Genomic DNA, 72089 nt, shown 5'->3' on the forward strand with positions numbered 1-72089 from the left:
TATAGCATTTCATTCACTTCATCTGAACATAACCAGGAAACAGAGAAAGTGATATGGCTGGTTAATAAGACATTTAGTATTTACAGTAAGTTCTGGCTTGGTAATTCATTAGAAGGCACACAGTCAGCAGATGGGAAATAGTCATACAATAATGAAACATGCTTTGAGGTCAATTTAGAAAATTACACCAGGCAGAGCATGTAATTTATAGGTTCCTGCCCTTCCTTCCTCATTTTCCCCTAGTGTATCCTTTTTATTTTCTCTATGAAAACAAAAAAACCAGCTATACCCATTCCCAGAGTGTGTATGGCTTCATTTTTAAACTGTTATTCTGACCCTTGAAGGTGGTGGAATTCTTACAGTACAATAATTTCTTCATTAAAATATGTTTTGTCAAAAGTACTTTATCATTATTTATTCCCTAAATTAATAACAGTGACCTTATCTAAAATGTATCCCACATTTCATGTCTGCAGAATTCTTTTCACTAATAATAATATAATTATAGAAATCAATTTTCTCTCTCTCCCATCCTCTGCCACATTGAAAAAGTAAAGGCAAATTTCTTCTAATAAATATGCAAAACTAATTCCATCTATCTAGATGCTCTTTAAATCTATCAATCAGTCACATTTCTGTAACTAATAGAGTGATTCATCATTAGTCCACTGGAATTATTAATAATTTTTTTTGCAGAGTCCATTAATCTCTCTTTCCCACCCCCCACACCTAGTCTCTTTCTCAGTTAATTGTTTTGTTTTGCTTTTCATAGAAGATGCCTCACATTTTCCTCTTTTTATTTGGTTCAAAAATTTCTCATTGTTTTCATTAATTCATTGAATCTTATTGTTTCCTTTGGTTTCTCAAGTAGTCCTTTACTTGCAAAATGATTTCTGCATTTGGTTCAAAATAATTTCATTCTAATTCATTCTTCCAGGGGTCTTATTTTTTTTATAATTCTAATTTCAATTTTTTTTCTTGTTTCATTTCTTTCAATACTTTTTCCTATGAAACTCTGTTTGTGCTTCTTCTGAAATTGCTTTATTGAGGGATTACTTCTTATATTTATTTTAATTCATAGTTATTCTTCATTGACTTTAGTGTTCTCTTTTGTCCATTCATATTTTTCTTATTGTGGTTATTTTTTCAACATTCAAAGATTTCGGGTTTACTATGTTACATTGATTTTCCTGTTTCAAACTCTTCCCCAGTCTCTCCTTGGCTCTGGCGTTCTATTTGTTCACTTCTTGACAATGGAAAAATTTACATCTTTTGGTATTATTTTTTTCTGTATTGTATGCAGAAGACCTGGGCTTCTTCATGGCCTTAATGTAACCCTTTGCTGCAAGTGTATGGTATGAAGGAGCACTGTAACCTGTAAAGGGCTAGAAGGGCTGGAGCGGGAGGTAGGCTGTGATTATCTTACTAGGTGCTTCCAATACCTTCTTCAGTAGGGGAGAGGGAAAGGGAAAGCTTTATATATGGGGAAATAGAAGCAACAGGGATTGGGTCTTCAGTTTTGTCAACTCCTCAGGAGATTGAAGATATTCTTATCTCTTCTCTGGTATAAAACTGTGTCATTGTATTTATTCAAAATTCAGTAGCATTATAATTGTTCTTTCTGCTTATATTTTTGGAATCATTAGGTACATTGTTTTCCTATTTCTTCTCCAATTCTTTCTGCAGGTGCTCAGATTTTTCCTTTTCACCAATCTGGTTCTTATCCAGTCAGTTGATTATTTCATTACATTTGTCAAAGGTTTTCTGTTTCTCTTCATCACTAATTTTGCCTTGCAGTTTCTCATCCTCTGTGTTAGCCTTCATGTTGAAACACAAAATTCAAGAGAATTCTTAGAATATGCTTTGTCTCTCTGTTTCTCATCTTCAACCTTGTATTTCTCAGCCCCTTGGACCATTGTCTTGGTGGTGGTAATCCTGTTCTTCTTGCCTGTGCTCTTATCCAAAGCAGAAATATTGAGGATGCCATTTTCATCAGTGTCAAGTGTTACTTTGATCTGAAGAACACCCCTGATGACTGGGAGAATTCTTGTGACTTTAAACTTGCTAAGGTTTTGTCATTGTTCTTTTACCTTCATAAACTTGAATAAGCACAACAGGCTTGTTGTCTGAGCAGGTGCTAAAGGTGGGGATAATAGTTTTACATTTCATCATAACTCTACCAGCAGTTTCAATTCCAAGGGAAAGAGGAGCAATATCCAACATTTGCAAGTCCTACACATTCTCAGATTTAACTCAAGACAAGATGGTACCTGGATGGCTGCACCAAAGTAAACAGCCTTATCAGGATTCATACTCTTGTTGAGCTTCTTGCCATTGAAGAAGCTTCTGCATTTGGGGGATCTGAGTGAAACCATCCACCAAGATGATGTCATGAATCTGTTATTTATATACCTTGGTATCTCTTAGGGTCTTTTGCACAGGATTCAGTGTTCCATGGAAGAGGTTAGCATTCAGCTTCTCAAAATGGGCCTAGGGATATATCTCTAGGTATAGAAGTCAATACCTTCACAGAAGAGGTCAATCCAATCAGTATTAATCAGTTGGATATGATTCCAAAGGAGTAGTGAATATAAGCTCTGTTATTAGGCCTCAGAGCTGTGAACTGCAGATTGTAAGTTCATTTGCTTAATCATAGGAAGCTAACTAGAGGCCCTCCATCCTGTTTTTCTTTGTTATGGTGACCAATCGCAGTGTGGTGTAGAGAACTCAATAAAATGGAAAGTCCTCCAACTTATTTTTGCACCTCTGGACCATTCTCTCTTGTTCAATATGAGCAGGTGATCATCTTATGACCACTTAGTCAGTGGAGATACCCCATGCCTCACCCAACCTGAGACCTCTCTGTTTACATACCATTTCTAGCTGATGTATCATATTTTGGCCCATGCAGCAAGATCTATCAACCAAAGGGATTCTGTACTTTGTAGAACCTCTTTGGAATATTCAGGTATCAAATCTGATATCAAATATTATAAAAATAAGGCCCTAGAAGAGTCATCTCAGATTATGAGGAAGATCTGAAATCCATTTCATTAGAGGGGACCATGGACTCATTGTGCCATTGGCTCAGAGCTCTCTTTGCCTCAGTCTCTTTTGTTGTAGGTTGGACTATTTTAATCCCCATAATCTGAGTCCATGAATGGCAAACCAGCAACTCTTGAAGCACAAATTTAATTCTAGCACTTTCTCTTTGATGATTATCTTCATTTTTATCCTGTATATAGAGTTATTTTTATATTGTCTCACCTATTAAACTGTAAACTTCTTGAGAACAGGAATTTCCTTTTGCCTTTGTATCTTTAGCAGTTATAAATGTTTGTTGATTCCTTTACAATCATTCCTCCTATCTCATCCTTCAACAACTTTAACTGAAATCAATGAAAAAAATAAACCAGATATAGGCAATGTGTGTGTGTGTGTGTGTGTGATATCTTTGAAATCGTGCCTTCAAATATCCAATTTAGCCCTCCTTTTATCTATTGCTTTAAACTTTCTGATTTTTATCTCTAATAGACATGAAAAGATTATGTGTTTATTTTATGGAGATAAAAATATGATGTAAAATTCCATTATTTGGCCATGATCAATATGCAAGTAAGGAGCAGCTGGGCCTAGAAATTGCATGCTTAGAACCATTAATTGGTACTCTGAACTAGACTAGCCTCCCTGTTAAAATAAGCAGGATCTGAACAGTGCATTCTCCTCTTCCCTATTCACAGATTTGAATCATAATCTTCTGTATGACCCTTTCCCCTCTTTTACTTGGAATGGGAGTCACCTCTAGCTTTCCAACTTGATATGAAAAGTTGATGTCACAATCAAAATTTCCATCTGGTTCAGCCTTGTGAGGTCTGTGAGCTAATAAGATAACCTTCCCCTAAGGACTCATTTTCATTCTCAAATCATTATTTTAAAAAATGCTCATAATCCAGGATAACACAGAGGTTTCTAAACCACAATACGTAGAAGTTAGCACACAAAACTTCATGTGCTCGACAATCTTGTTTTGTTAATCACCTTAACAAACACTAGAGCATAATAAGATGGTGACTATTCTTTTTAGGCTGCCCTGTACCATCTTTCCTTGGTTGTCATCAGTTCCCACAATTCTACTAAAGTTTGCTCTTCAGTGGTCACCAAAGGCTTTTTAAACAAAATGTCAGATACTTTTTTTTCAGGTGTCTTTCTTAACCTCTCAGTCTGTTTTGAATGGTAAAATTATTCTCCCCATCATTGAAGGTTAGTGCATGAGTCATCTTTGATACTTTGTTTTTTCCATACCCTACATAAAACTGATTATGAAGTCCTATTTATTTTATTTCCATATCTCTCACATAATACCCCCGCCATTCACAGTGAAATGACACTACTTCAGACACCAATTGGCTGTGGTCACATCTATTATAGTACACTCCTACCCAGTTTTCTCATTTCCTTCCCTATAATGCATCCTTCACTACAAAGCCAGAGTAACCCAATATGAGCACATCATTCCTCAGGTCTGATTTTCCCCTATCCAATGAAGTCCGATTCACCCACCTAACATTTATTGAACACTTACTATGTTCAGGGGCAGCTAGGTGACACATTTGATAGAGCACCAAACCTGAAGCCAGGAAGACCTGAGTTCAAATATGTTCTCAGATACTTACTAGCTGTGTGATCTTGGCAAGTCACTTAACCCTGTTTGCCTCAGTTTCCCTCACATGTAAAATGAGCTTGAGGAGGAAATGACAAACTATTCTAGTATTTTTGTCAGGAAAACCCCAAATGGGGTCATAAAGAGTCAGACATGATTGAAACAACTGAATATCATCATCCTCATACTAAGTTACAGACATTGTACTAAGTTCTGAGAATACAAAGAAAGACAAAAGAAAAAAAAACAATCATTGCTTTCAAGGAATTCACAGTCTTATGAGAGAGACCATAGGCAGCAACTCCATACAAAGATATATGTAGAATTAATTCAACTAGCATCAGATGGAAAGTTTTAAGTTTATAAATGACTAGAAAATACTTCTTGTAAAAGTGGTGATTTTTTCACACAAATAAAGTGATATCTAAATAATTGGGAAAACATCAGTTGCTCATGGGTAAGCTGAGCTAATATAATAAAAATGGCAACTCTACCTAAGCTAATTTACTTATTCAATTCCATACCAATCAAACTACCAAAAATTATTTTATAGAGTTAGAAAAAATAATAACCAGATTCATTTGGAAGAACAAAAGAACCAGAATATCAAGGGAACTAATGAAAAGAAATGCAGGGGAAGGTGGCCTAGCCATTCCAGTTATTAAATTGTAGTATAAAGCAGCAATCATCAAAACTCCTTATTTCTGGCTAAGAAATAGAGTGGTGGAACACTGGAATAGGTTAAGTATGCAAGACACAGTAGTCAACTACTATAGTAATTTATTATTTGATAAACCCTAACACCCCACCTTCTGGAATAAGAACCCAATCTTTGACAAAAACTGCTGGGAAAACTGGAAAAGAGTAAAGCAGGAACTAGGCATACATCAAAATCTCACACCATTTACCAAAATAAAGTCAAAATGGGTTCATGATTTAAATATAAAGGCTGATACTATAAGCAAACTGGGAGAGCAAAGAATAGTTTACCTATCAGATTTATGTAGAACAGAAGAATTCATTACCAAATAGGATACAGAGAACATTACAAAAAGCAAAATGGACAACTTTGATTACATTAAATTGAAAAGGGTTGTTTTCTTTTTTTTTGCAAAAACAAAGCCACTGCAAGTAAGATTAGAAGGAAGGTAGAAAATTGGGAAAGGTTTTTTACAACCAGTCTCTCTGATAAGGGCCTCATTTCTAAAATATATAAATAATTAAGTCAAATTAAAATGAATACAAGTCATTCCCCAATTGATAAATAATCAAAGAATATGAACAGGCAGTTCTCAGATAAAGAAATTAAAACCATTTATAGTTATATGAAAAAATGCTCGAAATCACTATTGATTAGAGAAATACAAATCAAAACTCTGAGGTACTACATCACAACTATCAGATTGGCCAAGATGACAAACAAGAAAATGATAAATGTTGGAGAAGATGTGGGGAAATTGGAACTTTAATGCATTGTTGGTGGAATTGTGAAATGATCCAACCATTTTGGAGAGCAATTTGAAACCATGCCCAGCTATCAAAATGTTCATACCCTTTGACCCAGCAATAGTATTTCTAGGGCTATATTCCAAAGAGATCATAAAAATGGGAAAATAATCCAGATGTATAAAAATATTTATAGCAGCTCTTTTTGTGGTGGCAAAGAATTGGAAATTGAGAGGATGCCCATCAATTGGGGAATAGCTAAACAAGTCGTGGTATATGAATGTAATGGAGTACTATTGTGCTATAAGAAATGATGAACGGGCTGACTTCAGAAAAACCTGTATGGTCTGATGCTGAGTGAAGTGAGCAGAACCAGGAGAACATTGTACATAACAGTCTCCTTGTGAGATGACTACCATTAATAAACTTAACCCTTCCCAACAATACAAGGATCTAAGACATCTCCACAGGCCTCATGATGGGAAATGCTATCCACATCTAAAGAAAAAACTAAGGAGTTTGAATGCAGATTGAAGCATACTATTTGCTATTTTTTTCTTCTGTTGAGTTTTGTTTCCTCTTTCTGGTGGTTTCTCCAGTTGTTTCTAATTCTTACTTACAACATCACTAATGTTTAATAGGAATGCATATGTATAGCCTATGTCAGATTGTGTGCCATCTTGGAGAGGGTAGTGGGGAGGGAGGGGGAGAAAAATTTGGAAATATGGAAGTGATTGTTCATATATCAAAATAACTTAATTTAAAAATAAATAAATAAATTTGCATGAAAGAATAAAAGAAGTAGTGATCTTATCTAGGACTTGAAAGAAGCTACAGAATCAGAAATGGATGTGAAAAGGGAAAACACTCAAGGGATAGGTAACAGCCAGTGAAAGCACTTGGATAAAGTTGTGGAATAAAGTGTCATGAGTGAAGAAGAGCAAGGATGCCAGTGTCACTGGATTGAAGAGTACATGAAAGGGAGTAAAGATAACTAGAAAGGTAGGAATATGACAGGTTCTGAAGAAATTCCAAAGCCAGAGGATTTTATATTTGATCCTGAGTGTAATACAGAATGAATAGAGGTTGGTTGGTTTGTTGTTTTGTTTTGTTTTAATGGAAGGTAATATGACTGCCTTTTAGGGGGATCAATTTGACAGATGAATGGAAGATGGATTGGAGGGGACAGTCTTGAGGAAAAGAGACAAATTAGCAAGCTATTATAATAATTCAGTCACAAATTAAAGAGGATCTGTACCTGGGTGCTGGAATTGTCAGATGAAAAAAGAGATGGTATATACAAGTTAAAAACAGGAGTTGACCAATAATTGAATATAGAAAGTGAGAGAGATTGAAGAGTTGAGGATGACACCTAAGTACTGGTTTTAGGCTCAATGTCCAGGATAACTTTGGGGATATTGACACCTTCTACAGTAGTAAGGGAGTTGGAGAGAAAAGAAGGTTAGAGGTAAATATAAGGAGTTCAATTCGGGACATAATGAGTTCAAGACATCTATAAGACATCCATTTTGAAATCTGTAAAACATATTTGGAGATGTGAGACTGGAGACTGGAAGAGAGGTTAGGACTGGACAATTAGATCTGAGATTCATATCCACAGAAATGAAAATGAAAATCATAAGACCTAATGAGTTCACCAAGGGAAGTAGTATAGAGAAAGGAGAAAAAAATATCTCAGGACAGACTAGAGAGTGAGAAACCCCTGTTGTTAGGCTCTTAGAAGTCATTAAAGGCTCTTCACAATCTAGATCCAATATATCTTTCCAGTCTTTTGTCAATATGTAGGATGTGAAGTGAGTCAGCCTTGTTTTGATTTACATCAATCTAATTATTAGTGATCTGGAGTACTATTTCAAGTGTTTGTTAGTAGTTTGAAATTCTTTTGAGAAATGTTTGTTTATATACTCTGACAATTTGTCAATTGGGGAAATTCAATTTATTTGTACTCAAATACCATCCACCCATTTTCCTCCTCTCAGTCTTGGATTCTGGAATTTCCTCATACTTATGAGTGCAGTATATCTCCTTAATATACAATGCTATTCCACCCCAGATTTTACCTACATGTTTCTTTTGCACAAAGTATAGTTATCTAAAGCTATGGTCAAGTGATGGATTTCACCACACCAAATCTCAGTGACATCTGTAAAGTCAAATTTACCTCCTTGAATTAATACTTTAATTCCTTTTTTCTTGGCTGCCTAAACTTTTGGCATATGTATGAATATAACTTTTGACAATTCTATTAAAAAATAATTGAGACTAGGGGTCTTAAAACTTACTCCTTTCTAAATCACAGTTTTTCTTGGAAAAATAGCATGTCACACTACCACTCAACTATTATTTCCCATTCTTCAGATAACAATTCTATTTTCTGCCCCTTACAATCATCACTTTTGCATCCCTCGGCTTTGGCACTTGGAGTAAAATACTGCTCAGCTAAAAGCTCTTAATTAAATGGAAAGTTCTGTATCAAACAGATACAATTGTTTGAAACATATTTCTGACCAGTGACCCAGTAACAAGCTAATAAAAGTGAAATCTGTGATCTTTGGTTTATGTAAAGGAAAATGGAAGCATTCATTTTAAAAGGGTTTGTTCTTTAAATGAATTTTAAAAATGGATAAACCTGTAGTTCATCTGATTAATGAAGAATAGGAAAGAAAATCAAATTGACCACTTTTTAACTAAATAAGGTAAAACCACCAAATAAAAAAAATATAGTTACCAGGAAATTCCATGAAGAATTATATGTCAGCAAACCTAAGAATTCAAAAATAGAAGATTACATGTAAATTAAAATACTTAAAATTAAAATCACAAATACTTTAGTTTAAAAACATGAAATTAAAATAGCTATAAAGGAACTATCCAATAAAAAAAATTATGAAATTACAGGAAAATTATATCAAACTTCTAAGGAATAATTCATAATCTAAATTATATAAATTAATCTCCAACACTGAGAAATAAAAGATTTTCAAATTATTTCATGGGCTGAATTGGTCAGAGAAAATCAAAATAAAGAAAAATAAAAACTAATATCACTAATGAATATTGTTTCAAAAATTATAAATGAAATCATGCCCCTGCACCTCATAAATGACTATATCAATGGTCCCAAAATCTCATTTGTTAAGACCAAGTTGCACTTACAATATGAATTCAAGGATTATTAAAGCCAGGAAAATAACATACAAAACTATTATAGCAAAAAGTAAATCACCGCTAGAAAACAACTAAAAAATGAATTTCAAAAATGGAAAAGAACAAACTTTGTCTCAAAGAAAAGACAGAAGACAATTCCTTACTACTTTGTCATGCTGGAAGGGCTATAGGTGTTGCGAAATATATTCGATTTTTCAATAGATTGATGTATTTTGCTGACTTTTTTCTTTTTTTTTATTTGAGATTTTTTATTTAGGATGATTATTTTGGAGGTGATAGAAGGAAAGGAATGGGACAAAGTTTAGGCAATGTAAAAATAAACGATATTGATAAAATTTAGCTAATAAAAATGAAAGTTCAATTAAAAATAACTACAATTTGTATAAAGTATCTTGAAGTCAATTTATCATGCATACACAACACTTGTACAGGTGCAGTTACAACGGGATTTTTAAAGAAACAAAGAATAATTTAACTGATCTGAGAGGTAACTAGCTCATGACAATATAATAAAAATTATGATACCAAGCCAATCAAAATACCATAGAGTTATTTTGCAGAACAATGACAATAATAACAACAACAATAATAACAACAACAACAAAATTAATTTAGAGGAACAAAATATCTAGAATAACAAAGAAAATAATGGGGAGAAGTAGAAAAATAGTACCATAACATTTCTACACCTCAATCTATATTATAACACATTATGCTAAAAAAAAAATTATACTGAATGAAAAGGAGAAAAGTAGATCAAGGAAATAACTAGAAAAAGGAATAATAAAAAAATTAAATCCAATAATCCACTTTGATTAAATTGAAAATATCATGGAAATGCTTGCTTTATTGCACAAAATTTGAACAATAAATAAACTTTTAAAAAAGAAAATATAAATTACCTGTTAACAATCTGATAATAATTGCTGGGGAAACTAAAAATTAGTTTGATAGAAATTAGGTTTGGACTACCATTTTACATTATTTACATTAACAAACTAAAAATGAATAAACAGCTTCAATATTGAAGGTCATACCATAAACAAATTAAGGTGAGAACCAGATAAAATGTCTTTCAGAGTTTGTGATGGAAGGAAAATGTTCAATAATATGAAGGATAAAGTCAATTAGCTAAATAGAAACTAATGAAAAAAAACACTCCTATTTATGAATTGTCAAAGGTTATGAACAAAAAAATTCCCGAAAGTATCACAGTCATAAAAAAGAATGATCCATATCAGTAATAATAATCAAATCATAGCAATGCTGTGATTTGATAGAGGCTGTACATGTGTAATCACACAAAACATTTCCATTTTAGTCATTGTGCAGGTAAAAGTCAAACAAAACAAAAGAAAGAAAATGAAAATAGCATGCCTCACTCTGTATTCAGACATGATCAGTTCTTTCTCTGGAGGCAAATAGCATTTTTCATCATGAATACTTTGGGATTGTCTTTGACTGTTGTATTACTGATAATAACTAAGTCAATCATAGGTGTTCATCATACAATAATTCTGTTACTATGTACAATGTTCTCTTGGTTCTGTTCGTTTCACTCTGTATCAGTTCATGTGAGTCTTTCTGGGTTTTTCTGAAATCATCCTCATCATTTCTTATGGCACAATAATAATTCATTAGAATCATATACAAGTACTTGATCAAGAATTCTCAATTTCCAATTCTTAGTGACTACAAAAAGAACTGCTATAAATATTTTTGTACAAATAGGTTCTTTTCTCAAAGGATTTATGTTAAATTAAAACTGACAAAAGCTAAAGTAAGCAAAACCAGGAAAACCAATAAACCCTAAAGACTACTGATTAAAAAGAACATAATAGATAAAACAATAAAAAATTAATCAAATTTGAATTCTATGAAATTATGACCAGACTGGACCCACAACATGCACATTTGTTTGCAAAGTTGTGGGGCTATGTGTATGGAACACTGAAGAGAATATCAGAATTTTTTTTAAGATTCATTAATTTAATTAATTTTAGTTTTCAACATTCACTTCCACAAGATTTTGAGTTCCAAATTTTTTCCCATCTCGTTACTCCCCCAACCCCAAGACAGCATGCATTTTGAATAATCTTTCCCAAATCTGCCCTCCCTTCTATCTCCCTCCCCTTCTCTTATCCTGTTCCTTTTCTATTATCCTGTAGGGTGGGTTAGATTTCTATACCCCATTGCCTGTATATTTTATTTCCCAGTTGCATGTGAAAACATTTTTTTAACATTTGTTTTTAAAACTTTGAGTTCCAAATTTTCTCCCCTCTTCCGTCTTCACCCACCCTCACTGAGAAGGCAAGCAATTTGAGACAGGTAAGACTTGTGTAGTCATGCTAAACACTTCCATAATAGTCATGCTGTGGAAAACTTACTATATTTCCGTTCATCCTATACCCCCCCCATTTATTCTATTCTCTCTTTTGACCCTGTCCCTCCTCAGAAGTGTTTGCTTCTGATTACCACCTCCCCCAGTCTGCCCTCCCCTCTATTATCTCCTTACTCTTTTATGCCCTTCCCTCCTGTTTTCCTGTAGGGTAAGAGAGTTTTCCATACCCAACTGAGTGTGTATATTATTCTCTCCTTAAGCCAAATCCAATGAGAATAAGATTCACTCATTCCCTCTCACCTTCCCCCAATTCTCCTCCATTGTAAAAGCCTTTCCTTGTCTCTTTTATGTGAGATAATTTACCTCACTCTACTTCTCCCTTTCTCCTTCTCCCAGTATAATCCTCTCTCCCCTCTTAATTTTATTCACCAGATATCACCCATTCATCTTCAACTCACTCTGCATCCTCTATTTATCAATCTATCTATACATATTTTTTCCCTCCAACTACCCTAATACTGACAAAGGTCTCGAGTTACAAATATCATCTTTCCATGTAGGAATATAAACAGTTCAACCTTAATAAGTCTCTTATGATTTCTCTTTCCTGTTTTCCTCTTCATGTTCCACTTGAGTCTTCTATTTGAAAGTTAAATTTTCTATTCAGCTCTGGTCTTTTCATCAAGAATGCTTGAAAGTCCTCTATTTCACTGAATATCCTTTTTTTTTCCCCTGAAGGATTATACTCAGTTTTGCTGGATAGATGATTCTTGGTTGTAATCCTATCTTCTCTCATCTCCATAATATCATATTGCAAACCTTGCAGTCCCTTAATGTAGAAGCTGCTAAATCCTGTCTTATCCTGATTGTGTTTCCACAATACTCGAATTGTTTCTTTCTTGCAATATTTTCTCCTTAACCTGGGAACTCTTGAATTTGGCTACAATATTCCTAGGAGTTTTCTTTTGGGGATCTCTTTCAAGAGGTGATTGGTGGATTCTTTCCATTTTTATTTTACCCTTTCATTCTAGAATATCAGGGTTCTTTTTGGATCATGGTTTTCAGATTGTCCAATAATTTTTAAATCTTCTCTTTTTCCATATCAGTTGTTTTTCCAAGGAGATATTTCACATTGTTTTCTATTTTTTCATTCTTTCAGTTTTGTTTTACAATGTCTTGATTTCTCATAAAGTCACTAACTTCTAATTGCTCCATTCTAATTTTTAAGTAAGTATTTTCTTCAGTAGGCTTTTGGACTTCCCCTTCCACTTCGCCAATTTTGCTTTTTAAGGCATTCTTCTCCCCATTGGCTTTTTGTACCTCTTTTGCCATTTGGGTTAGGCTATTTTTTAAGGTGTTATTTTCTTCAGTATTTTTTTGTGTCTCCTTTAGTAAGCTGTTGACTAGTTGTTCATGATTTTCTTGCATCACTCTCATTTCTCTTCCCAGTTTTTCCTCTACCTCTCTTACTTGTTTCTCAAATTCCTTTTTGAGCTCTTCCATGGTCTGGGACTGATTAATACTTTGCTTGGAGGCTTTGGATGTAGGAGCTTTGATTTTGTTGTCTTCTTCTGGTTGCATGTTTTGATCTTCCTTGTCACCAAAGAAAGATTCTATGGACCTTTTTTGCACCTTTGTTTCTTCATGATCCCAGCCAATTACTTGAGGTTTAAGCTCTTTGTTAAGGTAGGGGTCTGTTTGTAGTATGGCAAATTTATTGTCCCAAGCTTTGGTGATTTTGTGCACCTGTTTTCAGAGATACTTCTAGGGACCTGTAAATTTTCAGTTTTTCCAAGATGGTATTACCAAAGGAGATGTGTTTACTCCTTTCCTGGTCTGTGCTCTGGTCTATGAGTGAACGTAAGCACTCTTTTCTGCTTTGAAACTGTGAAGAGGATTTTCTCTCCACCACCATTACAAGCTCCACCACACCAACACTCCTCCTTGCCCCAATAGTCGGGCCACCCAGAACTGTGACCCAGATCCAAGCATGGGCAAAGCAAGACACTTCTGCCTCACCACCAGCAAAGACATTCCTGCAATTTCCCTCTGATCAGCTGTTTGATCCCCCTCTGTCCATGGCCCAAGAACTCTGGAAACAGCCACCAACCCAGGGCTGTGCCAGGACTGGGGCCAGACTGAACTCCTCTTTGACCATGGTCACAGACTTCTCTTACTAACCTTATAAGTTGTCTTTGGCATTTGTGGATTGAGAAGTCTAGAAACCACCCCAGCTACCTGTGGTTCAGTCCCCTGAGGCCTGTTCCAGGTTCACTGAAGCCTCACCTTCACCTGCACACCTATACCAAACTGAGTTTCTCTCCCAGCCCAGCAGGATAGACCTTTCTATTCAACCATCCAGGTTCTCTTGGGTTGGAAATTTGTTTCACTCTGTCTTTTTGTGGGTTTTGCTGCTCTAGAATTTTTTTAGAGCCATTTTTACATGCATTTGGAGGGGTTTGGAGGAGAGAACTCAAGCAAGTCATTGCTTTTACTCTGCCATCTTGGCTCTGCTCCCCAGAAATTTTTGATATATTGGTTATTATAAAATTTACTTTTTATCTTTCTTTAAATTTACTTATAAGTGATGGCTCTCTCTCTGAAGACTAGGGAGAGATGTATACTGTGAAAAGTAGGATATGAAAAAAGTCAACAATAATTTATTTAAAGAAAGTTTAATTAAAGAAGCATACAGCACTGAGGAGAGGAAAGGCAACTCAATTTGTGTGGCTAATATACTATTTAATTAGAGCAAAGGTTTGGGTATGAATCAAATTTTTAAAAAATTTAAAAAGTATGACAAAGAGAGACATTGTGGGTGGCAGAGTGGAAAAAGATGGTCTTGGTTTTGGGAAGACCTAAGCTCAAGCTCTTCCTCTGAGACATATGGGCTGGATAACTCTGGTCCAGTCACTCATCTTTAAATGTCCAAGGCAATTTTCTAAGATTACAGAAGTCATAAGGCAAGTATCAGTGTACATTCGAAGGGGAGCTTCCTCCTTGGGAGCTCCATAGACCAATAAAATCATAGTTCTCATATAAAAATGAAAATGATCACACATGTAATGGCCTCTTTATGATACTAAAAAAAGGACTGCTAAATAGCAAGTAGCATGGAACTCCCATTTATTTTCATCAGCAGCTTCTTTCAACCCCTAATTCCAGGAATGTTACTGTTCTCTGATCTTTGTGGTGACAGCAACGGTTCTCAGAAATTACCCAAAGGAAATCAAGATTGGAAAGGGATCAGAGAAGAAATTTGTTGTGTGAGTTCAGATGGAAACATAGCAAATTAGAAAGTTTTGTGTGATATACAAAAGATGTTCTGGGGAGAAAAAGTGTCTGAATCTTAATGAGAAGTCCACCTGAATGTGTCATGCTGTTCTGGATGAATACTCCTTACCAGCTGATCTGCAGTCACAACTGAGGATGTTTTAAAAAGAAGAGATTTATCATAGTGTAATGGAAATGGTTTAACTGATCACTTGGGATTAATCATACAGAACAAGCTCCAAGTGTCGTGGAGTCTTACCAGTCCCAAGCAGGGCTGAAATGTCTAGGACACAGACCAAAATCTGTTTTGATGATGGAGGTGTTTCAGTATGTGCAATACTGAGCTATTAAAGGAAAATTAGGAAACTTTTGGCTGGCCAGAACATCAAGAAAAAAAAAGATGAAAAAGTGAAGAGGATTAAAGTGGAAATACAGAGGACACCCCAGCATTGCAACTAGGGCAGGATGACTGGATCTTTTCACATGAAGCCAACATTTAGAAGGCCCTGGGGGCATTTAAACACTATTAAACACTATAGAAAGCCATAGGAAGAACAGAGCTTAGCACCTAATAACAACAATAATAAAAGAGGTATCCCCAACCTCTCTTTGGAAGAGTAGGCTTGCTATCTAATATCCCTAGGTGGTAAAAAAAAAAAATCATTACCTGGCATTTACCTAGCCCTTTAATTTTACAAGTTCTTTACATATATTATCTCAATATTTCCCTGAGGTCCTGTTTCTCACTGCAAAGTAAAATTGTCTGAAACAAGTGAAAGCTCTTTTGTTTTCTTTTTAGTAAATAATTTTTATGTATATATTCTATTTTAAATAATCTATATTTCCCAATGTATTGCTCAACTCCTTTCCCAAGAGCCATTTCTTATAACAAGAATAATTTTTTAAAAACAATTTAGCAAAACCACAAACATACAAAATTGTTACATTATATACAATATTCCACAATTGTAGTTTCCAATTTCAACAAACAAGGGGGACAGGCTCAGGAAGAGGGCATTATTTTTTCTTATCATTTGCTATAGTTATGTTTTGAAGTACTTTCCCTCAAATCATAAAATTTTCTGGGTTTCAGTTTTGATTTACAATACAGAGGCATATTTTCTCTCTCCACTTCTTTTCACTTATCCCACATTTGTTTCCTTTGTCTTAGCCTCTGTCCAAGTAGGGTATCATACCCTTGCCTGTGTGTGCCCTGCCAAAAAGAATGTAAATTTTGATCTCTGAAATTTATTTGCTTGCTTTGCTTTTAAAGACCAGCCTTGGAGCCAAGATGGCTGAGTGAAAAGGTAGTCGCTTTCACTCTCCCCTATCAGCCTCTGAAAACCCAGAAAATAATCACCCCAGACAAAAACCCTGGAACAGCTGAACTAGAAGAAAGATGGGGAGCAGCAGTACAGCAGCCCAGCAAACGGGTCTCCCAGTATCTCAGCAAAAATAAGGGAGGCAGAACTACAAGGGGCCACAGGCAGATAAGTACCCTGCCCCATTCATCTGAAAGGAGGTGAAGAAAGCAACCTAAAGGCTTCCTAAAACCCCGGCCTTGCTGGCTCCAGCCCAACAGCAGGTGAGCTGTTAAAGCCCTGCAGCTTCCAATTGTGAAGAAATCCTGAAGCCCAGGCAATAGAACAGCCAAACACCAACATCTGGACCTCTGAGTGCCTCCATGAGGGCAGGGGGAACCCATGGAAACCAGCTCAGAAAATCACCAGGTCCCTCGGCACTCTACAACAAAGGAATCTTCCAGTCATTAGCAGAAACAAGGGAGACAATACTGCAGGGGGACCCAGGCAGATAAACACCCTGCAGCACCCATCTAAAAGGAGCTGAAGAAAGCTAAAGGAAAGGAAAAGCAGGCAACTTAGAATTGCCTGAAAGTTCCAGCCTTGCTGATTCCAGCCCAACACAAGGTAAGCTGCCAAAACCCTACAGCCTCCAATTGCCAACATAAGAGGCCCCAGCACACAAAGCCAGTGACCAAGACCTAGGGTCCCAACACAAGAAGCTTGGGTCAGTACCCTCTGTTCTCCAGCAGGAGAACTCAATCTCTCTAAAGGCCAGGGAATAAGGAAAAACCATGAGTAAAAAGAAACATACCGTAGACTCATATTATGAGAAGAGTGAAGATCAAGACAGAAATTTTGAGGAGGACAACATTGTCAACAACCCCACATCTGCCACATCAAAAGGTAATATGAACTGGTCTGAAGCCCAAAAAGCCTTCTTAGAGGGGTTGAAGAAGGATTTTAATAGTCAAATGAGAGAGGTAGAAGAGTCCTTCAAAAACACAATTGGCCAATTGGAAAAAAAAAATACACTGAAGAAAACAAGTCCCTAAAAAACACAATTGGCCAATTGAAGAAGGAATTACAAAAACTAAAAGAAGAAAACAATCTGATAAAAACTAGAATTGGACAAATGGAAGCTAATGTCTCTATGAGAGAGCAATAATCATTCAAACAGAAATAAAAAAATGAAAAAAATTAATGAAACCATAAAATACCTCATTTGTAAAAAAAACCGCCCTGGAAAATCAATTCAGGAGGGACAATTTTAAAATTATTGGACTACCTGAAAATCATGATGAAAAACAGAGCTTGGACATTATCTTTCAGGAAATCATAAAGGAAAATTGCCCGGAAGTCCTAGAACCAGAAGGGAAATTAACCATAGAAAGAATCCACCAATCACCACCTGAAAGAGATCCTAAATTGACAACACCAAGGAATATAATAGCAAAATTCCAAAATTACCAGATGAAAGAGAAGGTGCTGCAAGCAGCCAGAAAGAAACAATTTAAATATCATGGAACCACAGTCAGAATTACACAGGACCTTGCAGCTTCTACATTAAAAGACCGCAGGGTGTGAACATGATATTCCATAAGGCAAAGGAGCTTGGAATGCAGCCAAGGATCAATTACCCAGCAAAAATGAGCATCATTTTTCAAGGGAGGAGATGGATATTCAATGAAATAGGAGACTTCCAAACTTTCCTGATAAAAAGACCAGAGCTCAACAAAAAATTTGATCTTCAAGTACAGGACTCAAGAAGACTTAAAAAGGTAAATGGGACAGAAAGATACAATATGTTATTAATAAGGGGGGGGCTGTTTAAACCCTTACAAGGGAATGTGACACTTGTAACCCTTGAGAGCTATATTGTTATTACACCATGTTTAAGCAGTATATGTAAAAAAAGGTGGATATTAGTTGACTTTGATGTAATGATAAAAAAAAATCTAATCAAGTGGGTTAAATGGATCCAAATAAGTGGATCAATCTGATCTTACAAAATGTACTGAGAAAGGAGGAGGCAGACAAGGGTAAATTACATTACAGGAAAAGACACAAAATCCTATTACAGCAGAGGGAAAGAAGGGAGGGGGAGCATTGTTTGAACCTTACTCTCATCAGATTTGGCTCAAGAAGGGCATAATATAATCAGTTAGGTATAGAAACCTAACTTGCCCTATAGGCAGTAGGAGGGAAAAGGAGAAAGAAAAGGGAAGGGGGAAAGAAGGGAGGGAAGAAGCAGTAAGAGTAAAGGGGAAGAAAAGGGAAAGGGATAATAAAAGGGGAGGGACTGAAGGAGGCTGGTCAAAAGCAAAACACTAGTGAAGGGGGAAAGGAAAAAGGAGAAAGAAAAGCATAAATGGGGGAAAGGATGGAGAAAAAGACACAGATAGTAATCATAACTGTGAATGTGAATGGGATGAACTCTCCCATAAAATGGAAAGGATTGCAGAATGGATTAAAAACCATAATCCTACAATATGTTGTTTACAGGAAACACATTTGAAAAAGAGTGACACATACAGGGTAAAGGTAAAAGGCTGGAGCAGAATATATTATGCTCAGCTGAAGTAAAAAAAGCAGGGGTAGCAATCCTGATCTCAGACAAAGCAAAAGCAAAAATAGATCTAATCAAAAGAGATAAGGAAGGAAACTACATCCTGCTAAAAGGCACCATAGACAATGAAGTAATATCATTACTAAACATATATGCACCAAATGGTATAGCATCCAAATTCTTAGGAGAAGTTCAGGGAGTTACAGGAAGAAATAGACAGCAAAACTATACTAGTGGGGGACCTGAACCTCCCCCTCTGCACTAGATAAATCTAACCACAAAATAAACAAGAAAGAAGTTAAGGAGGTTAATAGAACATTAGAAAAGTTAGATATGATAGACCTCTGGAAAAAAACCTGAATGGGGATAGAAAGGAATATACTTTTTTCTCACAGTACATGGCACATACACAAAAATTGACCATGTACTAGGGCATAAAAACCTCACAATCCAATGCAGAAAGGCAGAAATATTAAATGCATCCTTTTCAGATCATGATGCAATAAAAATTATATGTAATAAAGGGCCATGGAAAGATAGACTAAAAATAATTGGAAACTAAATAATCTAATCCTAAAAAATGATTGGGTCAAACAACAAATCATAGAAACAATCAATAATTTCATTCAAGAGAATGACAATAATGAGACAACATACCAAAACTTATGGGATGCAGCGAAAGCAGTTCTTAGGGGAAGTTTTATATCTCTAAATGCTTACATAAATAAAATAGAAAAAGAGGAGATTAATGAATTGGGCATACAACTAAAAAAACTAGAAAAAGAACAAATTAAAAATCCTCAACTAAACACCAAATTAGAAATATTGAAAACCAAAGGAAAAATTAATAAAATTGAAATTAAGAAAACTATTGAACTAATAAATAAAAATAAGAGCTGGTTTTATGAAAAAAACAATAAAATAGATAAACCTTTGGTTAATTTAATTAAAAAAAGAAAGAAGAAAACCAAATTACTAGTATCAAGAATGAAAAGGGTGAAGCTACCACCAAGGAAGAGGAAATTAAAACAATAATTAGGAATTATTTTGCCCAACTATATGCCAACAAATTTGACAATCTTAGTGAAATGGATACATATTTACAAAAATATAAATTGCCCAGATTAACCGAAGAGGAAGTAAAATACTTAAATAACCCCATCTCAGAAAAAGAAATTGAACAAGCCATTGATGAACTCCCTAGGAAAAAATCTCCAGGGCCAGATGGATTTACATGCGAATTCTATCAAACATTTAAAGAACAATTAATTCCAATACTATATAGACTATTTGGGAAAATAGGTGAAGAAGGAGTCTTACCAAATTCTTTTTATGATACAAATATGGTGCTGATACCTAAACCAGGAAGAGTCAAAATAGAGAAAGAAAATTATAGACCAATTTCTCTAATGAATATAGATGCAAAAATTTTAAACAAAATACTAGCAAATAGATTGCAGCAACTTATCACAAGAATAATACACTATGACCAGGTAGGATTTATACCAGGAATGCAGGGTTGGTTCAATATTAGGAAAATTATCAGCATCATTGAGCATATCAACACAAAACCAACAGAAACCACATGATCATCTCAATAGATGCAGAAAAAGCTTTTGATAAAATACAACACCCATTCCTATTAAAAACACTAGAAAGCATAGGTATAAATGGAGTCTTCCTTAAAATAATAAATAGCATATCTAAAACCTTCAGCAAGCATTATATGTAATGGGGACAGGCTAGAAGCATTTCCAATAAGATCGGGGTGAAACAAGGATGTCCATTATCACCACTGTTATTCAATATTGTACTGGAAACCTTAGCTTTAGCAATAAGAGAAGAAAAAGAAATTGAAGGCATTAGAATAGGCAAAGAAGAAACAAAGCTATCACTCTTTGCAGATGACATGATGATATACTTAGAGAATCCTAGAGAATCAAGTAAAAAACTACTTGAAATAATAAACAACTTTAGCAAAGTTGCAGGCTATAAAATAAACCCACATAAATCATCAGCATTTCTATATATTACCAACAAAGCCCAACAGCAAGAGATAGAAAGAGAAATCCCATTTAAACTTACTGTAGACATTATAAAATATTTAGGAGTCTACCTCCTGAAACAAACCCAGGAACTCTATGAACACAATTACAAAACACTTTTCACACAAATAAAATCAGATCTAAATAATTGGAAAAACATCAGTTGCTCATGGGTAGGCCGAGCTAATATAATAAAAATGACAATCCTACCTAAGCTAATTTACTTATTCAGTGCCATACCAATCAAACTACCAAAAAATTATTTTATAGAGTTAGAAAAAATAATAACAAGATTCATTTGGAAAAACAAAAGGTCCAGAATATCAAAGGAACTAATGAAAAGAAATGCAGGGGAAGGTGGCCTAGCAATTCCAGATCTTAAATTGTATTATAAAGCAGCAATCATCAAAACTGCTTGGTACTGGCTAAGAAATAGGGAGGTGGATCAGTGGAATAGGTTAAATATGCAAGACACAGTAGTCAATGACTATAGTAATCTATTATTTGATAAACCCAAAGACCCCAGCTTCTGGGATAAGAACCCACTCTTTGAAAAAAATGCTGGGAAAACTGGAAAAGAGTATGGCAGAAACTAGGCATAGACCCAAATCTCACACCATATACCAAAATAAAGTCAAAATGGGTTCATGACTTAGATATAAAGGCTGATACCATAAGTAAACTGGGAGAACAAGGAATAGTTTACCTATCAGATCTATGGAGAACAGAAGAATTCATGACCAAACAGGAGATAGAGAACATTATGAAAAGCAAAATGGATAATTTTGATTACATTAAATTGAAAAGTTTTTGCACAAACAAAGCCAATGCAACTAAGATTAGAAGGAAGGTAGAAAATTGGGAAAGAATTTTTACAACCAGTCTCTCTGATAAAGGCCTCATTTCTAAAAATATAGAGAATTAAGACAAATTTATAAGAACACAAGCCATTCCCCAATTGATAAATGGTCAAAGGATATGAACAGACAGTTCTCAGATGAAGAAATTAAAGCCATCTATAGTCATATGAAAAAATGCTCTAAATCGTTATTGATTAGAGAAATGCAAATCAAAACAACTCTGAGGTACCACATCACACCTATCAGATTGGCCAACATGACAAAACAGGAAAATGATAAATGTTGGAGAAGATGTGGGGAAATTGGAACACTAATACATTGTTGGTGGAGTTGTGAAATGATCCAACCATTTTGGAGAACAATTTGGAACTATGCCCAAAGGGCTACAAAAATGTGCATACCCTTTGATCCAGCAATAACACTTCTAGGGCTATATCCCAAAGAGATCAAACAAATGGGAAAAGGACCCACATGTACAAAAATATTCATAGCAGCTCTTTTTGGTGGCAAAGAATTGGAAATTGAGAGGATGCCCATCAATTGGGGAATGGCTGAGCAAGTTGTGGTATATGAATGTAATGGAATACTATTGTGCTATAAGAAATGATGAACAGGCTGACTTCAGAAAAACCTGGAAAGACTTATATGGTCTGATGCTGAGTGAAGTGAGCAGAACCAAGATGACTTTGTACACAATAACAGCCATGTTATGCAATGATTAAGGATGTTAAACTGAACCCTTCTCAGCATTACAAGGATGTAAGACTTCTCCAGAGGCCTCGTGATGGAAAATGCTGTCCACATCCAAAGAAAGAACTGTGGAATTTGAATTGCTATCGCTTATTTTTACCTTCTGTTGAGTTTTGTTTCATCTTTCTGATGGTTCCTTCTATTGGTTTTAATTTTTACTTACAAATTCGCTAATGTGAAAATATGTTGAATGGGAATGTAAATGTAAAGCCTATATCAGATTGTGCGCCATCTTGGGTTGGGGGGGGAGGAAGGGGGAGAAAAATTTTCAACTCAAAAGCATATGGAAGTGATTGTTGATAAATCAAAATAAATTAATAAACTTTTAAAAAATTAGAAAAAAAGACCAGCCTTAACCCCAAATCACCCTGGTTCTCATTGATTTGCCAATAATAGGACCCAGACCAAGCCCTAGTTCATCATTCTTTGTGTCCAGATTGACTCAGAATGAATGCAAGTAGCAATTATTTCTGTTTGGGCTAGAAACCCTAAGGGTCTTCCCCTCTCAGATCTATTTTTTTAAGAGACCATTCTTTTCCTCATTTCCTATTAAGCCTTAATCACTGAATGGTCATTGCCTCAGTCTAGGACCTGTTAAAGATCCTAGCTTGAAAAGTCCAAAGTCCACTTATTGCATCCAGGGCCATCTCCAGTTTTCCTAATCTATATCTGTCCACTGGACCCAGATGGCTCCAGAGAAGAAAGTGAGGCTGGTGACTTTGCATAGACTTCCGTCACTTCGATCCAACTCACTTTCATGTCATGTTCCTTTTCAAGAATGATGGACAAACAACAACACAGAGGCATTGTCTATCTCTCCACTTTCTTTCACTTCTCCTATATTTTTTCTACCTTTGACTCTGGAAAAAGTCACTCATGCTCAAATACTTGGTGAATCAACTTCCCATTTTCACTCACCTCAGCCATTCAATCTATTGCTAACTTTTCTTTCTACTTTCACAATGTCTCTCATATATGCCCCAATAGTGATCATCCTACTGAAGATCCTCAAATCCTCTTACCTGGACTATAGTTGCCTGGACAAATTCTGATAATTAGTCATCCAATCTCAACTTTTTCTATTCTAATCCATTCTCCTGTAAAAGTAATTTTTTTGAAAGATCAAGTCTGACCATGTCACCGTCTATTGGATAAACTTTGATGACTTCCTGTTGCCTCCAGGAAGAAAGAAAAAGTCCTCTGGCACTTATGGTTTTCATAATCAACTATATTCTTGCACTTTATTCCCCTATATTTAAAATCTGTGATTTAGGAATACTTATCTAACTCCTGCTTTCCATCTATCTATCTATCTTTCTTTCTTTCTTTCTTCCTTCCTTTCTTTCTTTCTTTCTTTCTTTCTTTCTTTCTTTCTTTCTTTCTTTCTTCCTTTCTTCCTTTCTTTCTTTCTTTCTTTCTTTCTTTCTTTCTTTCTTTCTTTCTTTCTTTCTTCCTTCCTTCCTTCCTTCCTTCCTTCCTTCCTTTCTTTCTTCCTTTCTTTCTTTTTTTTCTTCTTCTTCCTTCCTTTCTTTCTTTCTTTCTTTCTTTCTTTCTTTCTTTCTTTCTTTCTTTCTTTCTTTCTTTTCTTTCTTTCTTTCTTTCTTTCTTTCTTTCTTTCTATCATCTATCTACCAACTATCTACTTACATCTTGCATATACCTAGTTATTTATATACTTTCTTCATTAGAATATTAGGTCTTTGAGATGAGGGACCACTTTTGCCTTTCTTATTATTCCTAGCACTTAGAATTGTTCCTTGAAAAAAAGATTAAAATTTCATGTTGACTGACTTTCAGTGACCAAAGGTTTTGCGAGGCAATGTGACATAATAGAATGATCACCTGACTTAGAGCTGGCAGATTTGGATTGAAATTTTTACACTTAAAAGTTGTATGACCTTGGTCAAGTCATTTAACTTGTTCAGTTTTTTAGTCCCTTTTCTACAAAATAATGATTAAAATGCCTGGACTATCTACCTCAGAATGTTACAAAAAAAAATTATAACAATGCATAGGATGAGTGTACACACACACACACACACACACACACACACCACACACCACACACACACACACACACAAATCTCTCCAAATAAAGGCAGGATCCTATCTCATATCTTTGACTGCCTATCTCAAGGTTGTTTGGATGGAACTATTGTATGAATCTGAAGGTTCTACATAAATGGTATTTTAAAATTTTGATTTCTCCAATACCACACTAATATGTCAAGGTGATCCTGTTCTTAAGAGAAGTTTATTACTGTATTAGATAAAAGCAATAAACATTTTGGCCATAGCAATTCATAAAAAATGTCTCCTCTAGCAAATAGCAATTATGAACTGTTTCAGTGGAGAGTGTGTCCACTCTGATAAAACTTACAAATCCTTAAAATATTTAAACAGTGATTTTAAACATTTACCTTCATAAACTTTCATAGAACTACATACATTCATAAAATACAGATTAAATAGACTTTAGCGTTAACCAACTTCCACCTATTCTTTTTAGAAATGAAGAAACTAAGACCAGAGAACTTCAATAACTTGTTGAAGATGACCTAGGTGGTAAGTAATAGAGAGAAGATTTAAAGCCAGGTCTTCCTACTGTACACTTCATGATTTTTTTATTGTACCATTTTAAAGATACCTTCCATGGCATGCTTGGATGGATTAAATCCAAACCTGTCATTTTTGAAGATATAGTAACCCAAGAAACTGCTAATTGAATTATTTACCACAAGCCTGATTGATATTATGATGTGAAGGGAAAAAAAAAACATCTTGCCTTGCTTCATGGGGATGTAGTGTGATATTAGAGGGGAAGAACTCAGCTACTGCAAGAAGGGGAAAACTAACCCCATTTGGAAAGAGAGCTGCTTAAAATTCTCATAAAGATCACTAATTTGATAGCACCTCTGAGTGAATGCTGCATTTCCATCTTAGAAGAGTTAGGGAGATATAACTCTCAAAAAGAAAACAAAGCAAAACACAACACAACACAATGATGACTATAACGATCACATCTTGACAAGAAAACTATTCAACATGATTAGGGACAGGTTGTTGTGCTAACCAATGGAAAGATAGAGTCACATGCAATCTTTTTCCAATGACTGTACTATTTAAAGATTTTATTTAAAAAATATGCTCTATGAGGGGGAAAAAAGCATCTGTTTACCTACTTTGTGATTAGGGAGACAAAAAGAGCACTTAGCCAATAAAACAAGGATTTTGCTTGGACCACAGTGACTTGATGGTGGTGTCAAAATATTCATGAAGATATGTTTTGTAGACATTAAAAATGAGGGATCATTCAACTAGAGAGAGTCAAGGAAAGGTCCCTTTGTATAGTGAGAAAAAAATAAGAAGAATCTTAATGGTACCTGGCCCATTCTGGACATGGTTTTATGATCTGTAACAAGATTAAAAAAAATGAAAGTTCTGTCCTTTATAATGTAGACATTAAAAATAATTACACATTATGGCATGCTGGTCATTGGTTGAGTAGGAGAATGATATTAAATGCCGCCTTTTGATAAGAGTATAATTTTGTAACAAGATATTGAGTTACCTACTAGAATATCAATTAAGATAATATCAGTAGTAACTTTTCAATTTCCATCAGCATCTCTGCTTGGTTTTGATTCCACAGAACATCATGACACTCCCAGGATAACTCAGTATCCTCTGGTGTACCTTTCCCCACACACTTTTCAATTACCTTTCATTTTATTTTTTATATATTTATTTTTATTTATTTCAGTTTTCTTGTCTTCCACCACTGTTTACTTCTTGAAGCTAAGGAATATCTTTCTTACTATTATTTGTATAATAATGTTTAGCACATTACTGATAAACAGTGTTTAGCACAGTGCTAGGCACATAGTAGGTATTCACATATGTGTGTGTATGTACAGATATGAATTGAATATGATGTATCAACAAGTTTCTATTCTGAAATTCACTAGGAACTCCATTTTTTTTCCTGTTTAAGTATATTAAAAATGTCATAATGTAACGTTTATAGATTGTTTTGCTTCAATGTGTATTTTCTATTGTCTTCCATTAGTTATTTTTTTTATTTTTAAACATTTTGATTTAAACTTTTGAGTTCAAATTCTATCCCTGCTACCCTTCTGCCCCTCACATCCCTGAGATGGTAACCAATCAGACATCAGTATACATATGCAACTATGTAAAATATTTCCATATTTGTCATTTTGTACAAGAAGACTCAAATAAAAGAAAAAGAAAGAAAGGAAGTGAAAAATATTTTGCTTCAGTCTGTATTCAGATAATATCACTTCTTTCTTCAGAGGAGGAGAGTATATTTCATCATTAGTCCTTTGAGATTATCTGAGATCATTGCATTGCTGAGAATAGCTAAGCCATTCACAGTTCTTCATCAAACAATAATGCTGTTACTGTGTACAATGTTTTTCTGGTTTTATTCACTTCACTATACACAAGTTTATGCAAGTCTTTCAAGATTTTTCTGAAATCATCCTGCTTGTCATTTCTTATAGCACAATAATATTCCATCACAATCATATACCACAGCTTGTTTAGCCATTCCCCAATTGAAAAGCACCCCTTTGATTTCTAATTCATAGCCACCACAAAAAGAGCAGCTTTAAATACTTTTGTACAGATATGTCCTTTCCTCTCTTTTATGTCTTTGGGATACATACCTAGCAATGGTATTGTTGGATCAAAGGGTATGCAGTTTTATAGCCCTCTGGGCATAGTTGCTTTCCAAAATGATTGAATCAGTTCACATCATCATTATTGTCTCAGTTTTCCCACATCCACTCCATTATCCATTTTTTTTCCTCTTCTGTCATATTAGCAAATCTGATAGGTGTGAGATAGTACCTCAGAGTAGTTTGATTTTGTATTTCTCTAATTAATAGTGATTTAGAGCATTTTTTCATATGACTGCAAATAGCTTTGATTTCTTTGAAAACTTGCTGTTCATACATTTTGGCCAATTATTGATTGGGTAATGACTAGTATTTTTATAAAATTGACTCAGTTCTCTATATATTTGAGAAATGAGGCTTTTATCAAAGATATTTGTTGCAACGAAATAATTGTTGGTAATATATAGAACTAGTGATGATTTATGTGTGTTTATTTTGTATCCTGAAATTTTGCTAAAGTTGTTAATAATTTCAAGTATTTTTAATTGATTCTCTAGAATTTTCTAAGTTTGACATCATATCATCTGCAAAGAGTAATAGTTTTATTTCCTCATTTCCTATTCTAATTTTTTAAATTTATTTTACTTTTCTTATTGCTATAACTAACTTTTTTTTTCTATTTGGCTAGGCAATAGGATTAAGTCACTTGCCCAGGGTCACACAGCTAGTAAGTGTTATGTGTCTGAGGCTGGATTTGAACTCAGTTACTCCTGAATCCAGGGCCAATGCTCTATCCACTGCACCACCTAGCTGCCCCTTATAACTAACATTTCTAATACATTATTAAATAACAGAGGTGATAGCAGGCATCCTTGCTAGAGGTCTAGGAAGATATCTAGCTTATCCCCATTACAGACAATGATAGCTGGTGGTTTTAGATAAATATTACTTATCATTTTAAGATAAGCTTCATTTACTCCTATGCTCTCTAGTGTTTTTAATAGGAATGGGTGCTGCATTTTGTCAAAGGTTTTTTCTGATTCAATTGAGATAATCATATGGCTCCTGTTGCTTTTATTAATATGGTCAGTCATGCTGATAATTTTCCTAATATTGGAACAGCCCTGAATTCCTGGTATAAATCCCACCTGGACCTAGTGTATGATCCTTGTGATATATTGCTGTAATCTCTTTGCTAGTATTTCATTTAAAATGTTTGGATCAATATTTATTAGGGAAATTGGTCTATAATTTTCCTTTTCTGTTTTGGCTTTTCCTGGTTAGGTATCAGCATCATATTTGTGTCATAAAAGGAATTTGGTAGGACTTCACCTATTTTTTCTAAATAGTTTAAATAATATTGGGATTAATTATTCCTTAAATGTTCAATAGAATTCATTTGTGAATCCATCTGGTCCTAGAGAACTTTTGTTAGGAAATTCATTGATGACATGTGCAATTTCTTTTTCTAACATTGAGGTATTTAAGAATTGTAATTCTTCTATTAATCTGGCTAATTTATATATTTTTAAAACATATTCATCCATTTCATTTAGGTTGACAAATTTATTACCATGAAATTGGGCAAAATAGATCCTAACAATTATCTTAATTTCCAATTCATTGGTGGAGAATTCACCCCTTTCATTTTTGATGCAAGTAATTTGGTTTTCTTCTTTCCTTTTTAAAATCAAATTAGCCAATAGTTTGGCTATTTTATTGTTTGTTTGTTTTAATAAAAACCAGCTTCCAGTTCTATTTATTAATTCAATGGTTTTCTTTCAATTTTACTAACCTCTCCTTTGATTTTTAGGATTTCCAATGTGGTGTTTAATTGAGGATTTTTAATTTTTTTTCTTTTTCTAGCACTTTTAGTTGTATGCATAATTTATTGATCTTTATTTTTCTCTCATTTATTGATATAAGCAATTGGAGATAGAAATATACACCTAAGTACCATTTTGGCTGCTTCCCATAAATTTTGATATGTTATCTCCTTCTTGTAATTTTCTTTAATGAAATTATTGTTTGTTGCTGTCCAGTGCTAAGAAGGCAGAGTAAGGAAGGTACTCTCTGAAGCTCTCTCAAATTCCCCTCTAAACTTCAGCTTACCAGAATTGCAGTAAAAGTCTGGCTCCTTGGGGTTAGCTTGGAGGAGGGTCCAAAAGCAGTAGCACCTGTAGGAAAAGTAGCAGCAGTAGCAAGACTTACAGCAGGGGGTCTGCAGCAAGTCTCCATAACTGGGGCAATCTACAATCTAGGTCCCACACTCTTACAAACCAGCAGCCACTTAGGCAAGTGAGCAGTCTGTGCAGCACAACAGGCCCCACCACAGCCACTCCATCCCCACCACAGGACCTCAGACAGGCTTTAACTCCCTTGCTGAACAATAGTGAAGCCCTACCCCAAGGTTGGCCAACACCTAGACCACACTGCTGGGGCTTACCAGCTGAAAGACACTGTTTCCATAGCAAACCAGGAGCAGGACCCCACCCTAGGCCAGCAACTACACCCACAGCCAGGGAAGGTCAACAGAGAGCCCCCCCCCCGACCCAGCACAAACCAGAAAGGAAAGACTACCCTGCAGAGAAAGCAAGCAGCTAAGTCCTAAAGCCCAGTAAAAGCCCTCAGTAAGACCCTGAGCACCAGCAAAAAAAAGCCTTGGGACAGTACAGGACAAGAGACCAGCTCTTACATAAAAATGCTGATTGCATTTTGCTTATTTGCAAGAGGGTAGATCATCAAGTGGGGTGGAGCCAAGACGGTGGAGTAAAAGCAGTGACTTGCTTGAGCTCTTCTCCAAACCCCTCTAAACACCTGTTAAAAATGGCTCTAAACAAATTCTCAAGCAGCAGAAACCACAAAAAGACAGAGAGAAACAAATTTCCAACCCAAGACAGACTGGATGGTTGATCTGAAAGGTATATCGTGCCATGTGGGAAGAGGGGCGCAGTTCAGTGTGGGCACACGGGCAAAACAGTCCTTAGTAAACCTGGAGTAGGCCTCAGAGGACTGAATCACAGGCCGCTGTGGTGGTTTACAGACTTCTCAACCCACAAACACCAAAGACAACTTAGAAAGTCAGTGGGAAAGGTCTGTGACTGCAGTGAGAGAAAGAAGCTACCTCTAGCATGGCCCCGGGGCGGCAGCTGCCTCCTAAGCTTCCCACCCACAAACTGAGGGGAAAATGGTGGCTGATCAGATGGGGATTTCAGAGATCTCTCTGCTGGTACTAAGGCAGGAATCTCTTGCTTTTCCTGTGCTTGGATCTGGGTCACAGTCCTGGATGGCAGTCCTGGGGCAAGGAGGGCCACTGGCAAGGTGGAGCTTATTATGGTGGTGAAGAGAAAATCCACTTCACAATTCCAAGGCAGAAAAGAGTGCTTGTGGTCTATCATAGATCAGAGCATAGGCCAGGAAAAGAGTAAACACCTTGCCTTTGATCTTACCACCTTGGAAGAAGTGAAAATTTACAGGTCCCTAGAAGTGTCTCTGAAAATAGCTGCATAAAACTCCCAAAGTTTGGGACAGTACATTCTCCACACTGGAAGCAGACCCTTACCTTAACCAAGAGTTTAAAACTCAAGTAATTGGCTGGGATCATGAACAAATAAAGGCACAAAAAAAAGTCAGACCATAGAATTTTATTTTGGCAACAAAAAAGATCAAAACATATAACCAGAAGACAACAAAGTCAAAGATCCTACATCCAAAGCCTCTAAGAAAAATATGAATCAGTTGCAGGCCATGGAAGAGCTCAAAAAGAATTTTGAGAAACAATACGAGAAGCAGAGGAAAAGTGGAAAGAAAAATGAGAGTGATGCAAGAAAATCATGAAAAATAAGTCCAAAGCTTGCTAAAGGAGACCCAAAAAAATACTGAAGAAAATAACACCTTAAAAAATAGCCTAGGCAGGGCCAAGATGGAAGAGTGAAAGCAGTGACTTGCTTGAGCTCTCCCCCAAACACCTCCAAATACCTACATAAAATGGCTCTAAACAGATTCTAAAGCAACAGAACCCACAAAAAGACAGAGTGAAGCAAATTTCCAGCCCAAGACAGCCTGGATGGCTGATCAGAAAAGTATATCACGCTGGGCTGGGAGCAGAGAGCAGTGCGGCGTGGGCACGCAGGCCGAAGTGAACCTGGAGCAGGCCTCAAAGGACTGAATCGCAGGCAGCTGTGGCAGATTCCGGACTCCTCAACCCAGGAACACCAAAGACAACTAAGAAGGTCAGTGGGAAGAGTCTGTTTCTGCAGTGCTGAGAGAGGAGCTTGGGGTCTCAGCTTCAGTTCTCCGAGAGCACAGCCCTGCAGGAGCAACTACCTCCTGAGCTTCTGGCCCACAGACTGAGGGGGAATCTAATGGCTGATCAGAGGGAGATTGCAGGGATCTCTTTGAGAGTGCTGAGACTGGAATCTCTTGCTTTGCCCGTGCTTGGATCTGGGTCACAGTTCTGGGTGGCAGTCCTGGGACAGGAGGAGTACTGGCATGGTAGACCTTGCAGTGGCTGTGGAGAGAAAACCTTCCTCACAGTTCCAGGACAGAAAGGAGTGCTTGTGGTCACTAATACACAAGAGCACAGGCCAAGAAAGGAGTAAACATCTCACCCCTTATCATACCAACTTGGAAGAACTGAAAATTTACAGGTCCCTAGAAGTATCTCTAAAAATAGCTATGCAAACCCCCGAAGCTTGGGACACTACATTCTCCACATTGGAAGCAGACTCTTACCTTAACAAAGAGTTTAAAACTCAAGTAATTGGCCAGGATCATGAGCAAGCAGCTCAAAAAGAGTCAGACTATATTATCTTACTTTGGTGACAAAGAAGATCAAAATATACAACCAGAAGAAGACAACAAAGTCAAAACTCCTACATCCAAAGCCTCCAAGAAAAATATGAATCAGGCCTTGGAAGACCTCAGAAGGGATTTTGAGAGGCAAGTAAGTGAAGGAGAGGAAAAACTGGGAAGAGAAATGAGAGTGATGCAAGAAAATCATGAAAAACAAGTCAACAGCTTGCTAAAGGAGACCCAAAAAAATACTGAAGAAAATAACACCTTAAAAAATAGCCTAACCCAAATGGCAAAAGAGGTCCAAAAAGCCAATGAGGACAAAAATGCCCTAAAAAGCAAAATTGGCCAAATGGAAAAGGAAGTCCAAAAGCTTGTTGAAGAAAATACTTCCTTAAAAATTGGAATAGAGGAATTGGAAGCTAGTGACTTTATGAGAAATCAAGACAACCTAAAACAAATCCAAAAGAATGAAAATTAGAAAACAATGTGACATATCTCATTGGAAAAACAACTGACCTGGGAAATAGATCCAGGAGAGATAATTTAAAAATTATTGGACTATCTGAAAGCCATGATCAAAAAAAGAGCCTAGACATCATCTTTCAAGAAATTATCAAGGAAAACTGCCCTGATATTTTAGAACCAGAGGGCAAAATAGAAAACAATCCACAGATCTCCTCCTGAAAGAGATTCCCAAAGGAAAACTCCTAGGAATATCGTAGCCAAATTCCAGAGTTCCCAGGTCAAGGAGAAAATATTACAAGCTGCCAGAAGGAAACAGTTCAAGTACTGTGGAAACACAATCAGGATAACACAAGACTTAGCAGCTTCTACATTAAAGGACCACAGGGCATGGAATATAATATTCGGAGGGCAAAGGAGATAGGATTACAACCAAGAATCACCTACCCAGCAAAACTGAGTATAATCCTTCAGGGAAAAAATGGTCATTCAGTGAAATAGAGGACTTTCAAGCATTCTTGATGAAAAGACCAGAGCTGAATAGAAAATTTGACTTTCAAATACAGACTCAAGTGGAACATGAAGAGGTAAACAGGAAAGAGAAATCATAAGAGACTTATTAAGGTTGAACTGTTTACATTCCTGCATGGAAAGATGATACTTATAACTCATGAGACTTTTGTCAGTATTAGGGCAGTTGGAGGGAAAAAATTATATGTATGTAGATAGACAGACAGATAGATAGATAGATAGATAGATAGATAGATAGATAGATAGATAGATAGATAACTAGATAGAGGCCACAGGGTGAGTTGAAGATGAAGGGGTCATATCTGGAGAATAAAATTAAGGGAGAGAGGATTATACTAGGAGAAGAGAAAGGGAGAGTAGAATGGGTAAATTATCTCACAAAAAAAAACAGAAAAGAAAAGGCTCTTACAGTGGAGGGGAAATGGGGGAAGGTCAGAGGGAATGAGTGAATCTTATTCACATAGGATTCAGCTTATGGAGGGAATAACATACACATTCAATTGGGTATGGAAATCTGTCTTACCCTACAGGAAAATAGGGGGAGAAGGAGACTAAAGGGGGATGATAGAGAGGAGGGCAGATTGGGAAAGGGGGGTAATCAGAAGCAAATACTTGTGAGGAGGGACAGGGTCAAAAGGAAGAATAGAATAAATGGGAGGGCAGGATAGGATTAAGGGAAATAGAGCTAGTTTTTCACAGCATGTCTACTATGCAAGTGTTTTGCATAACTGCACATGTATAACCTATATTGAGTTGCTTACTTTTTCAATGTGGATGGGTGGGGAGGGAGGAAGGGAAAAAATTTGAAACCCAAAGTTTTGAAAACATGTTTTAAAAAAAATTTTTCGGATGCAACTGGGAAATAAGAAATACAGGAAACGGGGTACAGAAGTCTATCCTGCCCTACAGGAAAATAGAAGGGGAAGAGGATAAGAAAAGGGTAGGAGAGAGACAGAAGAGAGGGCAGACTAGGGAAAAGGATATTCAGAATGCATGCCATCTTGAGGGGGGCGGCGAGATGTGGTGAAAATTTGCAACTCAAAATCTTGTGAAAGTAAATATTGAAAACTAAAAATAAATGAATTTATATTACAAAAACATAGCCTAACCCAAATGGCAAAAGAAGTCCAAAAAGCCAATGAGAAGAATGCCTTAAAAGAAGACAATGGGGGATTGCCCCAGGTTTGGAACCTTGCTACAGGTCCCCTGCTGTGAGGTTAGATGCTGCTGCTCTTGGACCTCCCTCTATTCCCACCCATTGAAACAGACCTTTTCTGCAGGGCTGGTAAGCTGCTTCCCTGATCCTAGATCAATTCTGAGGTGGTTTTCTAGTTGTTTGGAGAGGAATTTGGGACACTTTCAGAGGGCACATTTCTCACTTTGCCATCTTGGCACCAGAAGTGAACCACATTTTCTTTATTATTGTTTCTGACACATTATTAAAGAAAAATCAGATTACTTGGGTGACTGACAGAAGTCCCGGGGAAAGTAAATCGTTAAAGATGTCTCCAAAATTTAGAAACTGCGTCATTGAGAGAAATAAGTCAAGGAGAACCCATTTTTTGGGTAGATAATGAATTCAAACTTTCTGAGTTTCATATTTTAAATTAGAGTCTGTGGCTACAGCCAGCTGTGTTGAATACCTAGGCAAAATATAGCTGTGTAAGAGACATGTTTTTGGTGTATGAAATTTTCAAGAATATCACTGTGGAGGGAGAGAAGAAAAGGATAAATAACATTTCTAGAACATAAAGCCATTCACCCACTCATTTATATTTTTTTGTCTTTGAAGGGACTCTGATGGCAGAAAAAATAGCTGTCGTCTTGGAAAGAAGCCCAGCAGAATTTGATCTAGTGTAAAGAGACAGAGATATTTAGAAGAAAATTTTCATGATGTAAGGAAATTGGGAACTATAGCATCCAGTAAGAATTCCTATGGCTTTCTTTGCAATATTTGTCTTGGCTGCTCCAACTAAGAGGTCCATGCAAGCTTCTACCATGCAATAAGGCATAAATTAGCCAATGACATGAATCCAGCATCATTTTTATTGCAACAATGGGAATTTTGCTTTGTGGTAATAGAGACAAAAGGAGGACTTAGTAGATAGAACAAGCAATTTTATTTGGACCATGGTGACTTGAAAGTAGTAACAAAATATCCATACAGATATGTTTTGTAGACATTAAAAAATAAAGGATCATTTCACTGGAGAGAGGTAAGGAAAAGTCCCTATATATAGTGAAAAGAAAATAGGAGGCATTTTAATAAAGCTTAATCCATTCTGGACTAGCTACTCTTTGTTTTGGAGAATGGCTGGGTCCAATGATCAAGTAGAATATTTGATCTATATCTTTTTTAGATATGAGTAATAGTTCTGATTTTATTACCTTTTACCTAAATGATTAAATGGTTCATAAATTAATGATTTTGGAAGAAATGAATCAATGATGCACATAGCCAGGACTATAATGAATAGGAGGCTAAAATATTAAGTCAATCAGAGAAATGATTGGGTTTATGGAAACACCCATCCATATACACACCTGAATGTAGATTGTAGATGAGACATATACACCTAGAAACTACCAAGAATGGCTGAAGATAATCAGTAATCAGCAACCAGTGCGTGACATCACACATGAAAGAAAGGAAGAGGCATATTAGCTGCTAGCCACAAAGATCTGGAGTGGGCAATATTATATGTGATAAAAGGGATATGTAAAAGTAAAGCCCCACTTGGAAGAGTGAGATTTAGTACCTGAGCACTGGAGAAAGGCTAAGATTTGTAATTTGGATTTAGGATTTATTGATATATACATGTAGCTTGAAATAATCAGAGTGAGTGAGATCTTTGAAGGAAAAAGTATACAGAAAATATTGACGGAGGTTGATCTCAAAAAATATTCAAAGCTGAAATCTATTTTGAAGACCCAAAAAGTATCCTGAATCAACAAAGGACAAAAAGAAGGAATGGTTACATAGTTCAAATGACAACCAGGATAGGATACCACCTCTTGAGCCAAGAGTCATTTTAAAAACATGGCCAATAATGCAAAATAGGAATAGGAAGAATAGGAAAATGAGGACTAAGAAAATGTTATTACCATGGTTGGGTAGGTAGCTGGAAATCTTTGACAGGACAGTTTCATTAGGTTTGTGAAACATGTGGAATTAAGCAATGAGAGGGTAGTGAGATATTGATTTAAATTACTATTTCAAGATGAGTGACATACAATGGAAGGCAAAACATATGATGGTAGCTAAAGGGGTTAGCAAAGACTAGGATAATCCTCTCTCTCTCTTTTTTTTTTTAAATGAGGTAGTAAATATCCATGAGGATGTGTTGGCCAAAGGTAAGGAGCTAGGTGAAAGAAAGAGATTATAGATACAACAGAACCTAAATAAGGGAGTCCAATTCAGAGATGGCATAGGCAGTAATTAAGAGCATTTGAAAGAAAGTTACCACTTCCTATGAAACTGAAGATAAAGAGGATAGGTCTAGAGTCCCAAATATTTTGAAAATTAGAAGACAATAGATGTGACAATTTCTTAACTAATTTAATGCTTGCTACCAATGAATTGATTGTTTGATTTATAATCTTTTAATCTTCTATTACCAGTTCACTATTAGAGAGTTATGACTGGGAGGAAGTTCTTATATTCTACTGAAATCTACTCCCCTGGAAAAACAAAAGTAGTTACTATTCCTCTTTTCTTATGTTTAGGAAAAATAGTGATATAAATTCAATGGAATGGACTAACCCTGATCAGAAACAGTTTACTCTAAATCTGTTTGCAGCTTCTAAGAAAATATGTGGTCTCTATCAAAATAGCACATACCCTTCAGTTCCAATAGAAATATTTAACCTTTGAAATATGAAAAAAATAGTTTTTGAACCTTTTCAAGTTTTATGAATTTGACATAATATTCAGTGACATTTTCCACATTTCAAAGTGTTTTTCCACTCTTTTGTCCCTCATCCTCACCTTTATCCAGAGCTGTAATTTAAAATTCCAGGCCAATATTTCAGAAAGTTTATTATAGCCTCTGCTAATTGCCAAATCAATGCACTTACAAAGTAAGGTAATTCCTTCTCTCCATATATCCACTCTAATCTATATTACCATATTGAGTCCCCCAAAATATTGGAGGGTGTTCTATCTTAAGATGCCATTAACTTGTATTATCAGGAAGATGTGATTTCAGTTCATTCATTGGTTTGTTTGGTTCCTGATTAAGAAATTAGTTTGGGCATATGACAAAGGACATAGCTCCTCTGAGCCTCAGCTTTCTCAGCTTTAAGATCAATTGGACTAAATGATCCATAAGGTCTCTCCCACTTTAAAGTGCCATGTTCTAATAAGGATGCCAATGCAGAATTCCTTAAAATTACAGGATGGAACCACTCTATATGTCTCATGAACCATGTTCTGCTGATGGGTATATACAGCATTAACAGTGCTCTGACCACACACCCTATATTTTCATTAGGCTTATGGTTAGCACATGAAGGTTGTGGGGTACCACTAGCCCACAACCCTGGATCCTTGGCTAGCTCAGGAACTTTCACCTTGTTTTAGATATAATCATACTTCCCCCTTGTGAAGGAATTCAAGTCCTTGATAAGAAAATGTTTCCCAAAATGTAAATAATTCTGAGATGTAGGCTTTTGACAAGAATGTAATAGCCTTTTTGGTGACACAGAACCATATAATTTGAAAGTTGTAAGGGACCTTAGAAGTCATTTAGTACAACCTATGCAAGATAAAAGTACATAATAAAATACACTTGAAAAGTATCTAGCCCAGTGGTGGGGAACCTGTGGCCTCCAGGCCACATGTACCCCTCAAGTTCCTCAAGTGTGGCCCTTTGACTGAATCCAAACTTCACAGAACAAATTCCACAATAAAAGAATTTGTTCTGTGAAGTTTGGATTTAGTCAAAGGGCCACACTTGAGGACCTAGAGGGCCACATATGGCCGGGAGGCTACAGATTCCCCATTCCTGATCTAGCCTATGCTTGAAGACTTTCAAGAAAGAGGCAGGTAGGTTGCACGGTGGTTAGAGCACTGGCTCTGGAGTCAGGAGGACCTGAGTTCAAATCTGGCTTCAGACACATAACACTTACTAGCCGTGTGACCCTGGGCAAGTCACTTAACCCCAATTGCTGTCACAAAAGAAAAAGGACTTTTAAGGAAGAATAGCCCATGACCTCTTGAGGCAGCCTATTTCACTTTTCAACAGCTCTAATTGTTAGCAAGATTTTTCCTGACAACAATTCTAAATTGCAGGTTCTACACTTTTCTCTTAGTTCAGTTCTCTGGGGCCAAACAAACAAAAAGTCTTTCTCTCCTTAGCAAGAAGTCACAACTCATTCAGATGTGCGCCATTTGCATATTGCCCCAAAGGACCATTTTCTGTGATTTTCCCAGGATTATTCCTAGCTATGTAGGCTTGTTCCAGTCTTGGCATTGATTTCTTTTTGCTCAGACTTCAGAAATGATCATATGAACTTTGATCCAAACAGTGATTTATTTCCATTAGCTGAAGAAGAACAGAAAATTAGGTATCAAGAAATCTGTATGCTATGGGCTAATTCAAGTCAGTATGTACACATGGAGATATGTGTATACATATATATATGTATGTGTATATATATATATATATATGTATGTATGCATGTGTGTATATATATATATATATGTGTGTGTGTGTGTATATCCATACACACACATACATACCTTCAGTCAATAATTGTGATATACATTGGTGAGACAAAGGAAAAATGTGAAATAATCCTCACCTTCGAGAATCTTGGGCTTTAATAAGGACAAGTAGCCTAAAAAGTGATCAAATGAACACAAAAGCAGCAAAAAAAAATGAATGAATAAACATAAAAGAAGTTAAAAACAACTAAAGGAATGGATAGACAGATAATTGAATTAATGAATGAATGTAATTTGGGGATGGGTATCACTAATAACTCAGAGAAATGAGAAAGACCTCTTGCAGGAAGAAGCACTTTTAAAAAATGGATCTAAAGTTTCCAAAAAGTGGACATGAGAAGTAAGATTATCTTAGGCATGAGGGCAACCTAGAAGGAAGTATGAAAGTAGGAAATTGAATGTCACACATGGAGAACAGCAAATAGATCAGTTTGGCAAGAATATAGATTTTGTTAGGCAGACCAACATATAATCATCTTGTAAAAGTTAGCAGAGGCCAATTTTAAATCTTAAGCAGAGGAATTTGTATTTTTTCCCCTGGAAGCAATAAGGAGACACTGAAGTTTCTTGGGTAAAAGATACGACCTGTGTTTTAGAACTATCATTTTGGCAACTTTGTGGAAAATGGACTAGATCATAGATCTAGAGCTGGAAGAAGCCTCAGAGGCCCTGTAGTCCAACACTTTCATTTTATAGATGAGCAATCCCAATCCCAGGAAAGTGAAGTGATTTGCCCAAGGTTACAGAGGACTCAGATTTAAATCCCACTTCTGATTTAACATAATCTGTGTAAGCTTAGATACGTCACTTTATCTACCCAGTCTTCAGTTTTCTTCATCTAAAAAAGTGAGTTTGTTGGGCCAGATGTCATGGTAGGGCACTTGTAGTTTAGCTCAATGAGCCTATCATAAGCCTCTATAAGCCTACCACTAAGGTGGTAATCTAAGAAGTAGAGGGAATGGAAAAGAGATGAGAGATGTTAAGGAGTGAGAATCATCAAGATTTGGCCAATGGTTAGCTATCAGGGATGTGTTAATGTGGAGTCAAGAATGACTACAGGCTTGTAGCCCTGGGTTAATGAAGAAAGCTGTTTCTCTCAACAGAATGAAAGGGGTTAGAAGGAGGCAATTGTTTACAGACTAAGATAGAAGTTTCTGTTTGGGATATGGAGAGTTTGAGATACCTACAGAGATATCCTATGGGCAGTTGAAGATACGGGACTGAATCTCAGGAGAGAAATGAGCACTAAATATGTAGACCAGGGAATCAAGCAATAAGCATTTATTGAGCACTTATTATGTTCCAGGCACTACACAAACTTTTTTGGATACCAAGACAGAGTCAAATTTTTTTCATCATTAAGGAACTTACATTGTAATGGAGGAGTCATTTACATAGCAATAATAGTTGAATCTGTTAGAACTGTTGAGATCAAACTAAAAATAAATAAATAAATTTTTAAAAAAGAGCTGTTGAGATCACCAGTGGAAGGAAAAGAGGAGAGGGCCCAGGACAGAGCCATGGAGTGCATCACACATGGGGACAGAGATAGATGATGACCTTGCAAAGGAGACTGAATGAGAAATGATTCAAGTTATAGAAAAATCATGACTGAACAATGTCTTAAAAGGCAGAGAGAGCATTCAAAGGGATTTTGTCAAAAGTGTCAAACATTGCACCAGAGTCAAGAAGAACAAGGACTATGAAAAAAAAAAAATTGGCCCTAGAAATAAAGCCATCATTGGTAAGCTGTAAGAGTGATTTCAATGAAGTAGTCGTCATAGAAGCCAAATCATGTGGGACCAAGAAATGAGTAGAAGGTGAGAAAGAAGAAGAAGCAAGTAAAAATAGATTTTTTCTAAGAATTTGTTTGTGATATGGAGAGACAATATATGATGATTTCAGGGAATGATAAAATCAAGCTTTTGATGATAGGATTAAGCATGTTTTTTATTTGTTTCTTTTCAAGGATAATGGAGATCGGGGCATGATTTCAAGCAGCAGGAAAGGAGCCTCAACTGACTTCTCAGTGGAAGGACTTCATAAAATGCTATAAAATTGTGAGTAGCTATTATATATTTGACTTAGTATAAACACTGAGAAGGATCCCTAGTATCCTTTTTGATACAAGCAGTTTTCAGTGCCCTTTAATAAATGTTTAGAGGGAAAATGCTCTGTGCCCATTACTATGAATTCTTTGGTATGGTTCTACACATTCCAGGGTAGAAACTACAGATAAGAAAAAAAATAGCTATTTAAAGAACCCAGTATAACAGAAAGAAGCGGGTATTTGTAGTCATAACATATAGGTTCACATCCAGATCTGGAACATAATATACACTGAGTAAACCACTTACTCTGACATGCAGTTTCTTCTGCTGTTAATAAAAAAAAAAAAATTCAGCTGTATGAGCTCTTAGGTCTCATGTAGCACCAAAGTTATGATTTCATGTCATTGACTCTTTATGATAGTCTCATTTCATACCAATCTTTTAAGGTCTTCCTCTAGTTTTGCTTCCTCCATGAAAAGTTTTGTTAACTCCAACTCACAGTGAGCTCTTCCTTCTCCAACTACTTTTGGTATTTTCTGTAACACCAAAATTGTCTCTTTATTATATGTTTATATGTACTTTTTTTTTTGTATATTTGTCTCTTCTCCCCCAATTAGATGGCAATAAACTCAAGAATGCAAGGCAAGTCTTTGATTGACCTGCAGAACTTCCCCTGTATCACATTAGTTCAGTGCTGAAAATACAGTCAGGTCCATTTCATATTTTTACTAATTGATTAAAATGGCAAATTGGCTTTTCTCTGTGGACTCAATTTTCCCTCTTTAGTTTCATGATACTAATGATGCTTGTGGAATCTCCTTCCCTGGAGATCTTTAGAAATAGACTGAATACCCATCTGTCTGAACCAGTTTGAAGGAAGACTTCCTGGAGGAGAGGGGATTACTAAATGACCTCAGGTCCTATCCAGGTCTGAATTTCTATGATCTTTAAAAGAGAGTAAACAGGTTCGTAATGAATTTCACAGATGATACTAAAATACGAATTGTTGGAGTAATAAAACGAGCCCTAGCAAGGGAAATAAAAATGAGGTTCAACTTGGAAAAATAGCTAATACATCTGGGGGAAAATAATTCAAAACACAGATATTCAGTAGGAGGGAGGAACTTGGAAAGAATCATATGTAGCAGACTATCAGTACAGTGTCCAAAGTCTAAATTTCAGTCTCGGTTAGCCTGTCTTCCCTGACCCCAAAGGGGGAACTGATTTTTTTTTCTAATCATAACAGAAAAAGTCCTCATATTCTAATTTGGGCTTTTCTCAGTCACAAAAGGTACTACCCAAACAAAGAGAGTTCAGAGATGAGAAATAAAAATGATTAATGGAAAAGATGTAACTACTTATTTATGATGATAGATTTAGAACAAATCACTGGAGCAGAAACTGGAACGACATAAAGTAATCTACAAGATATTTGATGCAAATCCCCTGCGGGTTTCCTATTAATGAGTATCAGTGGTGCAGAGGGCAGAACATGCCTGTGAGCCAGAATATTAATTTAGATTTCTCCCCAGTGGTTTCACAGGTGTTTTGTTTTTCAGTCTTGTCTTCTGTCACACCCCCATAAGTGTTTTTCTTTGTGCCTCATTGTCCCCTAGCTGACCTTATGCTAACAGATGTCAAAAACTCATGACTCCCTTAGCTACACACACACACGTGCGCACACACACACACACACACACACACCCCAGGTATATAGCTGAGCAGAGGAATACATCTTACTAGACTCCCTATTTTTATTTAGCTAGTATGTAAATCATTCAGCAATGTAAAAGTAATTTAATAAACCCTCGAAAATTGTCTTCAAAATTAGACACACAGAAATCCTTTTTGACTCATCCAATTTATATTGATCTTGCTCACATTTTTCATCTCCAACCCTCCTATTTCTTTCACATCAATATACCAAGGGAATATAAACCTCTCCTTATTTCAGATAGATTTGCAGTTTCTCACAAGCACAGATTAGCATGAAAACCAGACAGAAAAAAAATCAGACAATATGAAGCTTCTCCTTAGGCCCGTTTCCTCATTCTCATTTCCTCTACCCTTATTTCTTTTAGGCCAGGGGTGTGAAGTAGTGCTTCTTTGCAAATTTCCCTGTGGAAAAATCACTTCTCTTCCCACCACTGTTAATATCAAGAACCTCATCATTCTCATATAGCTAACGACATTTAAAAAGAAATGACAGCAATTGACCTAAGGATTCTTGAGAAAATGTGTTTGGCAGAAAATAGGTAAATAATTGTGTGGTAAACAAGAGTTCATAGGCTTTTTATTTGCCTTCATCTCAAATACAGATCAATAGTACTTACACTTTCCACTGCACCTGATGGCTTTCAAATATTACTTCATCTAGAGGACAGGTAAGTCACCTGTTGAAGTTATTAGTGCTTAACCCACAAAGGAGATACATGTTAAGAACTCAATTAGCAGACATTTGAAAAAGAGCTTAATTTTTTTTATGACTTCATATGGATTTCCATGTATTTGGGGGAGATATGAAAACACTATTATATGAATGACAACTATGTTCCTCAATGTTGTGCTTTGGCTATTAAAAAAAAAGACTTGCTATTCAATTAGTGTAAGACCACAGTGTTTCTTTCCTTCAATATAAAGAGTTTTGTCACATGATGGTCAATTAATCAATCAATCAACAAACATGCTAAATATGTCCAATATCCAAGGCACTCTGGGAGTGATTCAGCACTTCATAAGACATATTCCAAGTTCTTGTCACCTAAATGAGGAGATAGACACATGCATAAAATTATAAGAATGACTAAAAAACATGGCAAGTGCCAAATAATCAATTTCAGTAGTGGCAAATGCTACAGAAATTTAGAGAAAGAGGGATCAATATAACCTGAGGTCATCATGATCAGATTCCCATAGAAAAAGGCATTTGAACTAGACCTTGAAGAATGAATAAGATTCTGATAGGTAAAAAGAAAATAGTAAGACTCTGCAGGCAAATAGAGGTCAATAGATTGAGTCAAAGAGAGAGGAGGCATGTGTCATTTGTGGCAATTAATCAATAAACAATTCCTATATGAGTAAGGGGTTTATGTAGAGAATTTTAGGAGATAAATTTGTAAAGGTAGGAGTTCATACAATTTATTTCAACAAACACTTAACAGCTACCATGCGCAAGTTACCATGCTAGGTGCTAGCAATACAAAGAACAAAATTGTCGTTGTTCACCCTTCAGGATTTTCTAAAGAGATAATACAAATAAGTCCTAGGAAAAACCTTAACTTTAAAAGGCCAAAGTCTCCCACTGTATCCAGGACTATCTCCAGTTGTCCTGATCTATATCTTGCCACTGGAACCAGATTTGCTCCATAGGAGAGAGTAAGGCTGGTGACTTTGTGCAGCTCTCCTTCAGTTAAGTCCAATTCATTTGCAAGTTTTTGCATCACCCTCCTGATGTAATAGTCCTCTGCAAGAATGAAGGACAAACAACAATCTGTGAGTAGTAGTAGCTGCCCCACTGGAGGCCCAACTCACCAGTTCAAGTTGGGCAGTGCAGCTCCCTCCTTCCTTCCTTCCATACTTCCTTGCTTGCTTCCTTCCTTCCTTTCTTCCTTCTTTCTCTCCTTCCTTCCCTCCTCTCCCTCCCTCCTCTCCCTCTGTCCACAGAGGGTATCATACTCTTCCCTGTGGGTGGTCTGCCCAAAGTAATATAAATTTCGGTTGCTGAAACCTCACAAGATATCTTGGGGTTTACTGGCTAAATTTCTTCCTTAAGGACCATTCCTTAAACCCAAATCATTCTGGCTCTCATTGGTTAGCCAACAATAGGTCCCAGTTCAAGCCTCACTTTGTAATTGTTTGGACCCTGCTGTCTCAGAGTGAGTGTAAATAGCAATTACTTCTGTTTTTGCCAGAAACCATGAGGATTGCCTTCCCCGATTGATTTATTTTTTGACTAGGTAAAGGAAGCCATTCTTTGCCTCACTTCTTACCTAGCCTTAATCACTAAATAGGCATTGCCTCAGTCAAACTGAGATCTGGGAAAGATGTTGGCTTGTAAAAGCTAAGGTCTCCCAGTGCATCCAGGGCCACATCCAGTTGTCCTGATCCATGTCTTGCCAATGGACCCAGATTGTTCCATAGGAGAGAGTGATGCTGATGACTTTGCACAGCTCTCTCTCACTTAGATCAATTCACTTGCAAATCATGGCAACAACTTCCATGATCCCATGGTCCTCTTTGAGAATAAACAACAACCTGTAAGTAGTAGTAGCTGCCCCACTGGGGACCCAACTGGTCAGTTCCTGTTGGGCAATGCAGCTCTTTCCTTCCTTCCTTCCTTTACTCCCTCCCTTCTTCTCTCCCTCTATCAACATAGGGTATCGTACCCTTACCTGCAAGTGCTCTGCTCAAAGGAATATACATTTTTGAATGCAGAGGCAGCAAAAATTATCGCAGATAAAGAAAAAGCAAAGATAGACCTAATTAAAATGAGACAACCAAGGAAACTACATTTTGCCAAAAGGTACCATGTGCAATGAAGTAATAAAAAAAAATAGTGTTTCTCTGATAATGGCCTAATTTCTTAAGTATATAATGGACTGAGTAAAATGTGTAAAAATAAGAGCCATTTTTAATTCACAAATGGTCAAAGGATATAATCAGACAGTTTTTGGAAGAAAAAATTAAAGCTCTATTCATATAAAAATGTTCTGAATCACTACTGATTAAACCAAAGCAAATAAAAACGACTCTGATGTATCACCTCACACTTACCAGAAATGACAAATGCTGGAAGAGATGAGAACATTAATAAACTGTTAGTGGAGTAGTGAGCTGGTACAACCATTCTAAAGAATAATCTTGAACTGTGCCAAACAAGCCATAAAAATGTGCATATTCTTTGATCCAGCAATACCACTACTTGGTTTGTAACCAAAGAGAGCAAAGAAAAATGAAGAGCCCTAAAATACATAAAAATATCTGTAGCACAGAAATACTTATGTTTGTGGTGACAAAGAATTAGAAATTGAGAGGATGTTCTTCAGTTGGGGAACAGCCGAACAAATTGTGGCATATGATTGTGATAGAATATTGTGGGCTATAAGAAATGATGAGGGGTGTGGTTTCAGAAAAAATAGCAAGATCTACATGAATCAATGCAAAATGAAGCGAGAAGGACTCAGGAGATCATTGTACATAGTACCAGCAACTACAAATGATGATCAGTATGAAAGACTTGGCTACTGTGATCAATGCAGTAATCCAAGACAATTACAAAGCATGCATAATGGAAAAAAATGCTATCCTCCTTCAGAGAGAGAATTGATGAACTCAGTGCAAATTGATGAATAATTTTCTGGTTTCTTCATTTTTGTTTTGTTTTTGTGATATGGCTAATATAGAAATATGGTTTGCATAATTTCACATTTATAAAATACATAATTATATTTGCCTTCTCAGAGGGTGGGGGAGGGGAGGGTGAAAGGCAGAAAATCTGAAACTCAAAATTTAGAAAGGAAAGAATGTTAAAAATAAATAAATAATCTTGTCCTGTAAGAGATAACTGAGTGTACTAGAAAATACAGTAGGCTAGCAATGAGGATACCTGGGAATAATAATGGAAGACATTTGAGGTCTATTCTAGGTGGAAAACCCTAATTTTCCTTGACATTTTCCACATGGACAGTCTTGAGGAGGAATTCCCAAGAAACATGTTTTGATTTTACTTAATTTCGTTTATTCCCAAAAGAACACCTCTATTTTCCTTCAAAAAGGGAAAACTTGTACCAATCCCCCTGTGAGGAAGAAGTAAATATACATAGTGCAATTTTGAAAGAACAGTGGTGTCCCTATATATTCATGATTTAAATGGTACATCATTCAAAGCCCTCTTGCAGGAGACAAAAAAAAATCTGTTATGCTGGAGCCTGGGCTTGGTGTGCATATATTTCCTAGGCAGCATTCCCCTAAAGGAAAGGGAAACACCATTGAGAATGCTCCCCCCAGGGTTTGCCCATTCTTCCGAGATCATGCTCTGTGCCTAACTATGCTATTGCGCAGGATTGTTTCAAGGTCTGGAACCCTCCATAACATTCCAGAATTTAACTGTACCAGGCTTTTTACCCAAGCCTGATCTCCTAATCACTTTGCCAAATTAAATTGTCTTCAGTTCTAAGACTTTTCATCAGAAATATCAGAAAATTTCTAGCATTCTTTTCCTCAGTGGAAGTCTTAAACTCTAATATACCAATAATGGGGAAAGGGGGAGGAATTGAAGCGTGCAATCTTTCTGCATAGCTAATAAGACATTTTCAAACTGCTTACTGCCAAAAATCATTAGCAGCCCATCATTTATCTAACCTTTAATTGCAGAAGTTGCCCTTCTGAGATATTCTTTCACAAAAGGCTTGAAATGTCTATTCAGAATTATATATGCCATAGCTTTATCAGACTGTCAGTTTTTTTTTCTTTTGCCTTGTTTCTTTGTTTCATGTCTTTAGAGAACAGCATGTAAAATTGGAGGCCAAGATGCAGGTTCTAATTTTATATTGAAGCTGAATTATCAATGAATGTGGTAGAAAGTACTCAATTAAAGGACCTGGGTTCAAATTTCAGCTGTATCACTTGTTAACTGCATAACCTTTGGGAAGTTACTTCATTTCTCTAGTCTTGATATCTCATCTCTAAAATAAAAAAGTTAGACTAACTGATATCTATGGTAGGAGAAATGTTTTCTCAGGCTCAGCCTAGTAGTTGGGGCTAACTTTTCCTAAAATCTGCCCTGGGCAAATAAAGCTGATTTTAATTGTTTGTTTTGATTAGCTTTTTCCTTAAAAGGTCTTGAAGTTGTCTTTTGCTTAACTGATTAAGATGACTAAGGTTCCTGCTTGCCTAGATACAAAAAAGAAAAAAGTTGGGACGAGGAAATAAATATGTTGAATCAGAAGCCCCTTCCTCAGGCTTCTGGCCAAAAGACAAGGAATCATTAAGAAAAATATACAGAGGCACAGAAATTATGTTCAACTGAATCCGTGATTTACTCTCCCTCAATGTCATTTCCCTGCTACGGTAAAGTAAACCTCCTTTTGTTAACTAGTAAATGTCCCATAAATGTATCATTTTGTTCTATTTTCAAAACTGAACTGACAAACCTGAATAATACCTGGTCTTTTACAACCTCTCTGGTATCTTCTAGCTCTCAATATATGATCCAGTGTTCCTCAGAGATAGAAATAATAGGAGGCACTGAATTCAATTGTTTTTGTTTCTATGAACAAACATTAGCATCATCAGTGGGGAAAAATACTACGAATAAAACTGGCACAAATGGTTATTTGGTAATAATACTTTAAAAAAAATTAACAAAAGTGAGTGGAAAAAGGACTCCTTACTTGTTATTTGTGCTCTCACATTTTTCCTGTTTCCTCAGTGCACTCCTGTAAGAGGCAACTGAGTGCATTAGAAAATACAGTAGGCTGGAAATCAAGATACCTGGGAAAAGTACTAATGATATTTAAGGTCTATTCTAGGTAGAAGACACTAATTTTCCTTGACATTTTTCACATGGAAGGTCTTGAGGAGGAATTCCTAATCCTGTTCCGAAGTATCTTTCTGCTTTAGATAAGGAAATGTCACTACTAAAAGCCATTTATATCTACTTGAAAACACAATGCAACTTTTGTGAAAACATGAAGACATTGTCCCATGGTTGAAAGTGAGTTGTTATGAGAAAAGGGAGTGGCATTGAGAAGAGGAGAGAAGGCACTAATAACTAACTCACTTATTTCACAGCATAGTATATTTTAACTAGCATGTGTACTTATATTTTATTTCACATCACAATATTCAAACATATTCATCCCCTATTAGATTGTGGACTACTTGAGGGCATAGTCTGGGTCTCTTGAATTTTTCTCTATTTAAGCACATAGTATAGTGCCTGGCATATATGGTAATTGGAACTTCATGCTTGTAGACTAGACTAGAATAGACTGGAATGGAATGGAATGGAATGGAATGGAATAGAATAGAATAGAATAGAATAGAATAGAATAGAATAGAATAGAATAGAATAGAATAGAACAGAACAGAACAGAACAGAACAGAATAGAATAGAATAGAATAGAATAGAATAGAATAGAATAGAATAGAATAGAATAGAATAGAATAGAATAGAATAGAATAGAATAGAATAGCTAAGAGTGATGCTGTATTCTGGCATAGTATTTTGATGATCTCATAATTTTTTATTGTGGTCCTAATTATGCCACTTTTTCAGTAGCTTAAACCATTCATTCCTTCTTCTTGTCATGCAATTGCTCTTGTACACAGATTTCCACCTACTGAGAGTTGTCAACTAAGTTGAAGAATATACATAAGGAAGCACTGATGTTCTGATGAATTTAGGAAATGTACAAATTATTTCCCACCATACTTACACATATTTTAGCAAACTTTTGATTTTTTTTTGTTTCTTTCCTTTCCTTGAAATGGTGAGAGTAGACAAAACTTAGATAAAGGCACGCCCTATCAACTCCATTGTCAAGTTAGCAATTCCAACCTATCTGCAGTGACATGAAAGGCTTTCAGCCTTCATTTAGCTGTAATAATAAATTATAGCAGAACTATTCATGTTGCTGCTGCTAAAATCTCATGTCAGCATTTTCATCCTTAATTCTATTTTGCAGGTATTCCTTTCTAATAGCTATATAAGTCAGCTGGAAATGTTTGCCTGGGACTACAATATGGAAATTTCATTGGCTTGAATAAAGCTCTTCTCATCCTTTTATTTTTTATTACAGTTATATACTAGATAATGAGCCCTGGCAGATGGAATGTGCTCATAAGATAACACAAGCCCCATAGATGATAATTCATGTGGAGAAAAAGGAATAATCAATAAATAACTTTAGACAGGTGCAACAGATGTGCCCAGGCAGGTGAGCCATCACTACAGTGAGGCTGCCCCAACACCTGCGCTATTGGGAACACAGAAACACTAAAACAGTGTGCCTCAGCATCCTTTTGTTAGAAGCTTATCATTTGTGGACCAAGACCTAAGGAAAAAAATATACATATATATATTCCGTATAAAGAAAAAGTAATTGAAGATATTGGTCAAACAAACTGGCCAGCTTCCCACTGAAGCTAAGGATTTTATAGAATTTTGAATGAATACTTCATCCTTCCTATTTATTAATAATAATATGCAGTTTCTTTGCTTCCAATCTCCCAAATTGCTGTAGAAACCTCCATTTTTCTGAAACTTTTGATAGTTATATATTTTATATGAATGAATTATTCAAAGTAAATGAAGGAAACAAATTGGTTTCACTCAGGAAATATGTGTAGGTTATGCATATATGTGTGTGTTCTGAAACATATGGAATTGCTTTAAGAAGTTTTTTTTAATTATTAAAATATTATTTGTAATTACTATTGAATTCCTTCCATAAGTAATGTCATTTAAATCTGGGAAATAACTTCTCAAGAATTTTCAGAGAGTCAAGTGAAAGAATCCCCTGAAACATGCATTGTTCCCTGCTGTTACCCATAATATATATGCACATACTGTAAATGTGTATTGCATACAATAGAACAACAAAAATATATATACTACATATAATATACACATATATACTACATATGGGTGCACATGCACACGTATGCATATATGTATATACAAGTATAGCTCAATACATATATGCAAGTCTATTTCATTTCCTTAGAAAAGCCAGGAATGGGACCAATTTGCTGTATATGTATCAAGTTACATTTAGTTGACCCTTTAAGGATTACACAGTATTTTTCAGACAACAGCCCTCTGAGATAGGCAGTGTGAGATTTATCAACATTTTCCAGATTAGGAAACTGAAGTTTTGATAGGTTAAATGACTCAAAAATACTCACATATTTAGCATCTACCTATTACTATTCATGAGCAGTTAAGTCTCATGATTATAACTGCTTTTAATATAGCAATTTGGCAACTGTATTGTGGATGGGCTAGAGAATAGAGGGGCTAAAGGTAGAGGGAACAATATGAGACTATTGCAATATTGTAAACAATAGATGATGAGGGCTTCAATTAGGATAATTGAGTGAAAAGAAGAGGATGGTTGCAAAGCATGTGGTAGAATGGGCAAGATTTGGGAAGTGAGTAGATATTGGTTATTATGGTGATTAATGAGTATAAAGGGTCAAAGAATGTTTCTAGGATGAAAACTTGGATAACTGGAAGGGGAAATAGTATCCTTCATAGCAATACAGAAATAATGAGTTACTTTCTTTGCATTTTGATTTTGAGGTACCTAGGGACATCCAGGTGGAGATATATAATAAGTATTTGGAGATGTTGACTTTGAGATCAATGGAAAGAAGAACACAATTATGTGTCCTTTTGCATAGAGATGATTTGCTAATCAGAAGGTATGGGTGGTGATGAATTAACAAGACAGTGTGGAAAGAGAAAACAAAATCAGGGCACAGTAAATTAATTCAAGTAGAATATTAATTTTTAACATTTAATTTTTTCCCAATTACATGTAAAAATATTAACATTCATTTTTTGGGGGGTTGCAAATCCTTCCCTCTTTCCCCCTCCCTGAGATGGTAAGCAATTTGATACATGTTATACATGTGCAATCATGCAAAATACGTTTCTACATGAGCCATGTGACAAAAAAAATAATGCAGATAAAAAAAGTAAAAAAATATGCTTTGATCTGCATTCAGACTCCAACTGTTCTTTCATTCAAGGTGGACAACATTTTTCATCATAAGTTCTTCAGAATTGCATTAGATCATTGCATTGCTAAAAATAGCTAAGTTATTCACAGTTGATCATCATTCACTATTGCTGTTAATGTATATAGTGTTCTCCTGGTTCTGCTCATTTCACTTTGCCTCACTGGTTCCCAAGTTTTTCTGAAAGAAAAAAAAAGGAAATACCATTTCTTAGAACACAATAGTATTTCATCACCATCATATAGCACAATTTGTTCAGCCATTCTTCAATTGATGGGCATCCCCTCAATTTCCAAATCTTTGCCATCACAAAAGTCCCTTTTCCATTTTCCTTGACCTCTTTGGGATACAGAAGTAGCAGTTGTATCACTGGGTCAAAGAGTATGCAGTTTTATAACCTTTTGGGCATACTTCTAAATTGCTCTCCAAAATGGTTGGATCAGTTCACAACTCCACAGACAGTGCATTAGTGTCTTTATTTTTCCACATTTCCTCCAATGTTTACCATTTTTGTCATATTTTCTAAGAATTGTTTTTTTTATTATATTAACTTGATGTAGCACAGGGAAATTAATATTTTTCCCAATTGTTTAGATGTGACTTTATTTGCGTGAACCATGTTTTGTAGTTGTGTTTATATACTTTCTAGGTTTGTCTTGGCAGGTACTCTTCCCAGTATTTTATATTGTGTACAGTTATTTTAAATGGAATTTCTCTTTCTATCTCTTGCTTCTGGGTTTACTGATAGTACAGAGCAATGCTGATGATTTGTGCGGTTTTATTTCATATCCTGCAACTTTGCTAAAGTTTTTAATTATTTCAATTAGGTTTTTTTATTTGTTTCTCTAGAATTCTGTAAGTATACCATCATATTATCTGAAAAAGTGCTAGCTTTATTTCCTCATTGCCTGTTTTTATTCCTCCAATTTCTTTTTTTCTTGTTTTATTACTATAACTAGCATTTTAGTATAATATTGAATAATAGTTGTGGTAAGGGAATCCTTCCTTTTTTTTTTCCTGATCTTGTTGGGAAGGCTTCAAGTTTATACCCATTATATCTAATGCATCCTCTTGGTTTTAGATTGATACCTTTTATTATTTCGAGAAATTCTCCTTTGATTCCTGTGCTTTCTAGCATTTTAATAGGAATGAATGTGTTCATCAAAGCCTTTTTCTGCATCTGTTGATACAATCATTTGATTTTTGCTGTTTTTGCTATTGACATGGTCAATTAGGATAGTAGTTTTCACAATTCTGAATTAGCCTTGGATTTCTGGCATAAATCTCACATGGTCATAGTGTATCTTCTTTGAGATATATTGCTGTAATCCTTTTGCTAGTATTTTTTAATTGTATTAATATTTATTAAGGAAATTAGCCTATAGTTGTCTTTATCTGTTTTTGCTCTCCCTGGTTTAGGTAGCAAAACTTTATTTGTACTATAAAAAGAATTTGGTAATAATTACTTTTTCAACCATTTTTAAAATGGCTTATATAGTATTGGGATTAATTGTTCTTAAATGTTAGGGAAAATTCACTTGTGAAACCATGTGGTCCTTTTTTTTTTCCTTAGGCTTCTCATTGATGGCTTGTTCAGTATTTTTTTTTTAAAGATAAAGCTACTTAGATATTCAATTTCATTTTCTGTTAATCTGGGCAGTTCTTTTGTTTGGTAAATATTCATCTATTTCACTTAGGTTGTCAGACTTAATAGCATATAATTAAGCAAAATAGATCCTAATAATTGTTTTATTTTCATACTCTTTTAATTTTTGATGCTATTAGTTGTATTCTTTTTTTAAAAAATCAAATTAACCAATGTTTTATCTATTATATTGTTTTGTTTTGTTTTTCATTAATCCAGCTCCTAGTTTTAATTATCAATTCAATGGCTTTTTTACTTTCAATTTTATTAATCCCTACTTTTATTTTCAGGATTTCCATTTTGATGTTAGTTGCTTTTTAATTTATTCTTTTTGTTTTTTTTAGTTGGATGCCCAATTTCCTTTATCTACTGTTTTTCTCTTTTGTTGATGTATGGATTTAGAGATAAAAAATTGTAAGTACTGCTCTGGCTGCAACACACAAATTTTGAAATGTTGTCTCAGTGCTGTCATTCTCTGTAATGAAATTGTTGATGGTTTCTAAGATTTGTTCTTTGAAGCACTTATTCTTTAGCATGAGTTTACTTAGTTTCCAATTGATTTTTAATCTATGCTTCCATCACACTTTATTAAGTGTGATTTTTATTATATTATTATCTGAAAAGGGTCGATTTCACATTTCTGCTTTTCTACACTTGGTTGTGAGATTTTTATGTGCTAATACATGGTCAGTTTTGTGAAGGTGCCGTGTATAGCTGACACAAAGGTGGAAACCTGTCTTTTACCATTTAATTTTATCTAGAGGTCTATCTTATTTATTTTTTTCTAAAATTCTATTTATCTTCTTGACCTCTCTTTTATTTATATTATGGTTAGATTTTTCTAGCTCTGAGAAAAGAAAGTTGAAGTCCCTCACTAATAGAGTTTCGTTGTCTATTTATTCTTGCAATGCATTTGACTTTTCCTTTAATAATTGCAATACTATGCCATTTGATGCTTACATTTAGTATTTATATTACTTCATTTTCTACGGTGCCTTTTAGCAAAATGTATTTTACATGCTTATACCTTTTAATTAGGTATATTTTTGTTCTTGCTTTGTCTAAGATCACTATTGCTACCTCTGTCTTTTTTACTTCAGATGAAGAATGAAAAATTCTGTTCTAGTCCCTTATTTTAACTTAGTGTGTGTCACTGTACTTTCGATGTAGAATCCTCCTAATTGTCATAATAATGATAAAGTTCTTAGAAGGTACTTGTATCTTTCTATACAGAAAGGTAAACAGTTTAACTGTATTGAATCCCTTATAATTTCTCTTTTATGTTTACTTTTTTTATGCTTCTCTTGAGTATTATATTTAAAAAACTAAATTTCTATTCAGCTCTAGCCTTTTCATTAGGAATTTTTGAAAGTCCTCTATTTCATTATCTTTTTTTTCCCTTTAGTGCATTATATTGAGTTTTTCTGGATAAGTTATTCTTTGTTGTAATTCCAGCTCTTTTGCCTACCAGAACATCATATTCTGAACCCTTTGGTCCTTGGTAGCTTCTAAATATTGTATGATGCTGACTTTGGCTTCCTGACTTGAATGAGTTCTTTCTGGCTGTTTGAAGTATTTTCCTTTTGACTAGAGGGCTCTTGAATTTGTCTATAATGTTTTTTGGAGTTTTAATTTTCTGTCTCTTGCAGGTGGTAGTAGCTGGATTCTTTCAGTTTCTATTTTACCCTTTGATTCTGGGATATTGTGGCAGTTTTCATTGATAATTTCTTGAAATATGATGAATAGGCTCCTTTTTAATCATAGTTTTCAGGTAATCCAATAATTTTAAAATTATTTCTCTTCAATCTATTTTACAGGTCAGTTGTTTTTCCTGATAAAATTATTTCACATTATCTCCTTTTTTCTTTTGACTTTTATTTTTTTCTTGCTGTCTCATGGACTCATTAGTTTCTACTTGCTCAATTCTACTTTTTAAGGAATTATTTTCTTCAGTGAGTTTTTTAACCTCTTTTTCCATTTGACCAGTTTAGCTTTATATGAAGTTATTTTCATCATTGAAGTTTTGGTATCTCTTTGTCTATTTGACCACTTCTGTTTGTGAAGGTTTTACGTTCCTCAGTTGTTATTTTGTTTGTTTGTTTTGACTTTTCTTTTTGCCTCTTTTATCAAACTGCGAATCATCTTTTCATTTCTTGGCTCTCATTTTTTTAACCTAACATTCCCTCTACTGCAACGATTTTGAAAATCATTTTTTAGCCCTTCCAGGACTTTTGTTTGGCATGTGTCCAATTCATCTTTTTATTTTTCCTTGAAGGCTTTGTTTGTAGCAGTTTTGACTTTATTGTCTTCTGAGTTTGTGTTTTGATCTTCCCTGTTACTATAATAAAATTTTATGGTCAGTTTCTTTTTTCACTCCTTGTTAACCAAAAGTGTTATTCTTTATCCTTGAATCACAACCCAGAAATCAATCTAGACAATGGATTTACCAAATAGCATCTGGTCCTATGTCCAATGCTAGCACTGAAATCTCTTTCTTATCAGTTGCCTCATCCCCTATCATATCTGGCTTGAGAGCTCCCAAAACAGCTGCTTCTTCCGTCACTACCACCTGGTCCCACAACTGTTGTTTCATCCATATGGAATTTAAAACAGCCTCCACCCAAGGGTCACAGATCTCTCTCTCTGAACTTCTAAGTTGTCTTGAGCTAGAAAAAATGTCTCACTCTGACCTTTTGTTGGCTCTGCCATTACAAAATTTGATTTGAGGGGTTATTTAAAGGTTGTTTGGAGAGAAATGTTGGGAGAGCTCATCTGACTGCTTTCTCTTCTCCACCATTTTGGTTCTATCCCTAGAAGTTCATCAAATGTCAAATTGATTTTTTTTACTCCAAATACAGCACTCTTTCCATAGCACCATACTGGGAAGTTATGAGATAGAATTTCAAATTCTGTTGCAAATGGCTATCTAAAGTATATAATTCTTAAGGGCATGGATGGCTTATTTTTTGTCTTTATATCACTATCATCTATCATATTTTTATATGTTGCAGGCATTTAGTAAGTGTCTAGTTGAGCTGAATTGAATTGATTATGCCACTTTTATATCTTCTGGGAACTTAACTTCTTCCCTCAAAATCCTCATGTCTAGAATGCATATAGTGCCCATTCCTTGCCTCCTTTTCCAAATTATTGTGAGAACTTAGAGAACAAACCATGAAGCCTATAGAAAATGCCATAAAAAGGATACTAAATAAATGAATATATTATATAGTTAACCCTTACAGTAAGGGCCATGTATTTCAAGGGAGATTATGGGAACAATTTTTGTTCTGTGTTATAAGGTTCATAATTTGACATACTTTATTATTTCCTATTGTTGAAGATGAGTACATAATAAATTTACAATAATAAAACTATTTCATACTTTGATGTTGCAGTGGTTGACGTTTATAGAGTCTGCTGAATGAACATGCAGAACTTTTTGGAGGTTGAAGAATCTCTGTTTTGGGGGGTTTTACTCACATATAATTCAGGATAACTATAATTAATGGCTCTTGATTTTAGAATTGAAAGCTTTATTTGATAGATCCTAATTTCTAGATTTGTTGTATGTCATCAAATTAGGGATAGAAAATCATGATTTCCAGCCCACTCTTGGTGACCCCCTTTGCACCCTGGCAATTGTGCCTAGGCTAGAGCCAGCAACATTTGGATTTAGACAACTGGCTCTGGCTTTGAATTGCTGACTGGAAGTATTTTGCTGCCAATTTCCAAGAAAGTTAAAGCCAGGAACACTTCAGCACATTCAGCGTCTGGGTCCTCCAGGTGGCATTTAAAGTTTGGGAGGGTAGAAGGAAGTCCAGGAGAGGAAGAATAAAGGATAGTTAGGAAAGCAATAATTGGCACCTAATTTTTGGCACTGTATACCTTTCTTGTAAATTTTCTTCAAGCGTGGTGTTAGGGCAGTGTGCCATTTACCACCTCCTTTCCTTTCCCTGTGGCTTGTTTTCCCAGGTTGGCATTTAATACTGAATTAGTCAGGTATTAATTACCTTGAACCAATTACCACTCCTTTGAGTAACTTTAGAAGATGGAAATAGAGGTCAACTTTTGGAGCATACATTATGTTTCATAGTAGCTAACGGCATCATAAATAATAAACTTAAAAAGAGAATCAACAACAATGACAACCACAATAACTAATATTAAATTTTACAGATATTATTTTATGTCATCTATATAATAATCCTGTGAAGCAGCTAATCTCCCCTTTTGGCAGATTTGGGAATGGAGAATGAGAGAAGGTAAGTGACTTGCCCAGGTTCATACAGCTAGTATCTGAAGAAGGAATCAAACTCTGACCTTCCTGACTGCATCTTCAGCACTATTGACTCTGGCACCTAGAACCAGAAATTACATTGGAGGTCATTTTACCCAATGTTTTGATTTTAAAGACAAGAAAATTAAAATCATGAGAAGTTAAGTGACTTGTCCAGGGATTTTGCAGCTAAGAAATATCAGAGGAACTCAGATCATACTAATTTCAGTCAGAGTTCTACTTACTACACTAGGGGTTCCTAAGCATTTTTAAGTCATGAACCCCTTTGGCATTCTGGTGATGCATATGCATGCCTTCTTTGAATCATTTTTTTGAATGCATAAGATAAAATATGTAGGATCACAAGGGAAATTGATTATTTTGAAATAGTTTTTTTTAAAAAGTTCATGTCCATCAGGTTAAGAATGCTGCCTTATGCCAATTAGTAATTTATTTGGATAAGTGAATAATATATGTGTAGTTACATTTTAGGGCTATTAATCGTATTTATAACAGATGAAATCTTCCAATTTTGCTCCTTGTGTAACATATATACGTGAAATTATGCAAAAGAAAATGTGTCACCATTTACTTGCTATGGCAATAAAGAAGTAGTTCTTTCCATCTAGCTGTCAGATGAATCCTCCTATATTATTTCCCTTTATTAGAATGTGTACTCCTTGAGAGCAGAGTCTCTCTTGCCTTTCCATTTGCATCTCCAGTACTTACCACAGTGCTTTGTACTAACTTAAGTGTTCAACACTTTTTTATTCATTCATTCTTAAAAAGAAAAAAAATTATGATGTTTCTCCAAGATTTTTTTTTAATTTCATTGAGCTTCCCATCCAGCAGTGCATAGTAGCTTAAGCTGGTTCAAATTTGGATAATACTGATTGGATGAACAAGATTCAGTGCTTTGAAACATTGATGTAGTCTTGATTTTATCTGTACAAGCATTCCCTTCACTAGTATATAGCTCAGTACTTTCACACCTGCTCATCCCATGTAATGTCACCTGACAGATTTTCCCCAAGATATCCACCCAACATGCCAAATTCATTTGACCTCAACTTTAACATCAGTGAGACAGAGATTTTTTTTGTTCTATTATATTTATTGTTACATGGAATATTTTTTTTATTACTTTTGGAGGGGAGAGGTCCTAGCAATACCAATGTCAAAAAAAGAAAGAAAAAGAAAAGAATCATTGAAGCATTTACAAATACACAGAGAAAAACAAGTTCAAAGAGAGACTCACAATCAAAAGATTTGGAACTAGCATGTAGAAATTATTATATGCTTTATAATTGTTATCTTTGTAGACTGTTATAACCTATTTTAATTGCTGTTTGCTCATCTTTCAATAAATATCAAAATAAAAAAAACAATACAAAACAATATTTAGGGAGGTGCTAATTAGCTCTTGGCTTCTCCATTTGCTGTTCTCATTAAATGATTAGTCTATATTATTTTCTATGCACATTTGCCCTTGAGGACATATTTATGCAATTTATCATGTAAAAGTCATAATTGTTAATATACTGCAGCCAGTTCATACTCTTCATTCAATTCAATCCAATCCAATCCAACAAGTATCTGATATGCCTTTCTATTTCAGTGCTATGAAACTCTCATTAAAAGAAAATGATTTAGCAAACATGTATAAAATCACTACCTTGCATGAAGTATTGTTTTGGGTACATGAGACATCCCCCTAACCTCAAAGACCTTAGACTTTTCAGTGTTTCTTTCTGTTGTCCAGATTATTTGGAATTTTTATGCAACCATGATTTTAATGTTCCACAATTCACAGTCACATAGGAATTCTGAAAGAATAGTTGCCCTTAATAGATAGATTTTTGTGGCAGTGAGCATATTAGGGTCTTTGGAAACACAATGAATTTTTCATATACAGTTTCCTTGCTCATTTTGGGGCCTAACTCAACATCCATCTGAAAGACCTGTCATTACTTTCATTGACTCAAATATGTTCATTGCTACAACCACAACCAAAATATAAACATTTGTATAGAAATGGATTTGTGATGTGCAAATTAATTTCAAAAGTTGAGTACCCCGTACATAACAGCTACAGGAAATATTACTTGAGTAATATCAAGTCTGATATTTGGTTAGTAGATATTGGGAGACTACTCCCCTTGGAGCAGTAAAGGGCTATTCTTGGAAGGGTAATATTTGTCCTGAAGGAGGTTTGATTGAGGGAACTTGTAAAGCAGGGAAGATTTGGTTGAGGGTACAAAAAGTTTAACAATTTTGCCATAGTAATAGTAGTGATAATTAAAAAGGCACCTCCGAGTTTCTGCAGCTTCCTTCAAGTCCCAGCTAAAATTCAATTTTGTATGAGCTTCTCTCTATCTCTCTTAGTTCTGTGAGTCCTTGAGAGGAGGGATTATTTTACCTTTCTTTGTGACCTACTGCTTAGCACAATGATTGGCCCATAGTAGGTGTTCAATAAGTTCTTGAACACTGACTAAATTGTAAATAAGGTAATTAAATGTGACTTTATTGATTCATTAATTCTAATAGATTGATGTTCACATAATGAAATGAAAGCAGAGAGTAATATAAAAAGAAAAACACCAAAAAATGGGTGACTTACCTTCATACTTACGCTGAAAAGATAAAAACATCTATCAAGAAGTGGTTAAAATTCATGGTAATCAAAGGAACTGGGTTGAAATCCAATATTTTTGTTCTGTTTTGTTTTCCACTAGACCATACCTTCTTGTTATAGGCCTGTGTAGCCTAGACTATGTCTACCCTTGAAATTTCCTTCTAGAAATGTAAGGAAAAATGAAGAGATTCAGGTATCTTCAGTCAATGTTGCAGACATGCTGGGCCTTAAGATTTCATTTTTAGGTATTCTGTGTGTCTCCTTGATGCTTTCAGGTCTGTTTGAATTTGCGTCATTGCTTATTCAACAATATTTTTTTTTATGTTGTTCAACTACATTATTTTTGGTAGGCAGTGGTGGCTATACTTTTTAAAGTTACCAAAAAAAAAAGTAGCAGTATTTCCCAGCACTGTCATTTGTAGGGTACTAATTGAACAAGACATCAGCACTGAGTTTAAAAAGAGCATGCCTCTGTTTAATTACAAACAGCCTTAATGTGGAGGCAGAATGAATGAAAACAAACAGAAAAAGATTTCTAAATCTACCCATGGAAGCTAACCATCTATGGCATTTTTGAGAAAGCAATTTATCCTGTTTGTGACATATTTATACCATGTTTAAAGAAGGATAAGTGAGAAACAATTTCACAAGAAAGTGTATAGCTCAGTTCAAAGCAGATATACAAACAGAACCAAAATGCATACCATAAAAAATGTAGAAGAAAAATAAGGTACCTTTTATGACCATGGGTAAGGACAGAATTTTTAACTAAATAAGAAACAGTGAAAATCATAAATGATAAAGTAGATAATTTTGACACAACAGCATTAAAAAGTTTTCCACTAAAGAATTCAATTGACAATAAATATCTCATAAAATTCTGCTATACAAAATTCTCTGTCTCTCTCTGTGTGTCTCTCTCCATCTCTCTCTTCTTTTCTTTGTCTCTGTGTCACTGTCTCAGTCTGTCTCTGTCTACATTTCTATCTCTTTTTCTCTCACACATATTGAAGTATTTTCAGGCTACATCTTGGAAAGTCAAAATCTCTGAGTCTCCTAGGGTATTGGGGTTTACTCCATATTTCTCAATTGGTCTCCAAAATATCTGAATCATGCTTTTCTATTATTTTCAGGCTTCTCCATTCAAATTTTTACCTCTAGTCTCTTTCCTCCATCCCAATTATATCAGATCTCTACTTTGTATTACAAGAGTATCTCATTAAGTATTCAACAATTATACTAAAGCACTTTCTTATGATATAGATAATATACAAATGATTACCCTTTGGGAAGTGACGTGGTACATTAGAAAAAGCATGGGACTGAATATCAAAGGACCTATGTTCAAATCCCAGTTTTTCCACTTGCTACTTTGACCTATGTAACCTTGGAAAAATAATTTAACCTCTATGGGACTCTATTTATTTATTGGTAAAATAAGAGGGTTTGAGTACATGACTTCTAAGGACATATGCAGCTCTAAATATATGATCCTTTTTTTTATAAAGAAGAAAACAGGCTCTGGGGCAGGGGGATGATTTGTTAAGATCACTGGGCTACTAAGTGTAGGACCTAGAATGTTTAATACTAAGATGTTAATGACAATAATTTTCATTTTTATAAAGGATCCAAACAATGAATTTCTAAATTGTGGCATATGATTTATAACTAAGACTACATAAGACCATAGTTTATATTTCCTTTCCCATTGTTTGTTCTTGACCAACCCCACATATTCTCTTTTCCTTTCAGTTTTATGCAAATCTTATAATTTGGCCACAATTTCACATTCGTCTACCTTCTAATAATTCTTTTAAAAAAGAAAAAAAGACAGGCAGCGATGTGGCACAGTGGATAGAGCACCGGCCCTGAAGTCAGAAGCAGCTGAGTTCAAATCTAGCCTCAGACCAAACACTTGACACTTACTAGCTGTGTGACCCTGAGCAAGTCACTTAACCCAATTTCAAAAAAAAAAAAGACAACTCATATTGACGTGCCATCATTTGGCCTACTGAGAAAGGATGAAAGGCTGTCAATATCTGCTTCAATTGCAGAAGATTCTTGCTGGTGCTCACAAGGATTTATGCTTTCTATTTGTTAACTGTCTTCAGTTTCATTTTCCTGATGCTTCTTCATTTGTGTCTTCTGAAAGAAGATCCTTATGTAGCTAGAAAGCAGAGGACATCTGAAGAGAGGAAGCAGGCAGGGGTTGAGAGCTATCTACAGAACTAGGTAGCCGGGAGCCAAGATGGCAGAGTGAAAAGGTAGTCGCTCTCACTCTCCCCTATCAACCTCGGCAAACCCAGAAAATATCAGCCCAGGAAAAAGAAAAAAACCCTGGAACACCTGAACTAGAAGAAAGACAAGGAGCAGCAGTGCAGCAGCCCAGCAAATGGGTCTCCCAGTGCCTCAGCAAAACAAGGGGCCCCAGGGATAAGTACCCTGTGGCATTCATCTGAAAGGAGGTGAAGAAAACAACCTAAAGGCTTCCTAAAGCCCGCTTGCTGATTCCAACCCAACACCAGGTGAGCTATAGGAGCCTTGAAGCCCCCAATTGTGAAGAAATCCAGAAGCCCAGGTGGTAGAGCAGGCAAACACCAACACCTGGACCTCCAAGTGCCTCAGTGAGGGTGGGGGAACCGGTGGAAACCAGCTCAGAAAACCACCAGGAGCCTCGGCACTCCACTGCAAAGGAATCTCCCGTGCATTAGCAGAAACGAGGGAGACAACACTGCAGGGGGCCCCAGGCAGATAAACATCCTGCAGCACCATCTAAAAGGAGCTGAAGAAAGCTAAAGGAAAGGAAAAGCAGGCAACCTAGAATTGCCTGAAAGTTCCAGCCTTGCTGATTCCAGCCCAACACAAGGTAAGCTGCCAGAAACCTACAGCCTCCAATTCCCAGCATAAGAGGCCCCAGCAACAAAGCCAGTGACCAAGACCTAGGCTCCCAACACAAGAAGCTTGGGTCAGTACCCTCTGTTCCCCAGCAGGAGAGCTCAATCTCTTTAAAGGCCAGGGAATAAAGAAACACCATGAGTAAAAAGAAACGTACCATAGATTCATATTATGAGAAGAGTGAAGATCAAGACAGAAATTCTGAAGAGGACAACATTGTCAACAAACCCACATCTGCAACAACAAAAGGGAATATGAACTGGTCTGAAGCCCAAAAAGCCTTCTTAGAAGAGCTCAAGAAGGATTTTAATAGTCAAATGAGAGAGGTAAAGAGTCCTTCAAAAATACAATTGGCCAGTTGGAAAAAAAATACACTGAAGAAAACAAGTCCCTAAAAACACAATTGGCCAATTGAAGAAGGAAGGACAAAAACTAACAGAAGAGTACTGAAGAAACAAGTCCCTAAAAAACACAATTGGCCAGTTGAAGAAGGAAGTACAAAAACTAACAGAAGAAAACAATCTGTTAAAAACTAGAATTGGACAAATGGAAACTAATGTCTCTATGAGAGAGCAAGAATCAGTCAAACAGAAACAAAAAAAGAAAAAATAATGAAAATGTAAAATACCTCATCAGTAAAACAACCGACCTGGAAAATCGACTCAGGAGAGACAATTTAAAAATTATTGGACTACCTGAAAATCATGATGAAAAAAAGCCTGGACAGTATCTTTCAGGAAATCATAAAGGAAAACTGCCCGAAGTCCTAGAACCAGAAGGGAAAATAACCATAGAAAGAATCCACGATCACCACCTGAAAGAGATCCCAAATTGACAATGCCAAGAAATATAATAGCAAAATTCCAAAATTACCAGATGAAAGAGAAGGTGCTGCAAGCAGCCAGAAAGAAAGATTTAAATATCATGGAACCACAGTCAGGATTACACAGGACCTTGCAGCTTCTACATTAAAAGACCGCAGGGCATGGAACATGATATTCTAAGGCAAAGGAGCTTGGAATGCAGCCAAGGATCAATTACCCAGCAAAAATGAGCATCATTTTTCAAGGGAGGAGGTGGATATTCAAGAAATAGGAGACTTCCAAACTTTCCTGATAAAAAGACCAGAGCTCAACAAAAAATTTGATCTTCAAGTACAGGACTCAAGAAGGACTTAAAAAGGTAAACGGGACAGAAGGATACAATACAATATGTTGTTAATAAGGGGGGGGGCTGTTTAAACCCCTACAAGGGAATATGAGACTTGCCACCCTTGAGAACTGTATTGTTATTACACCTTGTTAAAGGAGTATACACAAAGAGGGTGGATATTAGTTGACTTTGATGTAATGATAAAAAAAAATCTAATCAAGTTTAAATGGATCCAAATAAGTGGATCAATCTGATCTTAGAAAAGTACTGAGAAAGGAGGAGGCAGACAAGGGTAAATTACATTACAGGAAAAGACACAAAATCCTATTACAGCAGAGGGAAAGGGGGGGGAGCATTGTTTGAACCTTACTCTCATCAGATTTGGCTCAAGAAGGGCATAATATAATCAGTTAGGTATAGAAATCTAACTTGCCCTATAGGCAGTAGGAAAAGGGAAAGAAGGGAGGGGAAAGAAAAGGGAGGGGGGAAAGAAGGGAGGGAAGCAGCAGTAAGACTAAAGGGGAAGAAAAGGGAAAGGGATAATAAAAGGGGGAAGGGACTGAAGGAGGCGTGGTCAAAAGCAAAACACTAGTGAAGGGAAAGGAAAAAGGAGAAAGAAAAGCATAAATGGGGGAAAAGGATGGAGAAAAAGACACAGATAGTAATCATAACTGTGAATGTGAATGGGATGAACTCTCCCATAAAACGGAAATGGATTGCAGAATGGATTAAAAACCATAATCCTACAATATGTTGTTTACAGGAAACACATTTGAAAAAGAGTGACACATACAGGGTAAAGGTAAAAGGCTGGAGCAGAATATATTATGCATCAGCTGAAGTAAAAAAGCAGGGGTAGCAATCCTGATCTCAGACAAAGCAAAAGCAAAAATAGATCTAATCAAAAGAGAAGGAAACTACATCCTGCTAAAAGGCACCATAGACAATGAAGTAATATCATTACTAAATATATATGCACCAAATGGTATAGCATCCAAATTCTTACAGGAGAAGTTCAGGGAGTTACAGGAAGAAATAGACAGCAAAACTATACTAGTGGGGGACCTGAACCTCCCCTCTCGCACTAGATAAGTCTAACCACAAAATAAACAAGAAAGAAGTTAAGGAGGTGAATAGAACATTAGAAAAGTTAGGTATGATAGACCTCTGGAGAAAACTGAATGGGGATAGAAAGGAATATACTTTTTTCTCATCAGTACATGGCACATACACAAAAATTGACCATGTACTAGGGCATAAAAACCTCACAATCCAATGCAGAAAGGCAGAAATATTAAATGCATCCTTTTCAGATCATGATGCAATAAAAATTATATATAATAAAGGGCCATGGAAAGATAGACTAAAAAATAATTGGAAACTAAATAATCTAATCCTAAAAAATGATTGGGTCAAACAAAAATCATAGAAACAATCAATAATTTCATTCAAGAGAATGACAATAATGAGACAACATACCAAAACCTATGGGATGCAGTGAAAGCAGTTCTTAGGGGAAGTTTTATATCTCTAAATGCTTACATAAATAAAATAGAAAAAGAGGAGATTAATGAATTGGGCATACAACTAAAAAAACTAGAAAAAGAACAAATTAAAAATCCTCAACTAAACACCAAATTAGAAATATTGAAAACCAAAGGAAAAATTAATAAAATTGAAATTAAGAAAACTATTGAACTAATAAATAAAACTAAGAGCTGGTTTTATGAAAAAACAATAAAATAGATAAGCCTTTGGTTAATTTAATTAAAAAAAAGAAAGAAGAAAACCAAATTACTAGTATCAAGAATGAAAAGGGTGAAGCTACCACCAAGGAAGAGGAAATTAAAACAATAATTAGGAATTATTTTGCCCAACTATATGCCAACAAATTTGACAATCTTAGTGAAATGGATACATATTTACAAAAATATAAATTGCCCAGATTAACCGAAGAGAAAGTAAAATACTTAAATAACCCCATCTCAGAAAAAGAAATTGAACAAGCCATTGATGAACTCCCTAGGAAAAAATCTCCAGGGCCAGATGGATTTACATGCGAATTCTATCAAACATTTAAAGAACAATTAATTCCAATACTATATAGACTATTTGGGAAAATAGGTGAAGAAGGAGTCTTACCAAATTCTTTTTATGATACAAATATGGTGTTGATACCTAAACCAGGAAGAGTCAAAATAGAGAAAGAAAATTATAGACCAATTTCTCTAATGAATATAGATGCAAAAATTTTAAACAAAATATAGCAAGTAGATTGCAGCAACTTATCACAAGAATAATACACTATGACCAGGTAGGATTTATACCAGGAATGCAGGGTTGGTTCAATATTAGGAAAACTATCAGCATCATTGAGCATATCAACAACAAAACCAACAGAAACCACATGATCATCTCAATAGATGCAGAAAAAGCTTTTGACAAAATACAACACCCATTCCTATTAAAAACACTAGAAAGCATAGGTATAAATGGAGTCTTCCTTAAAATAATAAATAGCATTATCTAAAACCTTCAGCAAGCATTATATGTAATGGGGACAGGCTAGAAGCATTTCCAATAAGATCGGGGGAAACAAGGATGTCCATTATCACCACTGTTATTCAATATTGTACTGGAAACCTTAGCTTTAGCAATAAGAGAAGAAAAAGAAATTGAAGGCATTAGAATAGGCAAAGAAGAAACAAAGCTATCACTCTTTGCAGATGACATGATGATATACTTAGAGAATCCTAGAGAATCAAGTAAAAAACTACTTGAAATAATAAACAACTTTAGCAAAGTTGCAGGCTATAAAATAAACCCACATAAATCATCAGCATTTCTATATATTACCAACAAAGCCCAACAGCAAGAGATAGAAAGAGAAATCCCATTTAAACTTACTGTAGACATTATAAAATATTTAGGAGTCTACCTCCGAAACAAACCCAGGAACTCTATGAACACAATTACAAAACACTTTTCACACAAATAAAATCAGATCTAAATAATTGGAAAAACATCAGTTGCTCATGGGTAGGCCGAGCTAATATAATCAAAATGACAATCCTACCAAAGCTAATTTACTTATTCAGTGCCATACCAATCAAACTACCAAAAAATTATTTTATAGAGTTAGAAAAAATAATAACAAGATTCATTTGGAAAAACAAAAGGTCCAGAATACCAAAGGAACTAATGAAAAGAAATGCAGGGAAAGGTGGCCTAGCAATTCCAGATCTTAAATTGTATTATAAAGCAGCAATCATCAAAACTGCTTGGTACTGGCTAAGAAATAGGGAGGTGGATCAGTGGAATAGGTTAAATATGCAAGACACAGTAGTCAATGACTATAGTAATCTATTATTTGATAAACCCAAAGACCCCAGCTTCTGGGATAAGAACCCACTCTTTGAAAAAAATGCTGGGAAAACTGGAAAAGAGTATGGCAGAAACTAGGCATAGACCCAAATCTCACACCATACCAAAATAAAGTCAAAATGGGTTCAGACTTAGATATAAAGGCTGATACCATAAGTAAACTGGGAGAACAAGGAATAGTTTACCTATCAGATCTATGGAGAACAGAAGAATTCATGACCAAACAGGAGATAGAGAACATTATGAAAAGCAAAATGGATAATTTTGATTACATTAAATTGAAAAGTTTTTGCACAAACAAAGCCGCAACTAAGATTAGAAGGAAGGAGTAAAAATTGGGAAAGAATTTTTACAACCAGTCTCTCTGATAAAGGCCTCATTTCTAAAATATATAGAGAATTAAGACAAATTTATAAGAACACAAGCCATTCCCCAATTGATAAATGGTCAAAGGATATGAACAGACAGTTCTCAGATGAAGAAATTAAAGCCATCTATAGTCATATGAAAAAATGCTCTAAATCGTTATTGATTAGAGAAATGCAAATCAAAACAACTCTGAGGTACCACATCACACCTATCAGATTGGCCAACATGACAAAACAGGAAAATGATAAATGTTGGAGAAGATGTGGGAAAATTGGAACACTAATACATTGTTGGTGGAGTTGTGAAATGATCCAACCATTTTGGAGAACAATTTGGAACTATGCCCAAAGGGCTACAAAAATGTGCATACCCTTTGATCCAGCAATAGCACTTCTAGGGCTATATCCCAAAGAGATCAAACAAATGGGAAAAGGACCCACATGTACAAAAAATATTCATAGCAGCTCTTTTTGTGGTGGCAAAGAATTGGAAATTGAGAGGATGCCCATCAATTGGGGAATGGCTGAGCAAGTTGTGGTATATGAATGTAATGGAATACTATTGTGCTATAAGAAATGATGAACAGGCTGACTTCAGAAAAACCTGGAAAGACTTATATGGTCTGATGCTGAGTGAAGTGAGCAGAACCAAGAGGACTTTGTACACAATAACAGCCACATTATGCAATGACTAAGATTGTTAAACTGAACCCTTCTCAGCATTACAAGGATCTAAGACATCTCAAGGGCCTCAGGATGGAAAATGCTGTCCACATCCAAAGAAAGAACTATGGAAGTCAAATCGCTATCACTTATTTTTACCTTCTGTTGAGTTTTGTTTCATCTTTCTGATGGTTCCTCCTATTGGTTTTAATTTTTACTTACAACTTCACTAATGTGAAAATATGTTTAATGGGTATGTAAATGTAAAGCCTATATCAGATTGTGCACACTCTTGGGGAGGGTGGGGGTGGAGAAAAAGGGAGAAAAAATTTTCAACTCAAAAGCATATGGAAAAAAAATTAAAATTAAATTAAATTAAATTTAAAAAAAAGAATTGATAGAAAAAAAAAAACTAGGCAAACATTTAATCCTTGTGTCCATGTGCTCTCCAGATGAAATGGTGATTCTTTCATGGCAATGTATTTTGCCAACCATCAAATCAACTGAGGAATCATAGCTTCTAAAATTAGAGCTGCACTTTAAAAATTTGAGTTTCATTTGGCTCTAGTAAATTACGTATTTTGAGCTGCTGCCTATATATGCATATATAATCTAATTCCCTTTAGTGTACTTAAATTCAAGGTATAAGAATTGCTTTCTACCTGAATCTTTCTTCATATTAATTATTCTGTCTTCTATTTAATAAAAACATAATTCATGTTAAGTTATATTTATACTCATGAACAATGGCTTAAGAAGGGAGAGTCTTTAATAGAATTCCAAATGCCCCCAACTTTTATGTCCCACTGTAGACCTACTTGATTTATCAAATATAGCATGGTGTGTAATTCATATCCTAAACATCATTTTCAGGACAGAGTAAGTTTCAAGGACAGCAATAGTTTTCAAGTAATTGTATATGCTAGAAGCAGGATATTGAGCATCTCAGATCATGTTTGTCAAGAGGTTAGTGGGTTTGATTACCTAAGAATTCTTAAATATTAATGGCAAAAATAATAATTGATTAACAATATATGACTCAAAGCTGCTTACAATAAAGCCAAAATAACTTTCTTGCTATTCCTCAGACATAAAACTCCATCATCAATCTTCATGCCTTTGGATTGGATTTGCTTCATTACTGAAATGAACTAACTCCTCACCTCTGCCTCTTGGAATTTTTTTTTCTCAACTCAGCTCACATGCCATCTTCTGCATGAAGCCTTTCATGATTTTTCCAACTACTCTGGCCTTTGTCCTTTGAAAACAATTAACTAGTATTTATGTTGTGTGTATTTTATATTTTATTTGAACATTTTATCTCCTCAAATAGACTGTATGCTTATCAGAGTCAAAAATTTTTGATTGTTGTCATGGTATCGCCTACATCTGGTATAGTTCCTGGTACATAGTAGGTACTAAATAAAAGATTGTTGCTTGATTGCTAGAGAGAATTACAGCATGATAGAAAGTCCAGGCTTCAGTTAATTCATTTTGGAGCGTGGGTCTGAAAATTCATAAAATATGTAGATTTCAGCAAACCTAGGATTCCCACTCCTGAGAGATGTGTCTGTTGTGCCAAAGACCTTCCTTGACTTCTGCTGAAATTATAAGGATACCAAGAAAACATGTGACCTGACTTCTGCTTTGATCATTCTTTGTTTTGGTGAAATCTTTACACTGCCTCTCCAATATAGCTCCTCATTTATAATGCATAAAATCTTTGGGACAGCTAACAATCAGTTTTAAAAATCACTATAATTTATTAAGCTCCTAATATGTACCAGTCACTATACTAGGTTCTGGGAATACCAAGACAAAAGGAAAACATTATCTGCCAAAAAAAAAGCTTATATTCTGGGAGTTGGAGATGGTGGAGGGAGGGAATAAGGGAATATACATAGATACAAAATAGATACAAAATATAGATAGATGGACAGATATATATATATATATATATACATATATATATATATATATATATATACTGTCTACATCTTTCTATATAGATTTAGAGAGTCAGATTTCTCTCATATATATACATATATATGTGTGAATATATTTATACACATATATATATATAAATATAGACATGGATATAGATATAATTATTCAACTAGATTATGGTGCTTAAGGAACATTTTAAAGGAAATCTGGGATTCTAAAAGATAGAAGTGACGAGGGAATATATTATTTCTAGAACAAGGAATGGCCTGTCCAAAGGCACAGAGTGAGAAAATAGAGTGTTGTCAATGAAAAACATTACCAAGTTCAGTTTTGCTGGACTGCAGTGCATAGTAAGGAAAATAGTGTTTAGTAAGATTGGAAGAATAAGTTGGGGCATGTTTCCAAAGATTTTTGAGTGTCAAAAAGAGGAGTTTATTTTAGATCCTAGAGCCAATATGGAGGCAATCAATGTTATTAAGTAGGGGAGTAACATGATAAGACTTGCTTTAGGAATATCAATTTGGAAAGTCAGTGGAGATTGCATCAGAGAGAGAAGAAACTTGATTTAGGAAGTCCAAGCACCTCTCCATTGATCTTTGGGTAATATTAAAATTCAATTACCTGGTGACTACAGTGTTCCAAAGATCACAATTATTAAGCAACACCAGAAGAACATGAATTTTAAAAAAGAAAAGTCCCAGAAAAATTGGCTTTTATTTCAGGAAGAAGCCTACAGTCATTAAGAAGCATTTAAAAATATTTGGTGAATTATATTCCTGATTTAGTCTGCATACTTCTATTGACCCATCTTCAGCAAGACTTCATGCATCAAAGCACCTTATGACATGATTAAGGCTGATGCTAAGAGATCTCTCTGCTTCCTCTCAACTGTCACCCTCCCTTCTCTAGTAAAGAAACTAAAATGCACCACTGCCTTAGGAAATTAGAGAATGTCTCTCACACAACAAAATACTGGAAAATATCTCTAAAACATACCAATCTCCTGAATAATCTTGTCATCATATCTTCAGTTTCTGATCATCATTTCTGTAAACTATAATGAGTGAGTACATAATACTGGGTTTTCACCACTTGCAATTCCTAACTGTTGTTTGAAGTTTATACTGACATTCTCCTTCTGCTGAAGTGCAAGTTGGCAGTTGGCATTGCAAAGAGTTTCCTATTGTCCTAAGCTTTCACAAAGACCCACTAAAAAGGGCTGACAGATCAGATAGAAATAAAAATGAGCACTGACATAATTCTGACAAGAACACCGAATAATAGAAAATGCAAAAATTTAAGCAGATAAAAATGCGGTTAATAGCTTAAAAAAAAGAAAACACATTCCCTTTGTTTTCAAAAACAAATAATTCTCTGGTATTGTAAATGTGTATAAGCAATCAAGGAATAACCTGTGAAATTAACAGTTAATAGTGTGCATATCTTATATAATCATCATATCTGTAAACCAACACATTTTAAAGGGCATAATGAAGAAATTACATGGACTTCCCTGAAAGCCAGCAATTGAACAATGAAAATAAACTGAGAACTATTGTTTCATAACAGCTCTATCAGTCTTATTATTATAAATTACCCTGTTTTACTTGAGTCAAAGAATCTCATTTAGTCTTATTAAAAATGAAATAGATCCCACATCTTCTGCATAACCTTGAGCCAGAAAGTGAATTCTCACAACCTGGTGATGAGAACTTCTGGGAAAAAAAAG

Source organism: Phascolarctos cinereus, unplaced genomic scaffold (genome assembly GCF_003287225.1).
Source record: "Phascolarctos cinereus isolate Bilbo 61053 unplaced genomic scaffold, phaCin_HiC Scaffold_5;HRSCAF=322, whole genome shotgun sequence".
Taxonomy (NCBI): Eukaryota; Metazoa; Chordata; class Mammalia; order Diprotodontia; family Phascolarctidae; genus Phascolarctos; species Phascolarctos cinereus.